This window comes from Muscardinus avellanarius (genome assembly GCF_963383645.1).
Source record: "Muscardinus avellanarius genome assembly, chromosome: 3".
In the NCBI taxonomy this organism is placed as follows: Eukaryota; Metazoa; Chordata; class Mammalia; order Rodentia; family Gliridae; genus Muscardinus; species Muscardinus avellanarius.
The window spans coordinates 127,793,672-127,865,760 of record NC_137788.1 but is presented as its reverse complement, the minus strand read 5'-3'; the positions used below and the strand labels follow the sequence as shown (position 1 = coordinate 127,865,760).

Here is a 72,089-nt window from a genome sequence, read left to right as displayed (position 1 = left end):
GCAGAATGAGAATGTAAGTTAGGAGAAGTTCAAGGCTATATATTTTTTAATGGTTTTACTGATGTTTTTCATTGTCTTAAAATCACAGTCTGTAGCAGTAGTAATGAAAGAAATCCTTTCATTAGTAAAATAAATGCTGTTAGCAAAGGGCCTTTTACTCCAGACACATGGGTATTTTGTTCTTAACTCGATGACATTGCTCATATATACATATATACACACACAAAGCTATGTGTGACCAGCATCATTAACTGAACATGAAGGGAAAACATTTGATTGGAGCAGGGTGGGAAATGTAAACAATTTGTACCTTCAGGCAAGAGGGAGCAATTCATGGTAGAAAATGAGAAGTCTGAATAAATGGAATCACTTCGCATTTATGTTAAGTAGTCTGAGTCCAAAGCACAAAGAACGTGGCATTAATTTAACTTAAATCCGTACTTAGGCCTGAAAATATAAGGTTTTATTTTTAAAATGCAAGGAAACCCAGTCCCTTAAGTTAATTTTAGAGTCCTAGATGTATGTGATTATGTATACTTTTTTTGCTCCGTGTAAAGTTGGAGAAAGGTAAGGGCGAATCTTTTTGAAAACTATTATAAAAATATTTTGTAGAAAGCCTGGCATGGTGGCACATACCTGTAATCCCAGAATTGGGAGGCTGAGACAGAAGGATCACAGGTGCAAGAACAACCTCAGCAATCTAGTGAGACCATTTCAAAATAAAAATAAAATAGGGCTGGGGATATAGCTCAGAAGTAGTATGCCCCTGGATTCAATCCTTAGTAACACACACACACACACACACACACACACACACACACACACACACTGTGGAGTATATTTTACCAGAAAATATAAATGTGCTTATACAGTTAGAATAAAAATGCCCTGTGTACTGTGCACTCAGCATTAGAAATAGACTATTTCTAGTACTTTCTAAGACCTACCCTCTAGGTCACCACTCTTTCCTTCATTGAATCCTTCCCCTCAAGACATAAAAGGAATTCTAAAATTTATATCCATTACTCATGTGCTTTATTTATGGCTTTAAACAGAAGTGTGGAGACGTTAATAATCTATTGCTTAGCTTTGTATACTATATACTTTTGTATAAATGGGATTCCACTGTGTGTGCTTTTTGGTTACCCTGCTTTTCCCCCTCTTCCAACATTGCTTTTGAGATACGCAGATCCCAGTTCATTCAGTTCTGTTGCACTGCACCACCCCACTGTGTGACTGTGCCCTCAGTTTTTATCCATTCTACTACTGATGGAAGTTAGTTGTTTCTGAGTCTGTGAAATTACAACCAGGCTTTGATGATGTTCCCTGGGTGAACACTTTTGAGCTTCTTTATGATCTACCTGGGATGGAAGTCCTGGGTCCTAGGGAATATGGATATTTAACTTTTAGACGATATGCAGGTTCTAGGCAGTTTAATGTACCCTTGTCTCAGAGTGCTGGCCCTCCTCTCTCCCCCACTGCCCAATCAGACTTCAGGCAAACCTCTGACTGATGGTGGATAAAGCCTATTTTTTTTTTTTTTACCATGTACAATTCAGGGCCACATTTCACACTCTTTGTTAATAGAGGACCAAAGAATCCCAGCATTTCTGGTATCAAAATAAAACGGGCCTTTTATTGCTCTCACGCCTGCCCCGCTCCTCCTCGCCTCCTCAGGATTGAACTCTCCAGTAGAAAATTCTGCTGTAGTTGTATGTGCTTTCAGGGGCCTCAGGACCAGACACTTTTATCCCAACATGAACATTTACAGCTACAAATTTACTTCTGAGTACACCCATCAGATACATTGCAACATGCTTTGATGTGAATCTTTTGGGAGGGGAAATAAGTTCTGATTTTCCCTATTATTTTATTCTTGATCTATGAATTATTTATAGGTATCTTTATAGATTGTAGTATTTAAAAGATATCAATTTGCTATTCCTTCTATTAGTTGCATTGTGGTTAGGGGATTTGTTCTGTTAGATACTGATTATTTGCATTTATGGAGATGTGCTCTATGGCTTTCTACAAAGCAATTTTTAGGAAATGTTCCATGGGTGCTTGAGAAGTCTTTTTCTCAGTTTGGAGTTTGGAGTGTACAGTGTTTGCTGTTATTGCCCTCCCCAAATCTTCTGTATTCTGGCTGACTGCTTTTTATATGCTCAATCTGCCAGTGGCTGAGAGGATATTCATACCTCCTGCTTCACGGCAGGTTTGTCGATTTCTCTTGTGCCCTCAACTTTTGTGTATATATATTTGCTTTATAGAATCAGCCAAGGCTAGTCTGGCCTAGAGAACAGAGTTGATGTCAAGACAATGATCCCTTCAGCACTTCAAATTCTCTTAGGCTGTTTCAGAAAGAAAGAAGTTATTTCAGTCTCAGCAGAACCAATTCTTACTAAAGCAGGTAATAAGGACACGGATAAGAAGCCTTTCTTCATGTTATAGCCAGTTGTTATGAATATGTAGATTTTCTTTATACCTAAAGTGTAGGCCAATTAAATGAATGAACCTTAACAGAATTTTAAACTGTTTTCTTTCCCTATCACCCTTTTATTTTGAAAGATTTCAAACCCATATAAATTTAAAAGACTAGCATAGTGAAAGCATGTAAAACATGTTTGTGGATTCACCAATTATTAATATTTTGCCATCTCTGCTTCCCTTTCACTTCATTGTTCAGTGTGTGTGTGTGTGTGTGTGTGTGTGTGTGTGTGTGTGTGTTTTGCAGCCCTTGACCTATTTTTTATTCTTTATTTTGAAACGGGGTCTCACTAAGTTTCAAAGGGCCTCACTAAGTAGCTGAGGCTGTCTGTGAACCATGATCCTCTTGTCTCAGCCTCCCGAATGCTGGGATTACAAGCGTGCACCACCACACCCGGCTTCATATTGTGTGTTTTTTTCTTGACCCATTGGAAAATCAATTGCAAACACCCTGGCTTTATCTCTATTAGTTTAGCGGCATCTCCCAAGAACAAAGAAACCATAATGCCATTAGGACATATAAGAATTTAACATTGATTCAATAGGATCATCTAGCTTATAGTCAGATTCAAATTTTCCAAATCAAACTCTAAAATGTCCTTTGTAGTTGGTTTTTATTTAAAACCCTAATATTCAGGTAGAGTTGCTATTTCATTTGGTTGGTTATTTATTTATTTATTTATTTATTTATTTATTTATTTATTTATGTGGTAGTAGGGGTGGAACCCAAGAGCTTTTCTACCTCCGCGCTATACTCCCAGACCTATTTTATACCTTATTTGGAAACAGGGTCTCACTAAGTTGCTGAGAGCCTCACTAAGTAGCTGAGGCTGGCTTTGAACCTGTGTGATCCTCCTGTCTCAGCTTCCCAAGCGCTGGATTACAAGCATGCACCACCACACCTGGCGGCTTTTATTTTATTTAAACAAATTTTTCCTTTTGCACACACGCTACACAAGTGCTCTGCCGCTGAACTACATCTCAGCCCAGATGTGTTTCTCTCCACGGTTTTTTATTTAGAACAGCTCCAGCGTATTACACTTTCCTGCCTTATTTATTTATCCAGCTAGCTAGCTAGGTAGCTATCTTTGGTCTTTCAACACATCATTACATCAGCTATTGAGTCTTGGCCAATGGTTTGGGAAATGTTTTATTGGCTGGATTTGTCTGATGGTTTCTCTGTGGCTAAACTCAGGTTATTTTTAGCAAGAATTTTACAAAAGTGATTCTTCCTATGCTTCACATCAGGAGGCACATGTTGGTCAGGTTAATTAAGGTATAATTTATGTGTAATGGAACTTATTCTTTTTAGCATGCAGGCCAAGGAGTTTTGTATAAATGCATATAGTTGCAGAACCACTGCTTTAATCTAGAAATAGAGTATTTCTACAATCTCCAAAAGTTCTCTCATGCCCCTTTCTGCTTAGTCCTCTTCCGCACCCCCAAAATCCTAGGAAGCACAGATGTGGTTCGTCACTATAGTTTTGCATTTTGTTAATGCAAAAGGAATAGAATTATAGGAACTATAACTTTTTGTGTCTGGTTTCTTTCATTTAGCATAATGCTTTGGGTACTTATTCAGGCTGTTGCTAAGTTTCAGTGGTTTTTGTTGTTGATGAGCATTTTATCATAGTATGTGGCCCAAGTTGTCTATTCATTAGCCATTGGTGGTATTTGGATATTTTCAGCTTTTACTGTTATGAAAAAAATTGCTATAAACATTTGTGTGGGTTTAATTGCATTTCTTGTGAATAAATACTCAAGAATTGGACTACTAGGTAGTATAGTAAATAGAGGTGTCACTTTATAAGAATCTGCCAAATTGTTTCCACAGTGGCTGTATCATTTCGTGTTCCTACCAGCACTGTATGAAAAGCCTAGTTGAGTCCCATCCTTGGCAGCACTTAATATTGTCAGTTTTCAAAAATAGAGTGGAATCTTGTAGCACTATCACGTTAAACTTAACTATGGGCGCAGTGGTGGTGCCCACCACATCTCTCCAGGGTAAATATATCTTTATTTAATTTATTTTTTGAGGTACTGGGGATGAAACCCAGGGGCCTTCTACCTCTGAGTTACACCTCTAGCCCTATTTTTTGTTTCTTATTTTGAAGCAGGGTCTCACTAAGTTGTGGAGGGCCTCACTGAGTAGCCGAGGCTGTCTGTGAACCCGCGACCCTCTTGTCTCAGTCTCCTAAGTACTGGGATTAAAGGCATGTGCCATCACACCCGGCTTTTATTTGTTCTAGATAAGTTATAGGCAACATTTTGAGATCATGTGCATATCCTATTTTATTTCACTCAATAGATTTGCCATCTATTGATAATATTTGCCTGAATTTATTACATTGGTAATTATAAAATAATGATTTTTTAAAATTCTATTTTCTACATTTAACTGATATCTTTTTGTAAAGAAAAATTTTACCTCCTTCCCTATTTTACAGTGTCTACAGGAATTCTTTTTTATATAGTCCATTATAATCCATTATAGTCATTTTAATTTTGATGCTCAACTTGCCCTGAGTTTGACAGCTCTCCAGGCTGGCTCCCCGGCCCCTTTGACAGGCCTGCATCCATCTCTGAATGTGTGCCTGCTCTCTGGCACAGTAAGATTTTCCAGGTTCATCTTATACTCTAAGGAGCCTTGTTTTCTTTTAATGAGAAATGGTATATAAAGGAGCAATTCTGGGCACTCTAGTTACTGCCGTATCAATATTTCTAAACCCTTTTAGTGGACATACCTGGGATATAAAAATCAATATGTTTTGAAATAATAATGATTTTATAGTATGCTTCCAATGCAAATTCAAAACTATAGTGTTCTTTTTCTCACCTACTTCTATTTCAAATTCTTCTTATAGTAAAAACTTTAGTTCCCAGAAATTCAATCTATTTATTATTTGTTCTATCCTATGATGATACACAAAGTAGTTTCAAATCATCATACCCATCACTTAACCAACAACAGAGATACTAAGTAAATTAAAAATTTTTCACCATTAATTTTACTCTTTGGGTGTTACCTGCTTAGATTATGTTGCATTCAAAAGCTGCTTGATTACTTTTTCCTGTGGTGTTCTGTTAGCAATTTAATATAAAGCTAAATTAAGATGTGTCTAAATTTAATTTTAGGGTTTGATTAATTCAGCCCTTTAAATTTAATTTTGAATGCAGGATACATTTTTATGGTTTAACAATGTAAGTTTAATATTTTTTTTAATAAGACACAATAAATTAGTCAGAGTGACTTCAGAAAAAGTTTCATCTGATTAGAACTACTCTCACCTAAACAGGTTTTTTTTTTTTTTTTTTTTTTTTTTTTTTTTTTTTTTTTTTTTTTTGTCTGTGTGGTAAGGGGATTGGATCTAAGGACATTTTACCTCCCCAGCCCTATTTTTTAATTCTTTCTTTCTTTCTTTCTTTCTTTCTTTCTTTTCTTTTTCTTTTCTTTTCTTTTCTTTTCTTTTTTTTTTTTTGGTAGTACTGGGGTTCCTGGAAATCCTTCTACCTCTGGGCTACACTTCTAGACACCTATTTTTTAAATATATAAAAAACAGGGTCTCTTAAGAAAGCAAGGCTGGCTTCAAACCTGCAAGATCCTCCTATCTCTGCCTCACAAGCGTGGGGATTACAAGGGTGCACCACCACGCCTGACATTATTCTTTATTTTTGAAACAGGGTCTTACTAAGTTGCGGAGGGCCTCCTTAAGTAGCTGAGGCTGGCCTCAAACCTGTGATCCTCCTGCCTCAGCCCCCCAAGTACTGGCATTACAAGCATGTGCCACCACTCCCAGTTCCCCAGCCTTATTTTTTTAATTCTTTATTTTGAAACAGGACCTCCCTAAGTTGCAGAAGGCCTCACTGAGCAGTTGAGGCTGGCCTCAAGACTGTGATCCTCCAGATGCCTCAGCCTCCCAAGTGCTGGGATTACAAGAATGCGCCACCATGCACAGATCACCTAACAGGTACTGTGTAGATCAATCAAATTTTGGAGTAAAGTTTCAGAGACAACTATGAAATCCCGTAACATTATAAAAACAATTTTCAATGCCCTCCCAGCTACTTTGGAACAGAAACCGTGCCTTTGAATTCCCAGAGCCTAAGAAATGGTCAACACGTAACAGTCATGTGATAAATCTGTCTTGAATGAATGGGGAGATTCATTCCCACTCACTCATTCTCATTCATCCCAACAAACAGATAAGTGGAAGAAAAGACCATCTAAACAGCCCAAATGACGGACTAACATCAATTAAATTAATTAGGATGGAATTAAGTATGGCATCTGTGTTGTAAAAAATGTCCAAATGTAGAGAAAGTGAAAATGAATCCTTGTTTAACACCAAAGTAGAAAGAGGGTTATTGACTTAGGGTATTGCTCAAAAAGCTCAAATTCTGATACATTTTAGACTTCATTAAAATAAGTATTTCCTGTGCTTGTAAGATATCAGGATAGCTGTGTTCTCCATTGTTCTGGTCAGGTGACCCCTGAAGTGTTGTTCCAACTCTGAGTCACACTCTTAAGAGGAAGATGGATTTGGAGGAAGGGCTTTTATGGGAGTCGCCAAGGGGGTGAATGAGCCTGCAAAACACATCACGGTGCTGGATAGTAGAAGGTATTGGGATAGCTTCCCTTGGAGAAAAGACATAATTTTATCTAATTATGTCTTTCTTCAAATTTGTGAGAGACTGTCATGAAGAAAAGAAGAGTCATTCTGGGGACCTTCACATAGCAGAAATATGAGCAAGTCACGTAAGGTTAACTTTAGTCCAGTATGAGAAAGTAGGACGGAGATGGCAGAATTGAGCTAGGTTACATTGGCCAGGCCTGTGGCGTTGTCAAATAACACATGTGTGACCATCTTTCAGAAAGGTTGGAAGGTAAGGCCCTAACTTAAGTTAGATCCAAAGTTCTTGGGGTGCTGTCCATCCAAAAGATTCCTCACCCCGATTCCTTGTGCTGGCAAGTCATCAAAGAGAATGGTTGTCCTCTCATAGTTAGAATTCTCTAATACTGGAGGAATATTTCATAGATCTAGCCATGTGATTTCTGTCATTCACCATGTGACTGTAAAAGCTTATCAAAATCAGACCAAAAAAAAAAAGTACCGATCCTTAAGAAACTCCACATGAAAAGGACTCCTGACGAAATCAACTTTTAAAATACCACATAACACATTACTCTTTTAGGGGTTTACAGTCAGTTATAACATCGTGGAAGAATGTAAGAAGTTTGTTCTAATTTTAAGTCAGCATTTCATAAACTTAGCTGCCAATGGAACTTTAAAAAAATCAACCAAATATTAAGTCTCTCTTCTTCCAAGGTTAACTGACCATGATGCCTGCTTTCCGTGTGTGTGTGTGTGTGTGTGCGTGTGTGTGTGTGTGCGTGTGTGTGTGTATGTGTCCCTCCACGGGTCATCTAATGTGGCGCGTAGTCTGTGCCCACAAACATAATTTTCTCAGTAAGCCGCAAGGTGGCGCTGTCAGTCTTACAAAACCAGGCTGCAGATTTCCTCCAACCTGTTTTACTCCAGGGCCTTGTACCCTGAGGGTTTGAATCTGTGCTCCTAAAGGTGGTTGGGACTCAGGCAAACTGAGTTACTTGTGTACACGAGTTAAGTTAGAATTGCCACCTGACCCAAATGGTTTTTCAAAGCCTGCTAGTTATAAGCCAGAGCTGTCGGCACTAAGCTCGTCTGCATCCTAAACTCCAGCTTCACCCTCATTTCTGATTAATTTTTTAATTAGTTGCAGCAAGAATAATTCAATGATATTGTTACACTGATCGCACTATTGTTAAATAACTAATTTTTGCAGGTGGGTGTATTTTAATGAATGGGTAAAACATTGTTCTCAAGGTTAAGAAAGAGATGCTTCTCATTCAGTTGCTACAGCGTATACTAGCTGTGATCTAGGCAGGGACGCGGTTAATGGTTTCCAAGAGATCTCATTGTCTTTGTGGTTCTGACTTCTAAGAACGTCTTCACTGTATACAGAGACACTATCTTTGGATATCTTCAGCAAAATCTCTCCACCTCTTTCATATCACCTTTCATGTCACCCACTCGGTTCTTCTCTCCCCAATAAGGATTTCATTCATGCATTCATTTAGTCATTTGACAGAAACATTTACACCTACTCCATGTAAGGCACATACACCAAGTGCCACAGGAGATTCAAAGACACTGGTCCTATCATAAAGTGTGGAAGGGAAGAGATATATAAAAAGCGGCAGGGTTATGAGCCAAAGGTTCAACAAGACAAAACGTGCATTGCATTTGGACCTTTGTGCCTGTAAATTCTAAACTAGAACCCTGCGTTCAGATGCCAGAGACCCTTTAAAATCTTCTCCCAGAGGATAATCTGTGTTGCAGTCGCCATTTATTCTTGTGAGTAGTTATGCGTCCTCAAAGAGTTAGAAAGCGCGTGTGGGATCCATGGTGGTGTCGCCGTGTACCCCTGGGCTTCCAGGAAGTGTGGCAGGGCAGGAGGCCCTAGTGCCCAGCAGGGGACTTCGGAAATGCACCAAGGTACAGGCTACTGTATTGGCTGACCTGAGACATTTTCTTGATGTTTCTTCACAGCAGGATATATTTTCTTTAGAAGATTTTTGGCTTTTTGCCAAATGAGATTTTTTTTTTCCAGTATTGGGAACTGAACTCAGAGACATTCTATCTCCAAGCTACATCCTCAGCCCTATTTTTTTTTATTATTTTGTGGTACTGGGGATGAAACCCAGGGGCATTATTCTACCTCTGAGAGATACCCCTAGCCCTCTATGTTTTTTTTTTTTTTTTCCTTTTTGCAGTACTAGGAATGGAACCCAGGGGCATTCTGCCTCTGAGCTATACCCCCAACCCTATTTTTTATTCTTTATTTTGAAACAGGGTCTCACTGAGTTGCAAAGGGCCTCACTAAGTAGCTGAGGCTGTCTGAGAACCTCAATACTCCTGTTTCAGCCTCCTAAATGCTGGGATTGCAAGCATGCACCACCATGCTTGGCATTTATTTTTTATTTTGAAACAGGGTCTCACTAATTTGCGAAGAGCCTAAGTAGCTGAGGCTGGCTTAAAACCTGTGATCTCAGCCTTCCAAGTTCTGGGATTACAAGCACACACCACCACACCTGGCCCAAATGAGATTTTTCTATTTCAATTTCTTATTAGAAAAAAAAATTCAATGTATGAGAATAGTACAATGAACATATGTATCTCTGGCACTAAGATAAAGCAATTACCAAAATTTATGTGTGTTCTCAAAATTACTTTTAAAGCTACTTCTTCCCTTAAACTAGTATCTAGTTAAGGCCTGTGCATTGTCTTTTTTTAAAATAAATTTTATTGGTGCATTGTAGTCATACTTAATAGGATTAAAAAAAACTCTTGAGATATACATGCACACATCACCCAATCAGCCCTTACCCAATCCCTAACCCCTACCCTCCCTCTCCCTCCTTCCCATGCTTGGTTTCCTGATTAACTTTGATATGTTTGTTTAAGTACATCATTTGCTTTAAAGAATTTCCCTCTTCCCTCCTCCCTTCCCCTCAGATAGGTCACTTTAATTGCTCCTCTGTAGGATCTCTTCATCTAGAGTTCCTCCTGTTACCCATTTCTCCCTAGTTTTTGCACATTAGGGAAAACATCTGATTTCTTTTTTTGTGACATTTCACTGCAGATGCCATAATTTTGTTCTCCTTTATGGCTGGGCAAATTCCATTGTGTACACATCCCAGAGTTTTGTAATTCACTCATCTGTTGAAGGACATCTTGGCTGGTTCCACAGTTTGGCAATGATGAATTGTGCATCTGTAAACATGGTTGCTCATGCATTAGTTTGGTATTTTGGTTTTCATTCTTTTTGGTAGATATCCAGAGGTGGTATTGCTGGGTCATATGGTAAGTTTGTTTTCCTTCTTCTGAGGATCTTCCATACTGTTTTCAAAAGTGATTGCATTAATTTTTTTTTTTTGGTGTTCAATTCCAATTGTCTTTTTTTTACTTTGTTTTATTTAATTTTTATACATTTACTTATTTATTTTCAGAAAAAAAATCTATCCTAACATGAAATATGAACTATAAACACCCAAAACAATCTCAAAAGAGAACACAGCTAGAAGATGTACAATTTCTGATTTCAAACCTTATAAAGAAACAATAATTGGAAAAGTGTAGTATTGCTATAATGGCAGATAGATAAATCAGTGGAGTAAAATTAAAAGCCTAGAAATAAATTCTTCCATATATGGTCAAGTTATTTTTGACAAGGTTTCCAAGAACATTTGGTGAAGGAAATAATAATCTTTTCTCTAAATATTGCTGAAAAATAACAATTATATGAAAAGGCATAAAATTGGACCCTTACCTAACACCATATACAAATATTAACTGAAAATAGATAAAAGACCTAAATGTAAATCTTAAGACTATAAACTTTAAGAAGAAAACCTAGGTCATAAAACTTCACAACATTGAAATTTGCAGTGATTTCTTAGATATGATTCCAAAGGCACAGGCAACAAAAGAATAAACAAACTTCATAAAAAATAAAAAAAATTGTACATCCAAAGACAATGTAAACAGAACTAAAAGTTACTGATAGAACGGGATAAAATATTTTCAAATGCTATATCTGAAGGTATATTAATATTCCAACTAGAAATCCTAAAAATTAGCAACAATAAAAGCAGACAATACAATTTAGAGATAGGTAAAAGACTAACATAAATAATGAATCTCCATAGATAACCAATCTTAGTTGTCTGTTGGATGGAAAATCTTGTTTCTCTGGTTCTGGTGTGTGTTATCTATTTCTTCTTTGTAGTTAATCTCTTTGAGTATTTTCTCTAGTGCTGGTTTTGAAGACACAAATCCCTTCAGTTTGTGTTTGTCATGGAAGCTTCTTATTTCCCCATCTAATTTGATAGATAGTTTTGCTGGGTAGGAAATTTTTGGCTGGAAGTTGTTTTCTTTCAGAGTTTGGAATATGTTACTCCACACCCTTCTGGCTTTCATGACTTGGTTTGGGAAGTCTGGAGTGATTCTAATTGGTTTGCCTCTGAATGTCACTTGGCCCTTTGTTTTTGTTGCCTTTAAGATTCTCTGCTTGGCTTCCACACTGGTCACTTTGACAATTATGTGGCGTGGAGATCCTCTTCTCCAATCCTGTCTGAAGGGAGTTCTATAAGTTTCCTGGACCTGTGTATTGACCTCTTGCTCTATGTTTGGAAAATTTTCTGCTATTATTTCCTTGAAGAGATTATTGATCCCTTTGGTTTCACCATCTTTTCCCTCCTCTATTCCAATTATTCTTAGGTTAGCTCTCTTAAAATGGCCCATATTTCTTCAATGTCAAATTCCTGCTTTCAAATTTTTTTTTCTAAATTAGAAACTATGCGTTCATTTTTGGAGTGATCATCTTCTCGGAGCGAGATTCTATTCTCCATATGGTCTAATTGGATGTTTATACTTTGAATTGAGGCCTTTACTTCAATAATTGCATCCTTTATCTCTTTTAGACTCTCTTTGAATTCTTTTTGAAAGTCCTGTATTATTTCTACAGTTATTTTCCTGATTTGATCTTCTAGAGATCTCTGAATTTCTGTGTTATCAGGTTCTGATGTTGTGGGGTTGTGGGCATTCATTGCTCCATTGTGGGCATTCATTGCTCTTTCCCATGATTTCAGAAGTTTGTGCCTTCTCTGGGTTCTTCCCTGGGTCACTATGACTTCATTTAAGGTGCTCTGGATCTCAAGTCTGTGGTATCTCAGTCACCACTACTCCTCTACTGAGTTGTATTACAAAGTCTCAGACCCAGGGAGTCAATTGAGGCTGCTTGAGACCATGGGGGTGCCAGGCTGGGTGTTCTCCCACGGGGAGCTGTGACTATGGTGTGATATCTCTGCTACCACCACTCCCTCACTGGGTTGGACTGCAAAATCTCAGACCCAGGGAAACTATCAAAGCTGTACAAGTCCCTGGGGGTGCAGTACTGGGATTTCTCCTCTAGGGGCCGCACTTAGACTCACGGTTGTTGAGTGCGCTGATCTGTAGCTGTTGCTGACTCTGTGAACTCGCTGCTGCTGCCCTGGCAATATGGCACTGCTGCCACGCCTTCGGCCATGAGGCTGGCTTATTTCTTCTCTGGTTTTGAGCTCTCTGAGTCCCTGGAGGGTGTGCTGAGCCCAGCCCCTGGGAGCTTTAGATGCTCCTTGTGCCAAAAAACTGCTGAATTACACCAGGCTGTTCCACAGCTGCTCACCTTAGCTCACTGTCCACTCCTCCTCTCTGGAGCCTGGTGGGTTTTTGAGTGCGCTAATCTGGAGCTGTACCATGAACTCACTGCTGCCACTGGCAGTATGGTGCTGCTGCCGCGTCCTCAGCTGTGAGGTCAGTGTATTTCCTCTCTGGTTTTGAGCTCCGTTCTGAGTCCTCCTCCTCTCTGGAGTTTGGTGCTGTGAGGAAAGATGGTGCCAGCTGCGGCACTGTGGGCTGCTTTCTTTTCTGGTGTCTGGTTGTTCTTCTGGCCCTCTTTTTCTCTGTCCCTTGTATTTACAGTTTTTATTTCTCTGCTGATGGTGTTTTCTGGCTATGAAAAGTGCTGATTTTGTGGTGATAGAGATCGATTGTTAGCAGGACTTGTAAATGCTGCTTTTCTCCGTTGCCATCTTCCAGGAAGTCCGCTTATTTCTCTTTTGAAGTTAATCTCTAAGTATTTTCTCTAGTGCTAGTTTGAAAGACATAAATTCTTTCAGTTTCTGTTTGTCGTGGAAGATTTTTATTTCCTTGTCAAATTTGAGAGATTGTTTTACTGAGTAGGAAATTTTTTGTTGCAAGTTGTTTTCTTTCAGAGTTTGGAATATGCTACTCCAGGCCTTACTGGCTGTCATGACTTGGTTTGGGAAGTCTGGAGTGATTCTAATTAGTTTGCCTATGAATGTCACTTGGTCTTTTGTTTTTATTGCCTTTTTTTTTTTTGGTGGTACTGGGGTTCCTGGAAGCCCTTCTACCTCTGGGCTACACTCCCAGACCTATTTTTACATTTTTATTTGGAAACAGGGTCTCCTAAGCCAGCGTGCGTGGCTGGTTTCGAACCTGCGTGATCTTCCTGTCTCTGCCTCCCAAGTGCGGGGATTATAAGCATGTGCCACCACACCTGGCATTTAAACAATATTTGAGACAACCATATGCTACTAGCAGGATCAACCAAGTATGGCACATGCTTGTAATCCCTGTACTTAGGAGGCTGAGACAGGTGAATTACAGGTTCAAAGCTAGCCTCATCAACTAAATGAGGCTGTCAGCAACTTAGTGAGAACTTGTTTAAAAAAAAAAATGAAAACAAGAAATAAATTGTATGGCATTAAACTAAAAACCTTCTGCTTATCAAAGGAAACCATCAAGAGCCTAAAGAGAACCTACAGAATGGGAGAAGATCTTTGCCAGCTATTTCTCTGATTAAGGACTGATATCTAGAATATACAAAGTAATTAAATGGCTTAACACTAAAATAATTTAAAAATTGCTAATTAGTAAATGGGGATCCTGGAACTACACAGACACTACAAAATAAAAAATATGAATGACCAATAAGTATATGAAAAAATGTTCAACATCATTTGCTGCGAACTTGCTCAATCGGGAATAATAAATCTGGCACTGAGTCCGTTTGGGACCGAGATCCTCAGAAAGATGGGCAAGGGCTTCAGTTGTACTTTTGCAGCCACTTATCTGCAGCGATTTTTTCCCTTTTTATGAAATAAATTCCTTTAAGTTCCTGTTCACAGCGCTAAAAGTGGAGATTCCTCTCTGGGAAAAAATCTGAAATGTTTGACATGGACAGATGTCTCTTGTGAAATTGACAATGTTTTAATTTCTATCACCAGTATTTATACCATATACCCCGTGTAAGCACCAAAGGACAATAGTGAGGCATTAAGTGTAAACAAGATAAACAGGATAAAAGAAGATCCATGGCATCACAGTTTAAGATTCATCTGGACTGGGTGATTAAAGTCAGCCCCCTTGGCCTTTGTCATTGAAATCAGGTTTCTGGCCTCACAGGTGAGCCCTAGGGGGCAAGGTCCAAAGTCCGGAAAGGTGCCTAGGCATCTGGAAAGGGGGGGGTCACACCCAAAGTCCGTTTTGGGGAAATTTAGTTTTCTAGGATTTCCTTTGATCCTTCCAGAGTCTTGTCTCTAGGGCTTAGTCCAGGCCCTCCTTTATCAAGATCCATAGGCTGCGTTGCAGATTTGTCCAGTCCTGTCTGCTTTGCCATCCCCTATTAGGCAATACTTATATTACAGTTAGTAGACAGGGCAAAAACATTATAACACAGGTGATTGGATTTCTATAATTGTTCTTTAATGCATGATCTTGAGGCAGACTTTTGAGTTTTTTACTGTCCTGCTGCTGAGTCACAAACGGTAGGCTTTTGTTAAGGCCAGAGAAGAGCTTATTAGCATCTCTTAAGAGGGAAACAAGTGGTTCAGATTCCAGAAACATTTTTACATCTCTTTGGGAAATGGGGTAAGAGGTAGGTTTGCAGCTTCCCCTGCTGGCAGAGAGGTGCTGGGAGCTAATCTTTAGATCAAAGGACCTGCCTGCAGAAAAAAACCAAAAGGAATTTTGCAGCCCCTGAATTCTGGCTGCCCTTTATTACAGCTGGAACAATATAGAGAAATTCTGAGGGTTCAGACATTTTTACTAGAAATTTTATCTTTCATGGACTCAACTTTTTCCACAGTTCTAATTCTTGGGATCCTGTTTTACATCATTGGAGCTTCTTATTAGAGTAGAAATCTAAGAGCAGGGAGTATTTTTTGCCAGAGATGACATTTCCTTCCTTGGGGCGTGGCCTCCGTGGGCCTTGCCGAATGCAAGCGTTTGTCACGCTTGCATTTTGCCGAGGGGGGACGGTGGCAATCATTAGTAATCAGGGAGATGCAAATCAAAACTATAGAGATTCCATCTAATCCCAATCAGAATGGTTATCAAGAAGTCAAAGTCAAACAACAATAAATGCTGGCCAGAACATGGAGAAATAGGAGCTTTTGTACACTGTTGATAGAATTGCAAATTAGTATAGTCATATTTACTCCACAGAATATGGAGATTAGTGTAAAGATTCCTCAGAAAACCAGGAATGGATCCACCATATGATCCAGCTATACAAATTCTGGGTATCTTTCCAAAGGGACTAAAATAAAAATATTATAGTATTACATGCATATCCATGTTGCAGCACAATTCACAATAGTCAAATTATGGAACCAACTTAGTTGCTCATCAACAGATGATTGGATTACAAAATTATATACACACAATGGAATTCTATTCAGAAGAACAAAATTCTATTTAGAAGACAAAATTATGTTCTTTGCAGGGAAATGGATGGATCTGGAGAACTTTATTGTATCTGTCAGCATTATTGTGGCTATAATCTAACCATGTATCTTAGAGGGGAAAAAAGTTTATTTTCTTTTGGTTTGGGGCTCAGTTCATGTGAGGCTGGGGACCACAGACCTCAAGGCATGGCAGTAGGAGTTGGAGGAAGAGCACATGGGCTGTACTCCTCACATCATGGAGGCCAGAAAGAGAGCCAAGGAGGAGGAATCGTACTCTCCAAGGCCACACCCCAGGTACCACCTCCTTCAGCCACACCCTACCTGCCTACCAGGTACCACCCAGGGAAATACATGACAATGGCGTTATCCACTTCTGGGATTACAACCCTCATGACTCAGTTATATCAACCCTGAATATTAATAAATGAGCTCTTTAGGGGACACATATCTAACTATAAAAATTATGTTAAGTGAGATGAGCTAGTCACAGAAAGTGAAGGGTCATGTTTTATCTCTAATGCAGAAGCTAGGGAGTAATTGGGATATAAGCAGTTTTTCCTTTAGCTGATGAAGGAAAAACTCCAGTGGAGCCAGGGAGGTGGAGGTGGTCTAGGGGAAGGATATGGGGAGAGGGAGAATCAATGAAGGAATCACTTCCACGGACATTTTTTTATGTTATGTGAGAATACCAATGTCAATCTCAATATCCTGTATGGAGAAGGGGGTGTAGGAAAGCTAACCAAGTGCTGTGTGCATGGATGTCACTATCACTAGGAACTACATTATGATGTGAAACTATAATGCACCAATAAAAGTATAGAAAAAAAGCAAAAAAAAAAAAAAAACAGGACTGGGGATTCAGCAGGAAAGTAGAATGAAAAATATTAAAGAAAAAGGTCAATTGACTTTATATGACTTGTGTATCTTTCTGGACTCTCAGTTCTATTGATCTGTATGTCAATGTTGTGTTAGACTATTGTTTTTATTCCTGTAGTTTTGGAGTAAGTTTTGAAATCAGGAATTGGTAGTCCTCTGAGTTTATGACTCTTAACATTGGGGGGGGGGCACTAATTAGGGTCCTTTGCAATTCCATATGAATTTAGGATGAGATTTTTTTCTGCAAAAAAAAAAAAAAACATTTGAGATTTTAGTAGGGGTTGCATTGAATTTATAGCTTGGTTTAGGAATTATTGCCATTTTAATAATAGTTAAGTCTTTTAATTCATGAACATGGGATTTCGTTCCATTTATTATTGTCTTTAATTTATTATAGCAATTTTTGTAGCTTTCTATGTACAAATCTTGTACCTACTTTATTAAATTTACTTCTAAGTATTTTATTCTTCTTGATGCTATTGTAAATGAAATTGTTCTGTTAATTTTCTTTTTGGATTGTGTATTGCTATTGTATACATATTCAACTTTTTTTTTATTTTGTGTACTACAACTCTGCTGAATTAGTTTTCATAATTTTCTTAGTGTATTCTTTTAGATATTACATATATAGAAATATAGTATCTGTAAATAGAGTTTACTCCTTGCTTGATTTGGGTGCACATTCTTCCTATATCCTTGCCTAATTTGTCTAGTTAGCACTTCCAGTATGATGTTGAATAGCAGTGGTAAAAGCAAGCATCTTTGCCTTATCTCAGAGAAAAGATTTGTCTTTTACCACTGAGTATGATGTTAACCATGCTTTTTATTATAACTGTCCTTTATTGTGTTGATAAACCTCCCTTAGAATGGTCATAGTTTTTTTTTAGTGTTTTTATCATTAAAGTTGCTGCATTCTTATAAAGTGCTTTTCCTGCATCTGTTGAAACAATCAGATTTTTTCTCTTCATTTTATTAATGTGGAGTATTGTATTGGTTTTGTGTCTTAAGCATCCCTTGCATTCCTAAGACAAATGACTACATCCTTTTATTCTTTGCTGTTCTATCTCCCACATCTATTTTTCCTGCTGTTCTTATATATTTACGTGTGTTCTTATATATTTACATGTGTGTTATCTCTGCATCTATCTTTCTCCACATTTGTCCCTCTCTCATTCTTCTGTCTTTTATTGCTCAGATGTTTTATAATTGTCTCATATAATTGCCTTATATTTTACTGTCATAGACAGAGTAAAACCAAATGATCAAGGAAGGGCAGGGACTAAGAGCTAGGCAAATTCCTGATAATGTATTTGAGTATACTGCTGGAGAATCACTTTCTTAGATTAAGGGCCTGGACCTTCTTAAAATTAAAGACTCTGGCATGTAAGTTATCAGATGTTTTATAAAGATACATGAGCACTAAGAAGGGGAAAGACAACAGGAAGTTTAGTGGTTCCGGGGAGGAGATTCTAGGAAAAAGATGGAGAACACCGAGAGATCTGTAAACAGATGTCCTCGTTGTACAAATAAGCCTAGGACAAATTCTGAGAAAGGGGTGCCTGGGGACAACAGAGCTTCCACTGCCTTAGGATGTGAATTCCTCTTGGAAAAGGTAAGTGCTTACACTTGCCTGTGACAGTCACAAGATGCTTAAAAAAAAATCCCTCTTCAGAAAAAGTTTAGAGCCCAGGTTTTGGCTAGGTAACATTAAGGCCTTCCCAGTTTCCATTAGCTGGGGAAGAAGGATAGGGTATTTTCAGGAAACTAAATTCCTGAAAGTAGCATGGCCAACTCTGAGCCTGGCAACATAAACCTATCCAGGAATCTGTAGCCTCAGTTCTGGATCCCACTGATTTGACTGCTTTGAGGACATCCCGTCCCCTTATTTTATTCTCTAAAACTAATTTTGATCTCATCAAAAACTCAAAATTCTCTTGAGATTGACATGTCTAGGAGAAATTCTAATCCCTAAACTCAAACATTAATCCTGTTTCAATCATTTCCTGAGCTCAAGTCGCCTTTAGTTCCTAGAGTATAGCTGTTCCTTGTCTGATTTCAGGGGTCCAGCTGCTGACAATCTGCCCCAAGAAAGGGTTCAGTGATAAGTTCCCTAGTGACTCCAAATTTGTTTAGCCCCTTTGTCTATAGGGGAATGAACATTCATCCTGCTAGGGAAAGACAAGGAAACCAGAGCGATCCTGCTTCCATCAGTGATATCTAAATGGGAACCTGAGAGTGACCAAGTCCCTGCACCTTAAGAGGAGCAGGGCCTCCAGGCTCATTGTGTGGGAGTCCCTCCTATTCCCTCCACACTCAGTAGTGTCTGCCTGTGTGGATTTAATTCAGCCTTTAAAAAGTAATTCACATGGTCTTCAAGCTTCTCAGCCTCAGTATCATTTTCGATCCTTTCACATAACTGGGAATAGAAAGAGGGAAAGGTTGGTTCTGAGTACCTAAGAAGGGGGAAGAGGGCGTTGGAAACCCCCCATTTCACAAACTGGCCTGTGGGTGAAGTAACAGGATGGCCCAGCCATCAGGTCCGGGGCTTCTAACGACCAGAGGAGCTTACCCTGAGGCAACCAAATTTAAGACTGAAGGGGGGTGAGGTGGAGAGCGGCAGTGTTCAGAAGTAACACCAGAACCTTTTCTCCATTGAGGCCTGGTAGGGAACGTTTTCCTACAGCCAAGCCATGCAGCCGCACACTGTTTCAGGTCTTTGAACCTCCCGGGGCTAGCGCTGGATTACAAGCTTTTAGCTTCACTACAGCGTAAGAAGGCTCGTGGGGACCACCGGGGCTAGAGGTCACCCAGAGCTCCTGGTTCCCTGGGCATCCCATGCCCGTAGCCTCTGGAAACCCTGCCCACGGGGGCCCTGGGCTGTGTGCGGAACCCCAGGCAGGTCAGAGCCTGGGCTGCCACACTGGGCTTCTGCAGAGCATTCCCTGCAAGCCGGGATAAAGGCCCACCAACAACCCACAGGCGCTCGCTGACCACCGCGGACAACCGAGCCAGCGCATCTAGGCGGTCACCCAGGCAACGGCGCTGGGGTCATGGGGCCATCCCCTGCCCGGAGGCCCTGGAAGCCCCTCCAACACTGTGGCCCCTGGCCTTGGGCCCAGGAGACCCCGGGCCGGGCGTTGGAAAGGGTTAAAGGCGTTGGCTCTCCTCCCCCGCCCAGGTCGGTTGGGCTGGTGACCACCCCAGGAGGCGGGGCTGGCGCAGAAGCCACCCTCAGGCTGGAGGGCCCAGCAGTAAGGGTGGACCTCAGGCTCTAAACCGATGCTAAGTCCTTGGACTATAGCAGAGCCGTATATTCTTGTGGTGACAGTGGCCCTAGGAAAAGAAAATGTGGTCTCTCGGTTGATACTAGTTTGGAGCTGCGTAGCCTCTCTAAATAATGGACATGAGGTGGCCCTTGGCGGGACACCTGGAAAACAGTACACCCTGTCGGGAAGGGGGCGCACAGCGCAAAGCTGAATGGACTGCTCACACCCTGAGCAAGGAGTTCTAGCCAGGTTTTTCTAATGACACGTGAGCTGACATGTTTCTACCTCTGAAGCCATCTCTTTGCAACCCTCCTCATAATTCAGTGAAGCCGAGAACTGATTCGGTTGCCACCACCTGGCTGGACCCAATTCACAGATTGCCACAAAGCCAGATGGGCCTCGGGGTTTCAATCACCCTGATAACTATTTTCCTTCTGTTCCTTGTACCTATGAAGACCGTCTCTTTCTTATACTACAGCCTATTTTTTTTTTTCCATTTTTTCTAGACTGGAAGAAAAACAATTCTCCATAGGACTCACAAATGACTTTGATGTCATTGGAGAAGTCACTTAACAGTTAAGGATACTGTTAGTTTTGGGGGTTTAACAAAAGAATATTGTCCTTAATAACTTCCTCTGGTGGGAGACCCCCTCTGATGTAATTAGTGCAGGCATTTTGGCGGGTGTGTTAAGTCACGCGTGGGGGGTTGCACGAGCTCTGAAGTCTGTTAGGGAGGCAAACATTTGTGGTGGTCCTAACTTAAAACCCTGAAACGTAATTAATTATATTGGATCTGGGTGTAGACTCAGCAAAGTTGCTGGGATGCAGGGAAAGATTTTTTTCTTGATATTACAATTGGGAAAAATTGAAAATATATTCCTGGTGATAAAAGGGCTACTTTTAGTATTCTGTGGTGGGTGAATTCTTAAAGTCCAGGGTAAAGTAAGGTTGCATGTGAATATCCATGTGCATGGTGTTGGCATAGAAGGCTTACTACAGCTGTTAGGAACCTTATAGAAGAGAGTGGGATATTACTGGATAGACATTCCTGACCTAAAAGGAAGTAGAAGAAAATTGCCTCTTCCTATCTCCTGAATTAGTACCTTGTCACTATAAGTAGTCTTAGAAGATAGAATTATTTCAGAGAAAATCAATTGGTCAGCAGTTCGGGTTTAAGGGCTGTTAAGAATTTGGGAGTCAGCCTTGTGAGGATCTGATGTCCTTCAGGGGTGTGGTCCAGCAAGTGCATCAGAGCATCAGGGGTCCTGGGTTGAGGGAGGTGCATGATGCTCATGTTAGGCAGGTAGTCTCTGAACATGCTCTCTGGTCTTCTTAGATCCTCTTCCTAATCTGATGATGCTTAGCTGCATGACATCAGACATCCACATTCTGAAATGGGAGAGTCATCTTTGGTGATTTGCTTCCCTTGTAGCTGTCCCTCCATTTTAGCATCACCTAAATGACTCAAGTATCTTGTACCCCACTCTCTGGAATCCTGTCCTCTGTGCAGCTCAGAGAGCTGCATTCTTGTGGGGGACCTGGAGCTGAGTTTTTAGGTAGCCTAAGCTTTGTCTTTTCTTTCAAGTTTGACATATATGAAGAGCCCCCAAAACTTTTGAAGCCAGAGCTGTGAAAAGGGAACTCCCTCTGTGGAAGGCTGTATTATGATCAGAAAATGGGATAGAGATGCAGAAAAATGGCAGTGGTTTTTAGAAAGGACTCTTCTCCAGCCTGGGGGTGCTAGTTGGGGGACTTGGGGCTTCACAAACACCCTTTAAATGTCAGTTTCTAGGTTGATGGTAATTGGAAGAGCTTTTGGCTATCACTTCCCCTTTCACGTAACCTGAGGTCAGTCTGAGTCTTGCCTTAAAGAAAAAGTATTAGATGAGTCAGAAAAGGGTGAGAAAGGAGAATAAGCAAAGCAGAATTCCCTGTGAAATTATAGATGGAGAATAAAAATGCCAAAGGAATTAGGCCACAACAACTGGAGTAGGGTAGGTGATAACATGATTCAGGTAGATGGCTTTGGAAAAAGAGATGAATGAACATGGAGGATATGGCAAAGAGAGGGAAGGTGATGGCAAAAACTGAAACAAAAACAGAAAAGATAAGACCTCCTCCCTCTCCCTCTACATCCTGTCTGTCCTCCTTTGCTTCCTACAAACCTTTGAGGCTCTACTGTAAGACAAGTACTTAGGTAGGGCCTGGGGGTAAAAGACAAACAAGACCTCCTCCACTGTTCTAGAAAACTGCATATACAACAGGGAGATGATGCACACTGACTACCGGGCATGAAAAGTGGGTTTCCAAGTACTTCCTTTTCTGTGTGTAGGGGAGGAGAAGGCTGAGCCCATGGGAGCCCCCAGAATGGGTTTTGAAGGTATTTTTTCAGTTTTGGAAATAAGGATAGAAACCAGCTGACTCATGAAGGATAAGAATTCAGGCTCCCTGTGGCCTTTGTCTCGGTGGTAGCTGGGTGGTGTTACAAGCACCAGCAGGAGTCTGAAATTGTTGCAGTCCATCAAAAGTTAAGTTTCTGAGGGTAATCAGGACCATCTTAGCAGAACACACAGTGAACTGTTGAGAGGAAAATGCTTGACTCAAGTATTTTTGCAAGCTCCTGATACCCAATAATCAGAGATGAGCCCAGATGGAACCTCCTCCTCTGCACCGTTTATCCTTGGTTTATGCTGAGAATTGTGCTTTGCTCTAATTAACAAGTTATTTCTGTGCTTTCCCCAGTTTGGCATGAACAGGCACTTGGCTTAAACTTCTCAATAAAAGAGGCTTCTAAGAGGAGACTTGCAGAAGAAAAAGATCTCTGCTCCTCACTCCAGATGCCCCTAAATGATTTTAATCATTGGCTTTGAGTCTTTCATGTAAGGACACTAATAAAGTCTGTAGTGTCAGTGGCAAGAAGTGTCTGAGATATAAAACAAGTCAGTGTGGGGAGGCTTTGGGTCAGTGTCACAGCAGCAGACACAGCGGGAGGGATAATGTCGCCTCCTTTCTCTCCAGAGTGTCCCTGGCACTGCTGAGGGTGGCCCAGCTGCAACCCACCCATGTGCTTTCTTGGCCATTGTGCTATGCGGAAAAGGGAGAAAAAGAAAAGTTGTGATACATTTGGAAAATAGAAGAGGAAACACTCTTATTTCTAGAAGAAAAAGAAGTTGATATTTAATTTATGGGTCACTGAAGTCCAAGGAGCCAGAGGACCCTAGAACAGATATGGCTCTTATAGAAGAGATCAGTGTGTGTAAGGGTAGGTTAAGGGTCTGCTGAGGCTGTGGATGGAACAGGACAAAAACTCCCAAGTTGACACCTTTGATGAAGAACCTCTTTGGGGGAGATGCTGTTGTGTAGGGTTTTTTTTTTTTTTTTTAACTCCATCCAAAGTGCAGAGAGTTCCCAGAATGTGGGCCTTCTAGAGGAGTCAGGGTTTATTATATTTAGATTTGGGACTTTAAATTGAAGAAATGCATTGAAGAAATAGCTGTGAGTTTCTAGAGTTTGGGTTGGGGGAGAAGGTTGGTAGTTCAGGTTTGGGTTTGGGAACCCTTTCCTTCGCTATTAAAAATATTTGCTCTTGGTTCTAACTGGGAGGGGCTTGAGCTTGCCTGGCCTGACTGAGCCTAGAAGAAACTGGAACTAAGGCGCTGCCTGGATAGATCCTCTAATCCATGAAAACAAAGCCAGGTAAAGGACAATGGCTGTTATTTCTTCTACCAAATATTTTGAAGGGTCTTTGGTGTTTGTGGTTCTGTTACTTGGGACCATGCTTTACGCTGGAGAGCCATCTTTACTAAGCTCCAACAGCATCTCCATATTTATCTCACTTGCTACAGGCCATTGAACACTTTCAAATAATTGCCCCAGCCCTTGGACAGCATTTAACTTCTACTGGTCTAGTCCAGCTCCACCAACTCAGATATAGTGGCACGAAGTCACAGAGCTGCCCCATCTTTGTTTCTTTGAGTGGATCCAAAAAAAAAAAAAAAGAGTTGTGGGTCAGCAAGAATGTGCTGGAGATTCTAAACACTCTGGCATGTGGCTGGCTTGAGGGATGTCAGCCCTGCTTTCTTCTAGACATGTTTGTGACCATTTTTGCAAATTGTCAGCATCTTAATCATTTGTAAGGTTTGGAAGTTTATTTTTTAGTTCTCATAGTTCCATATTTTCCTTGCGGTGTATGCTCTTTTTCTTAAGTGTCAGGAGTCCTGAATGCAAAGTGTTATATCTGAAGGCATAAGAACAGGGAACAAAGAACTTGTGTTCTAGCCCAGGTGCTGCCTTTATCAGCCAATCCAACTGTGGCAAATCTCCAGCTTTATTTGGGTTTTAGTTTCCTCTCAGGTAAAATGGAATATTAATATTTAACTCATAGGATTGTTGTGAGGATTAAACATGTTCTGTATTCTGTCACAATGTGACTTAAAGGCCAAGTTTCAAATGCACTTTAGCCTCATAGTACATATGCTGACATTTCTATCATTATACAAAGGGCTATTATTGCCATATACTGCCTGGGAAATGACTGGAACAATGTGTTCTTTTATGTAAACATGTATGTATAAAAAGGGTTTCTAGGCTTTCATCAGGTTCCTAAAAGGGGTTCTTGGTCCTAAAAAGCTGAGAGCCAGTGCTTCAGAGTTGAAAAGTTGGATTCAGGAAGGGAGTGATTGCTTCCAGAAAGTTCCTCCTAACATGACTGCAGGAGCAATGACAATGCTTCCTAGAGAGAGAAATTCTTAATTGTGCCAGATGACTGTAAAAAAGTTTGAGACTGTGGGTGGAAATCTTGGACATGGTCCTGAGTAACTGTTGGATTACCCACTTGCCTACAATGTATGGGTAGGCATAAAGCAAATGAGTGACTATATGGCCCTAAGGTCCTCTTACCTCGGAGCCTGCTACCTCAGTGGTAGAGGGAGGGATGCAACCTTGACAGTTTCCAGAACTCTTCTTGGGATTCTCTAGGAATGAGACCGAAGCTAGCCTTGACTGGAGCCCTCCTGTGGCAGAAATGGGCCGTCAGAAGGAGGAGGAGGTGGGACTTCAAGGAACCTCATCCTTGATAAAGATGAGAACTGGCTGTTGTGGTGTAACCAGGGCAGGAAGAGAGCCGGTGGATCCGTTCTCAAAACCAAAGATGCGGAGGCACAGAGAATCCAGCTCCACATCCTAGCCAGAACTGCCTTTCAAGAGCACAAGTTGTCCCTCATGAGCAGACACTGGCTCGCTTGTGCTCAGAGGACTCCAGTTCTCCCAAGAGCAAATGCTTTGGGTCTTCCCACTTCGCTACTCCAGGAAAATGCAGCCCTCCAAATGCCCCGAGGCGCAAGTAAGTACTAGTGAAGAAGAAGATGCTCAGAGGGGTCAGGAGAATTTGTGTCGTCTTTAGAGTGGATTAGAATCTCTACCCAACAACTGCAATTGTAAGCGTAATTTGTGTATGTGGTGCTGGCGACCAGGCTCCGGGCTTCCTATGCACTAGGCGAGTGCTCCAGCACTACTGATCAGCAGCACCTCAAGCTCATAGTTTACACTGGGGCTCACTACTTGCATCCTTGTGGTTTCAATTTGAAATTGTCTAATGACGAGCGCTGTTGAGCATCTTGTGCATATTTAACCTCCACACATATTCTTGGTTGAAGTGTGTGATCAAATCTATTGTCCTCTCCCATGTAATATTTAATTTTTAAAGTTATTTTAAATATTCTGGATCTAAGCCATTATCAAATATGTGTAAATAATGTTTCCGGTATATACCTTGTCTTTTAATAGTGTCTTTTAGAGAGCAGACTTTTTTTTTTTTTTTACTTGTTTAATTGGTATTTTTTTAAATTTTATTTTATTGGTGCACTGTATTCATACATCATAGTGGGATACAAACTTTTGTAGACATACATGCACACATTGCCCAGTCAGCCCCCACCCGATCCCCACCCCATTCCCTCCCCATCCCTCCTTCCCATGCTTGGCTTAGTGGTCGACATCTAGTATTATAGCAATTTATCCAAAATTAAAAATGTTAATCTCACATAACAGTTTCATTTGTCTGATACCAAGCTTTTGATAACTTAAAGATAACATTTCAATAATTCTTTTTGCTGCTTTCTTTCTTACCAGAGCATATTTTTTTCTGTTTTTTTAGGTGAAACTATCATATATTCATATATTTATTTTTCAGAAAAAAATCTATCCTAATATGGAATATGAATTCTAGATACCCAAAATGATCTTGAAAAAGAACAAAGCTAGCAGATATATATTTTCTGATTTCAAACCATATAAAGCTACAATAATTGAAACAGTGTAATACTGTTCTAAAGGCAGATATATAAACCATTGGAGTTAAATACAAGCCTAGAGCTAAATTCTTCCCTATATTGTCAAGTTATTTTTGACAAGTTTTCCATGAACATTTGGTGGTGGAAATAATAATCTTTTAACTAAATATTGTTGAAAAATAATAATTACATGGAAAAGAATAAAATTGGACCCTTACCTAATCCCACATACAAGTATTAACTCAAAATAGATAAAAGACCTAAATATAAATCTTCAGACTATAAACGTTTAGAAGAAAATCTGGGTCATAAAACCTCACAACATTGAAATTGGCAGTGATTTCTTGGTTATGATTTCAATGGCACAGGCAACAGAAGAATATATAAACTCCCTAAAAAATAAAAAAAAATATTGTATATCCAAAGACAATGTAAACAGAGTTAAAAGTTACTAATAGAATTGGATAAAATATTTCCAAATGCTATATCTGAAGGTATATTAATATTCCAACTAGAAATCCTAAAAATTAACAACAATAAAGGCAAACAATACAATTTAGAGATAGGTAAAGACTAACAAAAATAATGAATCTCCACAGATAACCAATCTTAGTTGTCTGTTGGATGGAAAATCTTGTTTCTCTGGTTCTGGTGAGTGTTACCTATTTCTTCCTTGTAGTTAATCTCTTTGAGTATTTTCTCTAGCGCTGGTTTTGAAGACATAAATTCCTTCAGTTTCTGTTTGTCATGGAAGCTTCTTATTTCTCCATCTAATTTGATAGAAAGTTTTGCTGGATAGGAAATTTTTGGCTGGAAGTTGTTTTCTTTCAGAGTTTGGAATATGTTACTCCAAGCCCTTCTGGCTCTCATGACTTGGTTTGGGAAGTCTGGAGTGATTCTAATTGGTTTGCCTCTGAATGTCACTTGGCCCTTTGTTTTTGTTGCCTTTAAGATTCTCTGCTTGGCTTCCACATTGGTCATTTTGACAATTATGTGGCGTGGGGATCCTCTTCTCCGATCCTGTCTAAAGGGAGTTCTATAAGTTTCCTGGATCTGAGTATCAACCTCTTGCTCTATGTCTGGAAAATTTTCTGCTATTACTTCCTTGAAGAGATTGTTGATCCCTTTGGTTTCACTTTCTTTTCCCTCCTCTATTCCAATTATTCTTAGGTTAGCTCTCTTAAGATGGGCCCATATTTCTTCCATGTCAGATTCCTGCTGTTGGATTTTTTTTTCTAGATTAGAAACTATGCGTTCATTTTTGGATTGCTCATCTTCTAAGAGCGAGATTCTGTTCTCCATGTGGTCTAATCGGTTGTTTGTGCTTTGAATTGAGGCCTTTACTTCATTAATTGCATCCTTTATCTCTTTTTGGCTCTCTCTGAGTTCTTTTCGAAGCACCTTTATTATTTCTACAGTTATTTTCCTGATTTGATCTTCTAGAAATCTCTGATTTTCTGTTTTATCGGGTTCTGATGTTGTGAGGTTGTGCGCATTCATTACTCCAGTGTTATTCCTCTTTCCCATGATTTCGGAGGTTTGTGCCTTCTCTGGGTTCTTCCCTTAGGTCACTATGGCTTCACTTAAGGTGCTCTGGATCTCAAGTCTGTATTATCTCAGACCCCACTACTCCTTTACTGGTTTGTATCACAGAGTCTCCGACCCAGAGAGTCGATAGAGGCTGCTTTAAACTATGGGGGGTGCCAGGTTGCACGTTCTCCTATGGTGTGATATCTCTGCCACCACCACTCCCTCACTGGTTCAAGTCCCAGGAGGTACAGTACTGGGATTTCTCCTCTGTGGCCCGCAATTTGACTCACTGTTCTTGAGTACGCAGATGTAGCTGTACTGGACTCGGTGAATTCACTGCTGCTGCCGCCGCCGGTGGCAATATGGCGTCTCTGCCACACCCTCGGCCGTGAGGCTGGCGTATTTTTTCTTCTCTGGTTTTGATTTCCACTCTGAATCCCTGCAGCGTGTGCTGAGCTCGGCCACTGGGAGCTTTAGACGCTCTCTGCGTGGAGAAATCCCGCCTGGCTGTTCCGCAGTTGCTCACCTCGGCTTGCTGTAGCCGTCCGTTGAGTTCGCCGCTGCCGCGTCCTCGGGCGCGTGTATCTCCTCTGTGGCCCTGAGCTCTGTTCTCAGTCCGCTTTCTCTCTGGAGCCTGGTGGGTTTTTTTTGTTTTTCTGGTGATGGTGTTTTCTGGCTATGAAAGGCACTGGTTTTGTGGTAATGGAGATTGGTTGTTAGCGGGGCTCTTAAGCCCCGCTTTTCTCGGTCGCCATCTTCCCGGAAGTCCGGTCCAGACTTTTTTTTATAAAGCTCAATTTATCAAGTTTTGTTTTTAGTATTGATCCAGGGAGCGCTTTACTAAAACTGACCTATAACCCCAGGCCTTTTGTTATTTTTTACTTTGAGACAGCTTCTCACTAAATTGCCCAGATGCCTTGAATTTGCAGCCCTCTTGCCTCCGCTTCTCGAGTCTCTGGGGTTTGAGGTGTGTTTCTCAATGCCCAGCCAGTTGCTGGGAGCCTCCCTACGTGGCTGAGGCTGGCTTTGAATCTGAGATCCCCCTGTCTCAGCCCCCCAAGTACTGGGATTACAGGCATGTGCCACCATACCCAGCTTGGTGTAATATTTTTAAAAAGCTTTGTCTGCCCCAAGACTATAAAGGTTTTCTTTTAGAAGTTTTGTAGCTTTCAATTTTACATTTAGGTGTAGAATCAATTTTTAGTTAATTTTTGTAAATGGCACAGTTATATGTGGAACTTTAGGTATGGCTCAACCCCCTGACCCACACACACACTGGCAGTGGGAATTAAACTCAGGAGCATTTTATATCAGAGTTATACCCCTAGCCCTTTAAATTTTTGTTTTATTTTTTATTTTTTTGGTGGTACTGGGGGTGGATCCCAGAGGCTTTCTACCTATGGGCTATACTCCCAGACCTATTTTATATTTTATTTGGAAACAGGGTCTCACTAAGTTTCTGAGAGCCTCACTAAGTAGCTGAGGCTGTCTTTGAACCTGTGAGATCTTCCTGTCTCAGCTTCCCAAGCGCAGGGATTACAAGCGTGCGCCACCACACCCAGCGTTTTATTTTGTTTTGAAACAGGGTCTCATTAGGTTGCTAAGGGTCTTGCAAAGTTGCTGAGGCTGGTTTCAAACTTCTGACCCTCCTGACCCTGACCCTCCTGTCTCAGCCTCCCAAGTACTAGGATTACAAGTATGTGCCACCACCCCTACCTTCAAAATTCATTAAAACATAGGTATCCTATACTTCCAACAACAGTTGTTTTCTCTACTGAATTTGCAACTTTGTCAAGAATCAGTTGTCCAGATATGTGTGACATTATTTCTGGACTATCATGTTCTTCTACTTTTTATTTATTGGTGCATTGTATTCATACATCATAGTATAGTGGGATTAAAAAATAACTTGTGTAGACATAACATGCACACATCACCCAGTCAGCCCCCGCCCAATCACCACCCCATTCCCTCCCAACCCTCCTCTCATGCTTGGCTTAGAGGTTGATATTGATAAGTTTGTCTAAATGAATCATGTGCCTTAGAGAGCACATCCCCTTAGTTAGGCTGCCTTATCTGGTCTTCTATAGGGTCTCTTTTTTCATCTGGAGCTCCTCCTCCTGCTTTCTTTATTGATCTTTATAACAACATCATACTGTATTGATTAGGTTTATAATAAATCATCAAGGTAATATTTCTTTATCTTCTGATTTCTTGTTATTTTGGCTATTCTAGTTCCTTTGCATTTTCATAAGAATTTAATAACCTGTCAGTTTCTCCAAAAATGCTTGCGGGAGTTTTGGTTGGGATTGCACTGGACCTGCAGCTTAGTTTGAGGAGGTTTGCTCTCTTCACAATACTGAGTCTTCTGCTCTGTGATCCAAGGAACAGCTCTCCATTTAGTTAGGCTGTGTTTCATATTTTGCAGTTCAGGTCCTGTACTTTTTTGGTCAGATACTGAACTTCTTTTCTCTTATGATACTGAGTAGTATATATGTTAAATGCTATTGTGTTTTTTTTTTTAAATTTCAATCTTTGACTAATGGTTGTTAATATTTTAAAAATGTATTGGTACATCATAATTATACATAATAGTGAAATTTACTGACAAATACATTTTTATATTAGTCTTATATCTTAAAAACTTATTTTATTGGTGCACTATAGTCTCACATCATAATATGGATCATGTTGACAATGGCAAATACTCACACAGTACTTGTTGCCTCCCCCCAACTCCACTTTTACTGAAAGACCACACTTCAAGAGTAGAATCTTTGCTTTGTGCTGGTGCATTTCTATTTAACCAAGTAGTCTTCACAGGGCGAGGAAAACTTATGAGTGCTACCAAGGATGCGTGGACTGTAACAGACACGACAGAAAGGTGGAAATAATCGAACATGACATTGGCATGATGGTGAAGTCCTTTCCAGAGGCTAAAATGCAGCTTCAGCGTTTGGCTACTTATTAGTTACAAGGTGTTCAGATCACCTGCCGAGTAATCGCCATCTGTGAAGTGTAGATCCAAAGTCAATAAAAAATTACTTTCTTCAAGGGTTTCTTCAATCTTTTTTTCATCCAATAACATTTTAACTTTGAAGATCATAACATCATTTAAAACAACCTCTTCATTTTCGTACAGAATTTGAAATGTTTTACTGCAAATCAGAGAATCGTGAACTGAAGCAGGAAAGGCTAAAGTTATGCCTGTTGCGTGTTACAAACTGGCTTCTACTCTGTGAGGAATTCTGGTGGAATTTTTATAGCTGCACGAATCTGGTAAAAACCTCTGGAATAAATCCACACCGTAGAACTTGTTCAGCTCTACGGAGAGTCTACCATTGCTTGAACTTCAGTCGTTTTTAGTTTACATCCAGGAGATACATCTGGTAATAGCACCTCTGCTGATCAAAACTTCATTTTAACATTATTAAATAATCAATCTTGTACTTCCAGTTACTAATTCTTGTTAAAATTATACTGTTCCCCCTGCCATAGATAATATATGGAATAATTTACTGTTTGTGGACTGCTCTAAGATTCCAGAATGAAATACATAATCCAGTTGCTCTTCGCCATCACCGCCACGGCCACCGCCGCAACCGAAGAGCCCACTGGTCACCGCCACCGGCCCCTGGCCCGCGCAGCAGCGAGCATGCGCAGTCCGCGGTCCTGGGGGTACCTGCGAGCAACAGGTCCAAGCGCGGCCCCGCCCCCACCCCCGCACCTTATTTTTTTATTTTTTTATTTTTTGCGGGCCTGGAGATGAAACCCTGTGGCATTCTACCTCCGAGCTACACTCCCCTATTTTTTATTCTTTACTTTGAAAAGGTCTCACTGAGTTGTGGAGGGCCTCACTAAGTAGCTGAGGCTGTCCGCGAACTGCAATCCTCAGGGTCTCAGCCTCCCAAATGCTGGGCTTACAAGTGTGCTCCACCACGCCCGGCGTATTTATTTATTTTTGAACAGGGTCATGCTCAATTGCTGAGGCTCTTTCTGGTGCCTGAGGCCGGCCTCAAACCTGCAATCCTTCTGTCTAAACCTCCCTAAAAGTGTCCTTTTGAGAACAAATGACCTGAAAAAGCATTTGTGAAACACCTTCCAAAGACAATGCAAATTGGTTACTTCTGTATGTAATGGATATGGGTCTCTCCAAACTTCTTGGGGTACAAAAATGTTATATGAATTGTAGGCTCACTTGTAAAAGTAGCAAGAAGTATTCTGTTTTAATTATTGGAAGGTCCTTGGCCACTTACACTATACCAGGGTTCTGTGTCTTAACTCTGAGAAAAGAATGGAGAGGATGTAGACAGACACCTTTGGTCTTGAGTCCATTGGGTTGCTCTGATGTGCCTGCCCAAGCCATTCGGATCGAAATTCAGGCAACATTGGCATGGCTCGCCAGTAATTCTGGGCATGGCACACAGCCTCCCTGTGGGGCCATGATGCTCTCTCCCTTCCTAGCCTTCTGCCTCGGGGACACGAACTGTGAGTACACTCCCGGCCCTATTTTACTTTTTATTTGGAAATAGGCTCTCACTAAGTTGCTGGGGCTGGCTCGGAACCTGTGATCCTCCTGCCTCAGCCTCGCAAGTACAGGGATTACATACAAGTGTGGGTCACCATGCCTGGTCATGGTTACCTTTTTAAATCTCTAGCTCATCAGACTTTCTCCTTTGATGTCAGAGGCTTACCTCCTTCACGGTGGTGCAATGAACACAGAACTGATCACTTTAACAAACACTACTGATTGAAGCCTCATAACAATCATGCAACCTAATACTCATGCAGTGGCTAGAGAAACTGAAAAGGGTGTTGTTATTCAAGATGCGCCAGTACTCGGCCAAGCCCTCGCCTTGGCTTCCAGGAGCAGCAGGTAAAGGGTAAATTGTACTTACAAAGTACGTCCACGTGTAACTGCTCTTTCTCATTTTATCTTCCAAAAGGTGCAATCCTTCCCATCTTATAGATAAAAACTAGCCATATTGAAAGTTCAGTGACTTGGTCAAAGACACAAAAGAAATTGTGGAACTAGCTCTCAAGGCACTTTCTGCCAGAGCCCGGGCTCAGCCTGCCATGTGTGGCAGATACAGAGCCTTATCACAGCGTTGCCCTCCAGCCGCCTTTCTGGTTTTATCACTTCTTCCTATTATGAGTCTTATTGATACAGTGGTGAGAACGACAGGTCACACTTAATGTCTTTCACGAATACTCACTCCCATCCTTCTCTAAGCCACTGGCCAGATAGCATTTGGTTACCTGCGGCGCCAGGTCTCCACAGGTAACCGATGTTCAGGATCACTGTCACAGCCGTCGTTGATGGTCGAGGTCGAGGGAGTCAGATGGGGATGAGCCCGACTGTCATCTAGAGGAATCGTCCAACAGCTACCGGGGGTGCCCCTGGCCAGGCCAACTTCCAGCCCCATGGACAGTTGGGACAGAGCCGCTGGTCTGGCCGTTTGACAGGTCGTATATACCATAAATTGATGTCACTGATTACATAGGTTTATTGCTTCGACCGTCATCTTGCTTTCCCAGCTGTTTCATCCTATGGACATATGTCTGGGATGTGTGTCCATTATTCCATCCTTATCTTGTCTTCCAGTTGTCCCATCCTGCGGATGTGTGCCCATGGTGTGTATCCGTTAATTTGTCTAGGGCATGTCAGTTATATCCTCCTTCTGCCCCATTTTCTTTGCATGTCTGGCCAGTCCATCTGTCCCTGCACTATACCTATATCCTGACATATATTTCATATACTCACATTTTTTACATATATTTTGTATGCTCACAACACTTCCCTATTTGCATTTTTTGTCTGGTCCAATGCCTTTTTTAAAAAAACTTTTTATCTGATTGTGCTGCACATATATTTTTTTTGTAAGGTTGCTCAAACTTTCAATGAATCAGAGTGTAAATTGATAAAACTTCAATAACCACAAAAAGGAAATACTGAGAAAAATCACATGGTCACCTTCCTAACATACTACTTTAAAGCTCTATATCCTGTCTAGACCTGGGCTTTAGGAAACTAATGTTGGTATCCAAATAATGTTATTAAGAGGTGTATAGTTTTGCATTTTGCTACTTTTATTGATGGCTCCATCAGAAATATATTTTTGAGCTGGGCGTGGTGACACATGCTTGTAATCCCAGCATTTGGGAGGCTGAGATAGGAGGATCTGGGTTTGAGGACAACCTCAGCTAACTTAGGCCCTTTGCAATTCAGTGAGATTCTATTTAAAAATAAAGAATAAAAATTAGGGCTGGGGGTTTAGCTTGGAGATAAATGCCCCTGGGTTCCATCTACAGTACTGAAAAAAAAAAGATATATTTGATGTTCTGTGTTCCTGATGACTTTCCATGGCTGTATTTTGTTCTGGAAAGGGACATGGCCTTTCCCACCCCACTGAACACAGATTCTTCCATAGTTTTCCAAAGCTAATAGATTGAATCTTTTGAAGGACTTCTCACCAGCCCAACCTCTTCTGCCAGAGACATTTAACTGTTTTCCTATCATTCCCATTTTAGGGGTATTGTTATTGATGTGGGTCAACTCACAAGCTCCTTATACAAGTTTTTTTTTTTCAGTTAATTGCCTATAATTTCCATTTTCAACATGCCAGGCTTTACTGGCTGATAAATTTCCTGGGTCTTTGTTATGTAAATAACCCTGGATCCTTTTCTGGAACTAATTATAGTATAAATAGAATGAACACACTTTCTGGGAAGACAAGGATTCTATTTACAAATACACTACTATGTATAACCAGTCAGTGCATAATTTCCTGTATATGATTTGACAATTTTATTCTTTACTATATTTGGCTCTGGTTTAATCAATAATGTGCATCAGTTTCACCTCAAGGGCTTAGATCCAGTGTCTCTCTTTTATCAAGCCACATAGACAGCAGATGGTTCAGGAAAAATGGCTGAGGGGGACTCTGGGAAAGTGGTTCTGGGTACACATGACAATGAGCCGGTGGAGCTGGGTTTAGGTCCTGGCTTTTGCACTTACATGATGTGACACTTTGGTCAAATTATTTCCTTATGTGCCTCATTTTCCTGGATCCATGCCTTCTCTGAAGGGTTATTTAGGTAGTATAAGGTATATGAAACATTTAACATGATGCCTACCTAATGCATAGAGTAATCGGCAAGCATTAATATTATTAATGAGATAGTTTCTTTGAAATAACTTCAAAGCTCTGAATACAAAATGAAGTAGACATTTTAGTAGTTAGGCACAAAGTAATGAACTACTGGAGAGACCAGAGTTTCTATTGAAGGGTCTTTTTTTTTTTTCACTTTCTCTAGATGTAATTCAAGAATCCTGAAGGAAGCTGGACCTCTCACCGTGGTCCAGCCTGCAGCTGCAGGTTCAAGTTAGTGACCGACTGGAGCCTGTTCATGGGTGAGTTCACGTCCCTGCATCTTACTTTTTCTTCTATAGACTGTTAATTTATGGGAAGCATGGTTTTGGAGAACCCTCTTGATATTTGTAACCATGCTTATGCTGCTCTACAGACATGAATGTCCTGACAATACAGTTACTCAAACCCCATGTCCTGTTCTGAGTGGCTTCACCCCTTAATGACATGTCTGTGTTTCTGTCACCAAGGCCCTCAGAAGAGTGAAAGCCATTTTCACAGAAGTTTAATTTAAAATGAGCTACTTCTACCCCAGGACAGAATGCAGGCATGCTCTGAGTTAGAGAAGACCCTTCACCTATGAATCTATGGATTGGCCTGAGGAACCAAAGGAAAACCCGCCTACCAGAGACCCTCACCAGTGCCTCTGCCTGGAAGTTTGGCTTCAGCAGTAATGACTCCTGGCCCAGCAGCTGCATATGGACTGATGCCCTGCCTGAAAAGCACAGACTGGAGGACAGTGGGCAACCAAGAGACAAACATTCAGCCTGGTGCAGTGACACACACTCGTGATCTCAGTACTTGGGAGGCTGAAGGAGGAGGATTACAGGTTAGAGGCCAGCATGAAGTAACTTAGCAAGACCCAGTTTCAAAATAAAAAAATAAAAGAACTGGAGGTGTGGCTCAGTTGGTAGAAGTCCTCTGGATTCAATTCCAAGTACCCTCCCACCACCCTGCCAGAGAAAGGGGGGCGGCTCTCCTTAACTTTAAGGACTTAGAAATAGTGGGACCTAAAAAAAAAAAAGAAACAGTGGGGGTTATTCCAAAGCAAGGATAGTAGAAAATAGTTAATGGTAGACTCGGGAGTTTTAAAATTTAATATTGTGAGTATCCCTTGCTATACAAGTCACACAGTGCCTGACAACCTGTGTAACGCATTGAGATGTCACCATGGGTTCTTGTTCTTAGCTAGTTTAGAAAAATAACCAGAACTACACTGCTACAAGCAAAAGCAGTTTTATTATTACAAAGGAAGAAAGAAGGGACAGTACAAAGACTACATCGGAGGGACACAGTGGAGTGCCTTAAAAGTAAGACACTGAAGTCTCTGAACACATAACATTTTTTATAAGAATTCATTTTCTCCTTCCTCCCATCCTGCTTAGCCAATAGTCTCTCCCCACCCCCAAATGCAGGCCCACAGTTATCTCTGCTGTGTAAGCCTTTTCTGTTTGATCACTGATCAAAACGTGCTGCTTGGTTAGCAAGGTCAGAGGCTACATGGTACATACCTGCTTTGAAGTTTAAGGCATGTCCTGTGTCCTTGGTGAGTTTTCAGCCTTTTCCTATTTTTGTCTCCTAGAAGTTACTATGTTGAAAACTTGTTTATAATTTAAAAAAGAAAGACACAGGAATATAGTCTCTTAAAGTTATGGAGGTTTGGGGCTATAACATTTTTGTGTGTGTGTGGTGCTAGGGATGGAACCCAGAGGCATTCTACCTCTGAGCTATACCCTCAGCCCTATTTTTTTATTCTTTATTTTGAAACAGGGTCTCACTGAGTTGCAAAGGGCCTAAGTAGCGGAAGCTGCCCACAAACTACGATCCTCCTGTCTCAGCCTCCCAAATGCGGGGATTACAAGTGTGTGCCACCACACCTGGCTGGGCTGTAACTATTTTGTGTAATTAGTAATTAATATTGGGTTAATATGGCTTGCTTTTTTATCTTTTAAGTTTATTCTAAACTATTTATCTTTTAAGTTTATTCTAAACTATTGTGAGAATCTTTTACTTTCTTTCTTTCTTTTTTTTTTTTTTGGTGGTACTAGGGTTCCTGGAAGCCCTTCTACCTCTGGGCTACATTCCCAGACCTATTTTTTATATTTTTATTTGGAAACAGGGTCTCTTAAGCCAGTGTGGTTGGCTTCGAACCTGCGCGATCCTCCTGTCTCTGCCTCCCAAGCGCGGGGATTACAAGCGTGTGCCACCACGCCCGGCTATATAATTCTTTTTCTAAGTGTAGATATTTGTGTTTTAACATTTGGTGTTCAGCTGGGATAACAACCAACTTTTAGCTGACTGAGGTCAATCCTGGCTGCAGCCCTTGGCTGACAGCTTGGAGACAGAGAAAAGGATTTTATGGTTCTGCCTAAGTATGAAAGCTTATTCTTATTGGCAATTAATACAGCTCTTATTGCTGGGCGTGGTGGCGCACGCTTGTAATCCCCGCGCTTGGGAGGCAGAGACAGGAGGATCGCGCAGGTTTGAAGCCAGCCGTGCTGGCTTAAGAGACCCTGTTTCCAAATAAAAAAGTATAAAATAGGTCTGGGAGTGTAGCCTGGAGGTAGAAGGGCTTCCAGGAACCCCAGTACCACACACACACACACACACAAAAAAAAATTAATACAGCTCTTATTAACAATCAATACAGGCTCAATCCCCATCACCTGATTCAGTGGATTATATGGAACCGAATGAGTGGATACACGGCAGGTGGGAATGAGGAACAAATCAGAAGAGATTAGCCAGACTCCTAGGACTGAGGATATGTGGACACAACTCAGAGCCTGAGTGCCCAGAGACAAACCCCTCACCTGAGCCTCAGTTTCTCCTGGTAAACAGAAATAGTGTCTGCTTCATTGGTTTGTTGCAAGAAAATCAAATAATGTAGTAAGAAAGATATGTGGTTAAAAGCACCTGACAGTCATAAGATCCAGATTGTAGATCAGTATCCATTCAAAGCAATATAATTCATCAAATATTTACCAAGCCCTTACTATTTGCCTGGGATTGTTTCCCCAGTGCTGGAATTGGATAAGAGATAAATAAGACAGGTAGGTTTTCTCCTGGACAGGGCAACTGGAGTGGAGGCGGGCCCAGAGTCCTTACCTTGGGACTTTTATGTATATTCATAATAGATTCTGTAAACTCTGCTCTGGCTGAGTTGTCCCAGCCCTTGCACACAGGAAACTCACAGCCTTCTAGGGGACAGAAACCTGTAAGACAAAAATTCCAAAGCCACATTGTTGCCACGTGCAGCAGTGGTTATACATAGAACATGTGTGGAGGGAACCAGGAGGGAGTTAGACCAAAGATCCTGAAAGAAGGAGGATTATGGAAAATAAGCAGGAATTCTTACAGAAAGACAAAATAGAGAAAGGGTATTTGGATGGCAGGAAGCCAAATCGAACAGGAAATTGCTAGGTTCTGCTATTAACTAACCTTCAACCCTCATGAAATCTCCCCAGCTCCCTCTGGGATTTCAGCTTTCTCATCTCAGAAAAGAGCTGGAAGAGAGGGGAAACTTTGGTTTTCTGTGAGAGTCTTTGGTTGGCTATGCCCGTGCTAGAGGAGAAATAAGCATCAAGTGTTGTTTCTAAGGATGACGCCTCATCTTTTGTGACAAGATGGTAGGCAGGTCATTGGGAAATCTCTGCCCACATGAATTCACTCACTCAGCCGATGCCTGTCCCATCCACTGAGCGGGGCCCTATGCTCTTAAGGAGGTCAGTCCAGTAGAGGGAGTCAGACACCACATAAGGTTCAGACAGTTGGAACTTATCCTGGTTGAACTTAGAAGTTTGTTTTGTGGTACTGAGGATTGAATCCAGGGCCATTCTGCCTCTGAGCTACACTGCAGCCCCCCTTTTTTTACTTGGAAACAGGGTCTTGCTAAGTTGCTGAGAGCCTCATTAAATTATTGAGGCCATCCTTGAACCTGTAATCCTCCTGTCTCCCAAGTCCTGGGAATGCAGGCGTGCACCATCATCTCTTCAAAACAGCAAAAACATAAAGTTTTTGACTTTATAATGCTGCAAAAGTGTACCCATACTGCTATTCTATTTTTACTTTCAGTAAGTAACCAACAAACTACATGAGAGACTTAGCAATTTATTATAAAATAGGCTTTGAGTTAGATGGTTTTGCCCAGTTGCCGGCTGACATAAGCACTGGGAACATGTTTAAGGGGTAGGATGGACTAATGCATTTTCAGCTTAACAAAAAATTCATTTAAAATGGTTTATCTGGATGTGAGCCCACCCTAAGTGGAGGAACATTTGTACTTGAAAATCGCCGCACGGGCTGTGTGTGAGGGCAGGGGGTTGGCCACTCAGGTGCAGGGTGGTGGATTTATCTCCTAGCCAAACGGAACTCTTCTTCCTGCTTTGCCTTCTCCAAGATGTCGCAGATATTTCCAGCCGTCACCTTGGCAGTGCAGTTTTCCTCCTGTCCTGTATTTGCCGCTTCACTCAGGGAGGACGAAAACAGGTTCCAGGGCTAACCGGAAGGTGTCTGCTCTAGGGACAGCTTGGCTCAGACCTGAGCTCCAAGGCCGGCAGGCCCGGGGCGCCCCGGAGTAGCGGCTGGGAAGGCGGGCTGTCCAGGGTTTCCAGGGGTTGGGCTCCGGGCAGGTGGGCGGGTCTCCGGGTGCAGTATAAAAGAGGAGCCCGGCTGCCCAGCTACTACCCATCTGGCTCTCCAGTCAGGACCAGGAGGCCCCCTGCTCTGAGCTCGCAACCAGACCCAGAGAGCTTGCCCAAGAGGAACAGGTCTGGTTCCTATTAATTTGTGTATTTAGTGCCCGGGAACCGGGGGCAGGGTGGGTTTGAGCATGTGCGTGAGGATCGGCCCGGCCCTGGGTCCTAGATTTGTGGGTGCTTCCAGGGGGGCCAGGGGAGGGGAGGGATCCAGCAGGAGCAGGCGGCCAGCTCACCGGTGTCTCTGCCTCGCAGGAGCTTCTCCACCTCGCCCGCCTCGCCCCAGGATGCGGCTGCTCGGGAAGCTCCGCTCCCCCGCCCCGGAGCCCGCCTGCGCCAACGTGCTCACCCCCGGCCGCATCCCCGAGTTCTGCATCCCGCCGCGGCTGGCGCTGCCCTGCCCGCCCGAGGCCGCCCCCGCCGCCGCCGCCCTGCCCCGGCGCTGCGCCGCCGAGCCCGACCTGTGGCCCGCGCTGGCCGAGCGCGCCGCGCGCACCGACTGGGACCCGCGCTCGCAGGCCGCGCTGTCGCTGGCGCACCTGGCCCGCGGCCGCACCGCCTACGGCTTCTGCGCGCTGCTCGAGAGCCCGCACACGCGCCGCAAGGAGTCGCTGCTGCTCGGGGGCGCGCCCGGCCCGCGCCCGGGCCCCCGCGCCGCGCCCCCCGCGCCCCCCGCGCGCCTGCAGGCCGAGGCCACCGTGGCCCTGGACCGCGCCGGCGCCGCGCTGCGCCTGGCCGCCGAGTACCGCCCGGGCACCGGGAGCCTGCGCATCCGCCTGCTGCGCGCCGAGGGGCTGCGGCCCGGCGCCCCCGAGCCCCGCGCGCTCGGCTGCCGCGTCAGCCTGCTCCTGCGGCCGCCCGGGGCCACGGGCCGGCAGCGCGGCGCCGTGCTGCGGCGGAGCCGCAAGGCCGCCCTGGAGCAGGACTGCTGCTTCGAGGGGCTCACGGAGGAGCAGGTGCGCCGCCTGGCCGTGCGCGTCGAGGCCCAGGACAAGGGCCGCCGCCTGCAGCGCCGCCGCGCGCTGGGCCAGGGCGAGCTGCTGCTGGGCGCGCTGCTGCCGCTCTAGCCGCCCTGCCCCGCACGCCCGCTGTGTACAGAATAAATGCTATTTTTCTATTTATAATCTGGCTTTGCTAATGCTTCTCGCTCTTCAGCATCCGCCTCTGTCATCGTTTGTTAGTAGAGAAAGAAAGCAGTGAGGACTCCCTTCTAGGTTCCCCGTACTGGATCCCTCTTGTTTTACATTCAAAGGAAGAAAGGGTTGGCGTGGGCTGGGAAGGGAGAAAGGAAATACACTCATCTGCTTTGGTTTTCCCTTCTTCTTGCCTTATGTAAAGGGCAAATGGTTTATGGGCTAAAAACAATGGATTCGTCGTTGAGTCATGCCCAACGCTGAGATTCATAGACGCAGCTTTACATAGGACAGGACATAGGTGATATTCACATTTAAATGTACATGCATCAGAGCGTACACCCTCTTCGATTATATGGACACCATGGTGGGATTTCCCCGGAAGATTCTTTTAGAAGTGAATTCGTTAAAAATCGCCCAGAAAGGGGAAAATGAAGGAAGTGGAGGGTCTTCCAGTAGGTGGTCCTGTGCGTCTTAGTAGTCTTGATGTCTTTTCTTTCTCCAGAAGGTGTCCTGGGAAGTGCTTCCTGTCTCTGCAAACAAGTTTTTTTTGTTTTTTGTTTTGTGGTATTATTCCCTCCTAACTGTGAATCTAAGTTATATAGGAATTTGCAATAGGATTACCCAGATGAGTTGAAATGTAAATTGTTAGTTTCTAGAACACTGGGTTCTAAGACAGGGTTTCTTAATCCAATTTATTTTTCATTTGTTAATTCAACAAAAAGACCTGAGTCCCACTGAAACCCGATGACACCCTCGAGGGTTTGCCTCCTCTGTGGGCCTCCAGGGTGTAGGGGATGGGCAGTGGAGTGGGAGGCAGAGATGGTCTAGTCTTTTTCTGCCACTTGCTGCTTATCTGACCTAAGGCAAATCAGGTCATCACCCAAGCTTCATGTTCATCATCTGTGAAGTAGAGATAGTGTCTGCCTCACGGTTTTTCCTTAATCCTCAAACATCCCTTGGGCACACATGAGACGATAGCATAGTTGTAAAGGCTGGCACTGCACTCTTGAACAGATGCTCGGTAATGTTCCCGAAAACAAACAAACAAAAAAAGCTCTTTCTCCTGTTTCTTTCCAATCGTTTTTCCTTAGTTCTGAGTGGAGCTGGCAAAATAGAGGGCCACCTGAGATGGTCAGCAGTGAGAATACAGTAAATATGGTAAATCTCCTCATACGCAATAACTTGTATTCATTCTGCATCAGAAAGCCTTTTAGCATTGCTGCTACCAAAATTAGGTTCTGTGTTGAAATTTGATCAACTAAATACATACTCTGGATTTTAAATATGATTTTGAAGTGGACCATTTAGCCTTTAAGAATTATTTACTTTTGAAGCTGAGAAAACATCACAGTGCTAACTTGCTCAAAGCCAAGTAGCTTGTACATACAGCTGGACTCAGATGAGAACCCAGTTGACCTGACTTCTCCAGTCAGTTCTGGGAAGTGGCCGTGGATGCTCTCAGAAATAAGAGTGGTCAGGGGAGGCTTATCTGAGACTTTAGAAAGGAGTCATTGCAAGAGGAGCGCAGTGTGTCTAATGAACCCCCAAAGGTACCCCTCAGAAGGTTATATTTACAGCTCCAATCCAGAGTCCTTGGTTTTTCCTTTGTATGTCTTCTCTCCTGGTTTTCCTTAGTAAAGGTCTGTCCTTCCTGTCACTCAAGTACAGTCAAACTTGGAATCCTTTCTTTCAAATTCCACTCTACTCAGAGGATGGTTCTTCAAACCATCCTCCCCTGGCCACACTGTCTGCAAATAGCAGCATCCTCATCTGTCTGCATCCCTCATCCTTGATGGCACTATCTCTGCCTCATGAAGGTGCAGCCATGTCGTTGTTGCTCCAAAAGGACCTTTGCTTTCTAGAAGCGGCAGGGGCTTCATTCCCTCACTCCCTGCTCCATCTCTGACACCCAAAACAATCTCTCGCATATATAGGCATTCAATAGATATCGAGCAAACTGAGTTTTGAATGAAGATAGGAAGAGATAGAATCAATAGAGAAGAGAGTCAGGTATGGTGGTACACAACTGCACCCTCAGTCCTTGGAAGGCTTAGGCAGGAAGAGTACAGCCTCAGCATCTTGGTGAGACTCTCAGCAACCTTAGACCTGGTTTCAAAACAACAACAACAACAACAACAACAACAACAACAACAACAACAACGGGCTGGGGATGTAGCTTAGAGGTAGAATGCCCCTGGATTCAATCCCCAGTACCAACAAGCAAACAGCCTAGGGGTGTAGCTCAGAGGCAGAATGCCTGTGGGTTCAATCCCCAGTACCAAACAAATGAAAAAACAGAGAACTGGGCTGAGGAAGGACCAAGCTTTGAGGCTGTCTAACACGTAGAAAGTCAGTAGAGGAGGAGAGGCCAGGATGTGAGGAGCAGAGTGGCAGCCAGTGAGGTAAAGACCAGCTGAGAGCGGTAGCTTGGGAGCCAGGAGGGGAAAGCGTCCTAAGAAGGAACGCTCAGCCTAAATGAGGCTGGGAGTCAAGGGAAATGAGCAGGGACCGCTCGTTGGCTATGGCCAGCGGAAGGTCCGTGGCGGCTCTGACAAGAACAGTTCTCTGAGAGTAGCAATGACAGGAGCCAGGCTATAATGGGTTAAAACACAAGTGGAAGATGAGAAATAAAGACAGAATGTTTTGATTGGCGAGGAAGAGAGAGAAGGGGCTATAACTGCAGGAAATGTGGAGTCAAAGGTTTGTTTTGGTTTAATGTGAAAGAGTCAAAGCATGTTTGAAATATTCAGATTAGAGGAAGATAAAGTTAGGGTAAAGAGAACCAGGAAGAACTGCAGAAACAATCTTTGGAAAGAAAGCAAGGGAAGGTCTAGAACACGTGAAGGGAGAAGCCGAATCAAGCACCCACCTGCCTACTGTGCTATGCATGGCGCCATTCACCCAGAGGCAGGCCATACTTGGAGTCCTGGGTCATTGGCCGGTAACAGTGGAGACTACACCACAGTCCAGGCTGGGGCATGACCAGGACCTGCTTCTAAAAGCACTCCCATAAGACTGAGGAAAGGCTTGCTAGAAGGCCCCAGCAAACTTCTCTACGTAGTTACTGGCCCACACCGGGTTGCAGTCTCAGCCTGATCCACCCCTCAAGGGCCAGCGTGTTAGCTTTAGAATTACTGGGGATATCGCTTAGTGGGGTAAGGGTACTTTCCACTGAGGCAGATGCTCCATCCTGTCAGGAAGTGAGAAAGAAGAGGTCAGGTGGGCCCTCAGAAAGACCTGGCTCCAGATAAAGGCTCTGTGTACCTTAGAAAATAATAAATTTCCTCCAACCTTGGTTTTTCCTTTTCTAAAATATTGGGTCTGAAGATGGGAAGGTCTAAAGGAGATAATTACATGTAGTCATGGCAAGATTCCTAGTAACAGTGAGAGGCCGCTTTTGTTTTCAAATATAATTTGTATGCAAATGGGTATGGTTTTGCAGAACTTTTTGTGCACATCTGTGATTCTAATCTTAAGCCTGTACAAAGGTCAGTCTACTGGGAACATGTCTGGGTGACCACACTAAATGACAGAAACTCAAAGAAAGACATGGTCCCCTTCCACTGGCTGTGTGCTGCAGACCCGTCTGCCATGTTCCAGGGAGGGGAACAGAGCTCTGCTGGTGTGTGCTTCCAAAACCAGCCATCACTACTGGAGATTTTCATCCTTTGTGACCATCAAGGCCTGGGTACCAAATCCTCACATGAGCAGATACTACTGCTTATCCTAGGGCTCATTTTGCAGATTGGGAACCATTTCTGGTACCATTTCTGGTTTTGAAAAAAACTGATGTCTCCTCCTCCTGTGAGGAGCAGACAGACAAAGGAGACGACGCCTTTTTGTCTCAACTGCCTCTGCAGTGCTCCCAATTTCTAAGTGCCCCTGAACCTTCCATTTTTCCAGCTCAGACTCCACTCTTCACCATCATTGCCCTTGTTATTGATTGTTGTTGCTGTTTCCATTTTGAAATTGGATCTCACTAATCTCATTAAGTTGCTGAGGCTGGTCTTGAACCTGCAATCTTCCTGTCTCGGCCTCCTCGGTACTGGGGCATACACCACCATGCCCACATCATCGCCTTGAAAAAAATTTTTTGTTTTTAAATAATTTTGGCTTATCACTACAAAGAACTCTCATATGCCCTTCACTTAGACTTTCCATATGTTAATGTTGTACCACATATGCTTTTATCATTATCATCTCTCTCTCTAATCTTTTAAAAATGAGTTGAAGCTGGGTGTGGCGGTGCACGCTTGTAATCCCAGTCCTTGGGAGGCTGAGACAGGAGGATCTCAGATTTAAGGCCAACCCTGGCAAAGTAACATGGCTCTAAGAAACCTAGTGAGACCCTGTTTTCAAATAATGATATGACATGAGGCTGGCTGAGGGCGGAGTTTGGAGGTGGAATGCCTCTAGGTTCAATCCCCAGAACCCCCCCCCCCGCAAAAAAAGAGTCTAATTTGAACCATCATCCAATTTAATTTCCTAACACTCTGCTTTCATGACAAGCAAGAGCTTCCCAAACCTACACAGCACCCAGCAGTTTTGCATTGGCATCTAAGATCTGCTGTGGTCTCTCAGGCCCAGCACTTCCAACCTCACCCTCCAGAGCCGCACTGCCAGGATTCCCCTCTCACTCCGTCACCAACTGTCTGCTTACTGTGCCCAAGCAGACCTGTGCTGTTTGCATTTTTCCTCCTTAGAATAATCTAAAACATAAGTACAGGGAAGCCACGGAACCTGCAAAACTGCTAAAAGAAACAGTTGATCCATGAGTGTGTGTAGCGGATGGGAGAGGGCAACACAGAGAGCGGACAGCTGGGGAGCGGGTGGTCATCTAAGAAGCGTCCTCCCAGCTGGAGAAGGCTCCTCCTAAGGGAAAGAGCGAGGGAAGTCCCGAACTGTGAAGCCGTGGCGCTTTGGCGGATGCTGTGTTCCCTTAGCATCTGCAAGAGCACAGGGCATGCGTGACTGGTGGGGAAGAAAGCACCTGCGGCTTGCCCCGCCACCCTCTCATCTCATCAAGCTCCTGGATGGCATGGAGCCACTGCCTCCCCCAGACTTCCTCCTCCCCAGTAGCCAACCAAGTTTCCTATTTCCTGCCCTTCTAGGAATGGGTCTGGGGGGAAGAGTCAGGGGAGGAAGGAAGGGAGGGAGTGGAGGGAAGGGAAGGGCAGGGAAGAGAAGAGAAGAGAAGAGAAGAGAAGAGAAGAGAAGAGAAGAGAAGGGAAGGAGAGGAGAAGGGGAGAAGAGGGCAGGTCAGGAGAAAGACAGGCAGACTCCCTATTCTGCTCTGCCTCAGGACGCAGGGTCTGCAGGGCAGACTATTCTCACCCTGATATAAAGATGGGCAGCCTCCTGATATAAGATGAATCATAACACTGGTTGAGCCCCTGGCTCTTTTATCTGCCTTCCTTAAGACCTCCTTCTCAGACCAGCATGCCCAGGTCAGACTTCAGAACAGACTGATGTTTTCCCAGGCCAGGGAGGAGCGGGGATGGGGTGGGTGTGGATGAGGGAAAGCCTCTTGCCTCAAGGCTGAGTGGGAGGAAAGGCTGAACTTTAAAGAGGAGGAAGATAAAACTCTGGAAAACCTGGAAGCTATTTAGGAGCAAAGCTGAGGTCACCATGGAATAAGAAATACAGAAAAAGCTGGACATGGTGGTGCACACTTGTAATCCCAGCATTTGGGAGGCTGAGACAGGAGGATCATGGTTCGCAGACAGCCTCATCTACTTAGTGAGGTCCTTTGCAACTCAGTGTGATCCTATTTCAGAATAAAGAATAAAAAATAGGGCTGGGGGTGTAGCTTGGAGGTAGAATGCCCCTGGGTTCCATCCCCAGTACTGCAAAAAGAAAGAAAGAAAGAAAGAGAGAGAGAGAAAGAGAAGAAAAGAAAACTGTGGCTTAGAATCAAGCCTCGGCTCCCCAGCGAGGTGATCACAGGCTGGGCCTGTAGAGCGCAAAGCTAGTGGTTAGGTGCACAGATTTTGGAACCCAGGTGCTTCTCTTTCACTTAGAAGCCATGTGACCCTCAGGGATTTGCTTTTCTTCTCTGTGCCTGTTTCCTTATTTTGAAATAGATATGTAATATCATCTACTGTAGGGGCTTTTGTGAAAATGAGATAATGAAAACGTGAAATGCTGGCCCATTCCCAGCCTCAAAGCCCACCTGAGGCCCCCGGCCATGTTTTTTGCATCAGTTGAGTGGGACTCGTTCTCAGCCGGAAGTCGAGACGCCTGGCTCTTCTGGCTGACTTCCTCTGAGGTGGACTGTGCTCTGGCCCCTGACCCTGTCCCAGGGATGACCCCACCTCAGGCTGCGGTGCCCCGCAGCTGTCTGGCCTGATTCCAGCTGTTGGTGGAGAGGCTCAGGCCTATCTGCTCCTGCTGCTATACTCCTGGCCCTGGGGCCTCCTGTGCAAGGACTACGGGTCTCAGCGATGACGGTGAGTGGTCCTGCCTTTGGGAAAATTGAGTGTGAGGAGAGGCCTCTGTGCATCCCAAGTCTTGGGTATCTGCACCTTTCTCTGCTGTGCAGGAGAGAGGAGGAGCAAGGCTAGAAAAGAAGGCTTGTTGCTGCAGGGAACTTCTGAGGCAGGTGAGGGGCAGATTCTTGTCTGTGGGTAATGAGTCTTAGAGGTAAGGGACCATACACTCTTCGCAGTGTCCTGGGCTGTGCCCTGCCCAAAGCAAGAGGAGAGGAACCAGAGAAGAGGAAACCAGAGGTCCTCAGGGAAAGAAAAGGCACAGTGGCGGAGTAGCTCTTAGGCTCCAGGGCCAGCCTTGCTTCAGGGGATCAAGTTCACACCTTGTATTAGTCTGTCTGCAGACCAGAAGGCTGTACTAAGGTCTTGTCAAAGCCCCTCCAGGCTTTAGGCCTTTCCACAAAAGGCACCTTTTGGGGATGGGCTGTAGACTCCCCAGTAAGCAGAGCAGGACGGTATCAGCAGAATACAGAGGCCAAGCTGCAGGGGAGTTGCAGCCACACCCAGAACTTTATGGTAGCAAAGAAAGGCAATGGGGCAAGGGCGACAGGGCATTGGATGGTGAAGGAGTGCTCAGGGCGGTGGAAAGCAAGGGCTGACTGTCAGAAGAGGCCCACACCTCGGCACGTCCATTAAGAAGTGTAATTGACATAGAGGCTGAAGACAGAAAAGGTGGGAAAGCGTAGTGGTTAACCAACACACTACGAGTACAAGGTGCTGTTCTCAGTGCTCTGGGTCTAGCTACATCTCGTCCTCACAGTGACCTGTTACTGGTCAGGCTTTGCAGAGGTAGCACTGAGCAGCAACCCAAAAGTCCAGTCTTCCCAGAGCCCACAGTCGCCAGGAGAGCTTGGATTTGAACCCAGGCGGTTTGACTTCGGAGGTCAAGTTCTTAACCGTTTCCTCTCGGTAGACAACTCCAGGCGTGAGGGCTGGAGCATCTGCTGCAGGAAAGGGCAGGAGCGGAGTGGAGGCATGGCAGAGGCAGGAGGGTATAAAAACAAACTTTACCCATCTCACATTTTTTTCTCCAGACACTAGCCTGAAATTGTAAATCCTGCACAAATAGAGTCTTAGGAGAGAAGATCCAGATGCAGTTTTTCCTGAGAATGAGTAGTTGGCAACCAGGAACCAAATCTAGCGTCCTGTGTTCCAGCAAGTTTTCCCAACAGCAAGTTTTCCCAAAGGTGGCTATGATAGTGTCTGGCACTTTTTAAAAATGAAAATGAATGCATAATGCTTAGAAAGGGGGAAAAAGAAATTAATTTGTAAAACAACTAATTTGAGACAGAAACCGGGGTTAACCTTAAGAGCTACAGCCAGAGCATGGGATGTGGCTGGCTCGTGTGTGGATCAGGTGACAGGAAACCCAAACAACTTTATCAGCCCTCTGCTTTGTGTTTCCACTCACCATCCTGTGCTCATGGTCACAATGTCATTTTTGTTTCAATGAATTGAAATCTAGAAAGAGGAAGGACCAGGTGAGAAAGAGGAGCAGGTGCAGGCGGGGAGGAGGGCAGGCTCCTGAGTGCGCAGCTGTGTCGTCTGGAAAGCGCTTCCTCTCCAGTGGACTGCCAGCTGCTGCTTCTCAAGAGGAGAGACTGTTCGTGGCCATCAGAGAGGGCCGTGGAGCACTGACTGTGCTGCCTTTAGGGACCTTCCACAAGGAAGCCAGGACGGGTAGTCTGGGGGAGCCGGAAGGGGCGTGGAGCCAAGCCCAGAGCTAAGGCCGAGGGTGCAAGAAGAGTCTGCAGCCCCGTAGGAAGGCTGGCTTACGGAGGCCGCGGAGGCACATTTAGTTTCAGGGCACATTTTTCTGGAACCAGGGAAGAGGCATGGGGGTTGGGGGGCTGGAGTTGGATGGGCAGTCACTGTGCCTGCTTCCCTGTCTCTTCCCCCCTCCTGCCAAGATCCGGCCACAGGAGCTTATGTGGGAACCGAACATTTGCAAACTGACTTATTTATACATCTTCCTGACATACTTTATCATTTCTATTTGGTCCTCAATCATCAGTGTTTACCCAAATGTTAGCTTTAACAAACTTTATTTCACCGTCTCCTACCCAAGCCAACTCTTTCTAGGTCTTCAATCTATACATATACACTATTAAGTAAAAAGGGGGAAATTCTTCTTAAAATACTTTAATAATTCCTACATGGAAGTTTGCTTTTTATGATTTCCCTACTAATTTTAGGGAGGCAGAATGATATCAGAACATCTGATTTCACTTAAAACCGGTGTGACTTCAGGTCTTTTGCCCAAGTTGTACCAGCTTCCATCTGCTCATTTGTGAGGTGGCTTAATAGTAATAATGACAGGGCAGGCATGGTGGCTCACACCTGTAATCCCAGCATTCAGGAAGCGGAGACCAGGGGATCGCGGTTTGCAGACAGCCTCAGCTACCTAGTAAGGCCCTTCGCAACTCAGTGAGACCCTGTTTCAAAAATTAAAAAAAGACTTAAAAATATGACTGGGGGTGTAACTTGGAGGTACAATGCCCCTGGGTTCCATCCCCAGTACCGCCAAAAAAAAAAAAATTAATAATGACTTACTCAGGGTTGCACTAAGAATTAGAAGACCCTGGCATAATAGTAAGTAGCCAATAATGGACAACACATCTTGATTGTCTGGAAAGAGCTCATCTCTACATTTTCAGCACCCTGGAAAGCAACCCAGTGCATAGTCTCAGGAATTTGTAACTTTGTGTTGTGTGTGTGTGTGTGTGTGTGTGTGTGTGTGTGTGTGTGTGGTATTGGGGGTGGAACCCAGGGGCTTTTCTACCTCCGGGCTATACTCCCAGACCTACTTTATATTTTATCTGGAAACAGGGTCTCACCAAGTTCCTGAGAGCCTCACCAAGTAGCTGAGGCTGGCTTCGAACCTTTGCAATTTGTCCTTGTGTCTCGGCCTCCCAAGCACAGGGATTACAAATGTGCACCACCACAGCAGGCAATTTGTAACTTTTATATCGTGAGAATTGGCTCAGGATTTATGCAGCTTTCAGGTAGCTCCTATTTCTGCAAAGTTTAATATTTCATGGGTTGTTTGGATGTAAGAATGAAAATAAGCTCAGTATTCATCATGAAATACAATCTGGTTTCTTGTCTGTCTTGACACATTAGACACTAATCTCCACGCCGTGTCTTGTGTGACATTGCATTCCCAGATCCTAGAAGAGGACTTGGCACCTAGTGGGCACTGAATAAACAACTTCTTACAAATGAATGGTTAAAGTATTCCCAGTAAATGATATAAGGAGTCAAAGAAATGTGTCTATGTCTATATGTCTATATATCCTTTTTACGTTTTTATATTTATTTAACTGATATTTTAAAACATTAAAATTGTACATATTTATAGGGTGCCATGGGCTATTCTGATACATACATGCACTGTGCAATGTTTCAATCAGGGTAAATACATCTATTCAAACATTTATCACTTCTTTGTGGTGAAACCACTCAGAAGCCTTTCTTCCAGCTTTCTGCAATGTACATTAATGTTATAGTCACCATATTCAACAGTGCACCAGAACTTCCTATCTAACTACCCATCAAACTTTCCAATTCTTCTTCTACTCAGATTCTGGTAACTAGCATTTCAGGAGGGCAACTTTTTTGCTGTGATTTTGGGTGCTGGGGATTGAACCCAGGGCATTCTACCTCTGAGCTACACCCCAGTCCTTTTAATTTTTCTTTTAAATCAGGGGCTCACTATATTTCTGAGGCTGGCCTACAACCTAAGATCATCTTGTCTCAGCCTCCCAAGCACTGGGATCACAGGTGTGTGCCACCATGCTCAAGGAGGTCAACTTTTTTAGATTACACATATGAGCGAGGTCACATAGTACTTGACTTCTGTGCCTGGTTTACCTTACTCAATAAAATGATCTCTGGTTCCATCCATGCTGTCACAAATTATAGGATTTGTCTCATTTTTATGGCTGAATAGTATTCTATTTGTGTATGTTCCATGTTTTCCTTAACTGCTCATCAGTTGATGGGCACTTAGGTTGATTCCCCTTCTTGGCTATTGCAAATAGCATATCCTATCATTTAGAGTTAGGTTACATTGGTAAATAAGTGAATGCCCCATCTTGGGTCCTGCAGGGGAGGATGGCTCTGACTGAGGCAGGAGTACCTACTTGTGGACTTGGGAAGAGCACCAAAGGCCTGAGAAAGCATCAGTGGCTTCCTGAGAGGGGCTCAGAACTGGCTGGGTGTGAGTTGGTCCACCCCAAGCATCCTGGCATCAGAACCAGAAAGAGGCAAAGGAGGGCCTGGCAGAGGCCATGGCAGGACTTGACCATCCACAGTGAGAGGAGTTCACAAGGATGAGGATCAGATGAAGACCACAGAACCACTGTTCAGCAGGGCCAGTCAGCCAGGCAATGGCTCATCCCTTTTGGAAAGAGATATAGAAAATCTTGAAATGACTGAATTAAAATTCGGAGTTTTCTATGTTTAAGTATGCACACATTTTTTTCCAGGAATTTCAGCAGACAAAATGTTTTTATGATATCTAAAATCAAGTATTTAAAATCATGTGATTTTTAAAAATAGCACAGGTAACAAAATTATAAATATCTGCTCTGTAAAATTCTTATGAATTTATTTGGTCTGGCAGGAGCCAAGGTTACAGTGAATTTGATAACCAACTATTTATCAAAAATGCAGCTGCTTGTCAGAATTACAGTGGAGCTGAACCCTGGTCTGAGTTGGCAGTTTCTAGAGAAGCAGGTGGCTCAAGGGAAAACCTAGGATTGGGTTACGCAAGCCGGTATCTGCCTTTGTTTTGAATGGATTGTTGTGACTTTGAGGACAGTGACATGCAGCTGCTGCAGGTGCTGCTCAAACAGTTTTGTTTGACACTGAGAGAACTCTGGGTCTCTGGGACTGATGTGTCTTATTGTTTGCTTGTTTGCGTTACTCTTGGTATTCTACGAGCACCAAAAGATACACGATTCAGTTATAGACAAAGTATGTCAGCCAGGAATCTGAATTGCAGGATCCTTGGAAATTCAGGAGAGTAAACAGGTGATTTGAATAGGAGACTGGGGGAATAGAGGAAATTTTTAGGTTTCAGAGTGGGATGAGCAAAATGCAAAAAATGATGCCTGAGAAAGAATTGGCGTGTTCCAGAGGAAGACTGAGGACCATCAGTAGAAACCCAGTTATCACATCTGGGGCTAAACTACCTGTTAAGAAGGCTTGATGCCGAACCATACATGTATGGCTGGTTGAGAACATCCTTTTGCGTTCAATAGAGATGAGGCTGGAAAACTGGGAGCTAGGGTAATGCTGCCGGAGTAGAACCTTCAGCCAGGGCCAGGGAGCAGGCAGGCCTGAGGGTCTGTGTCAGTACTGCTGACTTGGGTTGCCGTGTATCTATGATAAGCATGCCACACGCCTCTGTGTCCCACCATCCCCAAAGAAACTGAAGGGCAGGGACCATGTTGAATACTCCTTCCTTCCTTTCCTCCTCCTCCTCTTCCTCCTCCTCCTCCTCCTCCTCCTCCTCCTCCTCTTCCTCCTTCTTCTTTAAATTTTTTTTTTTTTTTTGCAGTACTGGGGATGGAACCCAGCATTGTACCTCCGAGCTACACCCTCAATACTATTTTTAGTCTTTTTATTTTTTGAAACAGGGTCTCACTCAGTTGTGAAGGGCCTCACTAAGTCCCTGAGGCTGTCCAAGAACCGCGATCCTCCCGTCTCGGCCTCCCGGATTACAAGCGTGCGCCACCACACCCGGCTTTGAAAACCTCTCTCCATCAAACACATTCCCTGATCTTTTGGTTGATGCTCCGTAAATGAATGCAGTGTGTTGATGGATCTTGGTTCCTAGAGTTTACAAAAAAAGATTAAAAATCTCTTTATAAGCCGGGCGTGGTGGTGCACACTTGTAATCTGCACGCTTGGGAGGTGGAGATAGGAGGATCGCGCAGGTTCGAAGCCAGCCGCGCTGGCTTAAGAGACCCTGTTTCCAAATAAAAATATAAAAAATAGGTCTGGGAGTGTAGCCCAGAGGTAGAAGGGCTTCCAGGAACCCCAGAACCACAAAACAAAAAACAAAAAAACAAAACAAAAAAATCGCTTTATAGGTAGAGTGTGCTCTCTGAAAAGGAGTTATTTTCCTGGTTTCTACATGGCAGAAATAATCAGGGAGCTGGAACAGGGCCTGGCAGCTCTCTGGGGAGGAAAAATGTTTGGGATGGGGGTCTTGGCCAAGTCAGGGGACATGAGGAACACCACTTGCTCTTCCCTGTTAAGGAGCCCTGTGGGTCTAGATTCCTCCAGAGGACAGACTGGAAGGCAGAGCTGCCTCCAGGCTGGGTGCTACCTCACAGGCCACCGACGCTCACAGCCATGCACACATGCTGCTCATTTTTAGGTCTGGCCCACTGAGCACTCCTCTCTCCTGTCCTCAGTGACCCCACACTCAAGCACAGCCCTGTTCACCTGAGTCCACCTCTTCAACCCCTGTGCTCCACCCAGAACAGGCCCAGATCCCCCGGCTCCCCGTGGTTGTCACTGCAGGGCACTTGGGGTCTAGACTCTGGCTTGGCATGACTCAGCAATGATGGGAGAGAAACGGAGATTCTCCATTTGTGCCCAGGAAGGTCAAGGGAGTCGGTGATGGCCCTCAACCTGCACCTGTGTAGGCCACAGCCAGGGGTTCCCGAACAGGAGGAGGAGCCTGAGAGAAGCTGATGGACCCCCAAGTGTGAGGCAAAGCGATCAGGAAGTGGATGAGGGTCTCTGGTCCAAGGTCAGAGGAAAACCCGGTTGAGGGTGAGCAAGAAGGTGGAGGTGGCTGAATGCGAATGTATAAAGTCCAGAGAGACACTGAAGCTTGAGACATCGAGATTCGCTTTTGAAGTAGCCAAGTCCTCTGAAGGTAGAAAGAGCCTCTGAGTTGCAGCAGGGCATCTGCAGTAATGGCCTAGCGTCACACTGCAGCGTCCTTCACTGCTCGTAGCCTCCACGTCATCACGACGATGCCGATCTATACCCAGCGTGCTGGTGTGCAGAGTCCTGGCTCGGATGCCAGGGCCTGGGCTCCTCACTGGAAAGCTACCGGTCTGTCTGTGCCTCAGTCCACTTATCAGTGAAATAGAACAACAACACTCCAAACATTCTTGTGAGAGTTGGGCAAAGTCATATTTTCAAAGGCATTTTTTTAAACAAGGGCAAGGGCTAAAATCAGTTAAGACAATGAATTATAATTATTTCTGTCCCTACCTACAGAGGGGCAGTTAGGCACTGAGACTGTATTCCAAACACTGGTGGCTTAAATTGATTTCACACGTTGTTTAGTTAGTTTTTTTCTTCTTTTGTGTCTGATAATATTTGGGGCCATTGAGGCCAAGTTTACAAAGCTAAAGAAAGACATCAATGAAATTTTTTATAAACTAAGAGGCAGAATTCAGTCTCCTGATAAGATATTTACATTTCAACTTACTATTGACACTAAGAATAAATAGTGATGTAAGACTGAATGGTAGAGGCACATACCTCAACAGAAAAGAAAGGCTCACCAAGTCTTGATAACAGGCTACTTGAACCATGTTCCTGTTTGGCCAGAGAAGATAGGGTCTCTGTTGCTTTTGGTTGCTATGGATTTTTAGCCACCTTGATAACCCTTTCACAATTTGACCTCCTTTTAGTGTTTTTTTGTAAATAGTGTCTTTATGGGATATTTTGAACTACAAATGCCTCAAGGATCCTATACATGGTTGCACAGCAGTTTTAGCAGAGTGGCCCCACTTCCAATCAGATAGGGGATTCAGGTGCCTAATCACACATTATCAAGAGGCTGAACAGGGTAAAAGGATATGTCTAGTAATTAAAATAAAATAGTTCCTGTGTGTGACTGAGTGTGTGTGTGTATGATGCTGGAGACTGAATTCAAGAGCATTCTACCTCTAAGGCAAATCCCAGTGCCTTTTATTTATTCTTTATTTTCAAACAGGGTCTCCCTAAGTTGCTTAGGGTCTTGCTAATGTGCTGAGGCTGGCTTGGAACCTGGCATCCTCCTGTCTCAGCCTCCAAAGGGCTGGGATTACAGGCATGTGCAACCATGTCCAGCTATAGAAAATAGTACTGAAAGAGCTAGGTTGGACTGAGTAGGGAAAAAATAAAAGAACTAAAGATGACAGCAGGGGACGAGCTGGTGAAGGCACCAGGAATCCTAGAAAAGGGTTGAAGAAATAGGGTCGCAGCAGTGGGATGATGCCTCACAGAAAAGAAACCTGAGGTGAGGTCCCGGGAAGCCCACATGCAACCAAAGGCCAGTCTTTGCAGCGGTTAATTAGAAATGGCAGACTGAAATCATTGTCCTAAGACTATGCTAAGCTGGAGGTGTTGGCACAGACTGTAATCCCAGTACTTGGGAAACTGAGATAGGAGGACTGCAGGTTTTTGAAGCAAGTCTCAAAATTTTATTTTGTTTCAAAATAAAAATCAAAAGGGCTGGAGATATAACTCAGTGGTAGAACACCCCTGGGGTCAGTCCCTGGTAACACACACACACACACACACACACACACACACACACACACACACGGCACAGTAATGGCACCCCATGTAGTGGGCACTTACGGTGAGAGGAGCTTGCAGGCCTGGAAGTTGCTCTGGAGGGTCAGTGAGTACGCGGATGTGAAGGCCCCCGGTGAAGCAGCACAATATGACAATACTGGAGATTTTATAAACACTGTATGCTTAGGCTACACTAGATTTGTATTAAAAGTTTTTTTTCTTTTATCACAAATGAACCTTACCATACCATAACTTTTCTACTTTATAAACTTTTAAATTTTTTCAACTTTTTGAAACACTTAGCTTTAGACACACATTGTGCAACCATATACAAATGTTTTCTTCATTCACAAACATATCAAAGTCAATCAGTAAGCCAAACATGAGAAGGAGGGAGGAGAAAAATGAGATGGGAATTGGGGAAGGACTAGTTGAGTGGTGTGTGCACGCATGCCTCTACCATCTTGTATTCCATTAAGATGCTTGACTACAATGCACCAATAAAAATGTCCATCCTTCCTTCCTTCCACATTCTTTCCTTCTTTTGTACTGGGTATTGAACCCCCAAGCTACAACCCACCAGCCCTTTTTATTTTTCATTTTGAAACAGGGTCTTGCTAAGTTGTTGGGGCTGGCTGCTGAACTGCAATCCTCCTGTCTCAGCCTCCCAAGTACTGAAATTACAAGAGTGTGCCACAATGCCTGACCAAAAATATTTTCTTTACATTCTTATTCTATAAACTTTTTTCTATTTTAACATTCTTTAACTTTCAAAACTTTTTTGTTAGGCCAGGCGTGGTGGCACACACTTGTAATCCCAGCATTTGGGAGGCAGAGACCAGTGGACTGTGGTTCGCCGACAGCCTCAGCTACTTAGGGAGGCCATCTGCAACTCAGTGAGACCCCGTTTCAAAAACCAAAAAGACTAAAAAATAGGATTGGAGGTGTAGGTCAGAGATACTATGCCCCTGGGTTCCATCCCTAGTACCTCAAAAAAAAAAAAAAAAAACCAAAAACACTTTTTTGTTAAAATCCAAGACCATCCATATCACTGTCTTCTAACCTTTACATCTTGTCCCTGGAAGGTCTGATAACAAGGCCTTCTGGAATCCCTCCCAAAGGACCTGCCTGAGGGTATTTTACAGTTAACTTTTGCTTTTTAAATAAGTAGAAGGATTACACTCTAAAACAGTAATAAAGCCGGGCGTGGTGGCGCACGCCTGTAATCCCCGCGCTTGGGAGGTGGAGACAGGAGGATCGCGCAGGTTCGAAGTCAGCCGCGCTGGCTTAAGAGACCCTGTTTCCAAATAAAAATATAAAAAATAGGTCTGGGAGTGTAGCCCAGAGGTAGAAGGGCTTCCAGGAACCCCAGTACCACCAAAAAAAAATAAAATAAAATAAAACAGTAATAAAAGTATAGTGCAGTAAATAGGTAAACACAGTTGTCTGTTATCAAGTACTGAGCACAGCACATAATCATAGGTGCTGTACTTCATATCACATGAGTGGCAGCCCAGGAGGTGCCCACACCAGCACCACCAATGGCACCAGTACACTGTGCTGCGATGTTGCTATGGCTACAGCTACAGCATCTCTAGACAGTAAGGATTTTCCAGGTTAATGATAATGGTATGGGGCCCACAGGTATGTGATCTATCATCGATTAAAATGTGTTAGGTGGGGGGCAGAGGGCACCCAGCACAATCTGAATGTATACCACTTTCAATATGATCCACATAAAATTTTTTTAAAAATTAAATAAAAATAATTTAAATTTAAAAAAAGAAATGTGTTAGGTGGGTGTGAATGTATACGTGGCAATAACTTCTGTTTGTTTCTCTCTTGCTAATTATATTTTGTAACTGGGGCCTCTCCAACTAACAACTGATGGGGGTTATTTTTCCCTTATGAGGATTTCCATACTTTTCAATGTTACAAATGTATACTTCATTCAACAGTATACACTTCCACATTGCTATAAATCGTCACAGTCAGAGTTTTTAATGCACATATTTGTCTTTCTTCATTGGCATCTGTTCCTTGTCCCACAAGCATTCTAGTTTCTTCATCTTAAAAAGTTCTCCCTAGCTCTTTATTTTAAATAGAAAGGTTTGATACATATTACCAAGTGAGGGGAGCAAGAAAATGTACAGGGAATGCTACTCACCGTTTAGAAGTTACATGTCCTTTCTGATTGATTTTTGACACTCCTCTAGTTAGGAAAGGCTATAATTTTTACCAAGAGTAAGCTTTTATGCTCCCTTTAACCCTGAGAACGCTTATCTTCCCCATATCTCTTAATCTGATGCAAAATGATTTCCATTTTCTGCCCTGGAGCATCCCCTGTTCCCTCTATCTCCGCGAAGTTGTAGCCTCTCATCTCTAATTCAAGGACTAGCAGATGTCTATGACGCAATGGCTGCCGCTGGGTGCTCACCAGAGCTCAGCGTAGCACTCTGCCTCTATAGCCTAAGTTGCTTCCAACTGGCAAGCCCAGCCTGCCTGAGTCCCATCACCCCGCACTACTGCCCACCCGCTTTGAACAGTTCTCTGAAGAAAAGCTGCAGATCCAAATCTCTTCCAGCTCCCCATCTTGGACTCTTTTGGCTTCACCAGTGATAACAGGGTTTCCGCTACCGCCATTGAAAACAAAACTGATCCTTTGCCCCACCGACATTATAAGCAACCTGTACAATCATTTTCTCCCAAGCTAGGAGGATGACCAAATTAAACCAAGTGGCACTGGGAGATAAACTAAAAATAGTCAGACACCATGTCTTTGTCTACTTTCATTTAGTTAATGAAGCCTGGAGCTTCTCCAGTAAATCTAGGTTTCCAGCCTCTTTAATCTCTTCTACCATGGGTGTGGGGGCGTCATTTGATTCTGCCCTGACTTTTGCAATGCTGATATCTGACCATATGTTATGACTTTTCAAGACATGATAATGAAGTAAGAAAATCACCTCTTTTTACCAGGACAGGCTAATGTAAACTAGGTAACTGTGTATTGTGGAGTTCCCCTTTAAACAGCCACCATGAATTTTATGTGTGTTTGTTTACTTACTTATCTTCAGGCTATTTCCTAGAACTCCTTTGAGAGTAAACTTCTTTTCGTTCCCAACTACTTTTGTTTCTCAAATCCTGCAGCCAGGGTCTAGTATTTCATGTTGGAGCATGGGAGTGCTGGACACCTGTTATTTTGGAGTCTCTGCCTAAACTGAGACTGAAAGCATTCTGTTGCAACATCCTGACTTATATGTTAGGTGCAGACCTGGGATTCAAAGCTCACAAATGTGACATAAACAACATTCCAATCACATTTTGGTCCCTGGCTGTCCTAAAGTTAAGTCCAAGTCTTCTCTTCTCAGAAAAGTGTTTTTATGGATCAGTTCTCCAAGGTGACTTAGGGGACAAGGTTGGTTGTGGGAGGCAGTTGTCCCAAGGTCTCTAAAATCCCAATGTGGGTGCTGCCAGGAAGTAAATTTAATTCTGGGAAGAAAAATAAGTCCGTGTTAGCTTCATTTTACAAAAGAGCTTGCACTATGAGTTCATCTAACAGTATCAGGTTCTGTGAATTCCACCCTGGGTTAAGACCTTCTCTATGGAAGGAGATCTGGAAGTCACTCAATTCCTACCCACAGGACTCACCCTGCCCCCAGTGACCTTGTCCAATCCAGATGGAGGTGATTTTTAACAAGCTCCAGCCTTATGTTTTAAGGCCTCTTTGCTGAGGAAGTGTCCTCTCCTTCCAGCATGCCCTGTGCTAATCACTGAACCCTGACCTTGGAACCCTGAACTCCTTTTCTAGTAAAATGTTAAAAACAAGCCAGGCGTGGTGGTGCACACTTGTAATCCCAGCATTTGGGAGACTGAGACCAGAGGATCGTGGTTCGAGGACAGCCTCAGCTACTTAGGCCCTCCGCAACTTAGACCCTGTTTCAAAATAAAGAATAAAAAACAAGACAGGAGGTGTAGCTTGGAGGTCAAATGCCCCTGGGTTCCATTCCCAGACTCAGAAAAAAATTAAAAAGTTAAGAACCCTTTCTTCAAGAGGTTCCAACCTAGAACTCAGAGATGTCTTCTATCTGTCTCCAATGTGGGCCCCACTCACTGGGTACAAAGCCTGACCATTTCTCACAAGCATCTTCTCCTTCGTTGGCAACAGTTGCCTGAACTGCGCCAGGCAGCTCAGTAGGAAGTTCTCACAGGCAGGCAGGGCCCTGCTAGTTCCTGGGATCCAACAAGGAGCCTTTGTTTGAGATGTTTATTACAAGTGTTTCCAAGACATTTTCTTCCCAAACAGGTCACGAGCAGAGAGACCTTTAAAAAAGTGGAGCCCAAGAAAAAAAGGAATGTGTTTCCTAGATAGCCAGGAGGGTGGGAAGATTTCTTTTCCACTTTGCTCCTTTGCGTGTGTGTGTGTGTGTGTGTGTGTGTGTGTGTGTGTGTGAGAGAGAGAGAGAGAGAGAGAGAGAGAGAGAGAGAGAGATAGACAGACAGACAGACAGACAGACAGACTGGGAATGGAACGCAGGGGCATTCTACCTCCGAGCTATAACCCCAGCCCTATTTTTTATTCTTTATTTTAAAACAGCATCTCACTAAGTCACAGAGGGCCTCACTAAGTAACTAAGGCTGGCCTTGAACCTGCGATCCTCCTGCCTCAGCCTCCCAAGTACTGGTATTACAAGCCTGGGTCACCACGCCTGGCTCCCAGATAATCTTTTAAAAATTGTGGTTCGCTCATTGTAACTGCCACAACCTCAGTGAGAGCATAGGACAGGCCCCCGTGCCAAGCAGAATTTAAAGGGATAGTGAGAGGATAGTGAAATTAGTGTCCTTTCTCCCTTTATATGTTTCTGTTACCATCTAATAGCTTCATTGCGGAACATATCTGCTCGTACAGCTGGGGGCTGGAGGGAGCAGAGCTTATTTAGGCTGATGCACCGTAACCAAGGGCCGGGTGGAAGCACCCTCTGACCCGAGGAGCACCCACCCCCACCGGAACTTAGTGAATGGCACAGACCACGGAGCTCATCCCTTTCCCGGCCAGGCTCTATGTTACGCTGCCTTCTGCTCCACTCCACGGTCTGCTCTGAGCTTGTCATCGTAGGACATCTGTTGACCTGCGTCCCTCAGTGCTCCTCGCCTGAGCTTGTTGCCTGTCGTGTCTAACTGCCTCTTGATCCACCTCTCCCGTTCGGCCCCATCCTATGGTGCCTGGCCTGGGAGCCATGAGCAGAATTAATATGGGCAGAATATTCTGAGCAAGGTGACTGAAGTGATAATTTGTCCTTGTGTCTCTCATACTCAATATTAAAAACAAACAAAAAATGTGTTTAGGATCAGTGGTGTTCTAGGTACTCTGTAGAGCTCCTCGGAGGAGCTCACCGGCTTGAGAGCCCTGACTTATAGGCAAACATTGCCATTCAGTGTGATTAAACAGCTGTCGAGTTTATCCATCAAAACCAATGTTGGGCTGGTGGTGTAGCTCACTGGTCAGTGTATGCTTAGCATACGAGAAGCCCTGGATTCATTCTCAGTGTAAAGAAAAAAGGAAGAGAGGGAGGAAGAGAGGGAGATGATGGTAGTATATGAGGTGTGTTTGTGTGTTTGGTTGTTTGTTTGTTTGTTTGGTTGGTTGTTTTTTAGGCAGGGTCTGTGTTGCCCGGAGGACCTTGGATTTGGGATTTTCCTGTGTAACTAGGCTCGTAGGCCTGTGCCTGGGTCCAGATGAGCTTCTTAACATGGCAGCACAGTAGCTGTAGGCACACATGTATGTGTATGCACCCTCCTGCACCCACGCCTTAGAGCTTCCAAAAGCCTTCTATACTTTTCATGATGTAAAGCACAGGGCTTTAGGGCTTTAGATGGCCTAAATTCAGTTCCAGACTCTGCTGGTGATTTTGGATAAGCCATTCAAATTCTCCAAGCCTCAGTTTTCTCCTCTTTGAAAGAAAGCTAAGATTCCGCCCCTCGGCGTAGCTGTCAGGTGAAGAGAGGTCACATACAGGAAACAGTTTTCCTCGGAAGCTGCAGCGTTGAGCGCGTGAGACTCGCAGCGACCACATCCAAGGCTGGAAGTGTTTATTTAGAGAAGGTCGCAGGCTCTCTCCCAGACTGGCCTTGTCAATGCCTCTGGCTCTTGGAGAGCGGTGGAGGCCTGCCGTGCCCTGCCTGTCCCGCCCACACTTGGTGTCTGAGCCTGGGCAGAACCGGCCTGGCTCTGCGGTTCAAGTTGCAGGGGATGTTGGCTGCTGCCAGGAAACCAAGAGGAGGTAATGAAGAAGAAAGGGCAACAGGCCAGGAAAAATAGGAAGCTGGCACAGTTGGACAATGAGGAGGACTTTTTTTTTTTCTTTTTTGGCTGAGAGATAAGGGTGTTTTTGTTAGCTTAAGGGGGGCAGGGGATCCCGGCAGTTACCTGGCCAGGCCTTGCTTATGGATGGCCCCAGACTTTGAGACCTGGTGAGTGCTGGCTCTAGGCAAAACTGAAGTGTTTTGAGCACAGAGGAAAATCCCCAAAGTCCCCTGATCATCACCACAGTGCTCAGGTCTGCAGAGAGAACAAACACCCTGGCCGGGTTAGATCCACTGGGAAGGTCAGAGGGATGCCCGGAGAGTGTTAGGGTGGAGACCTGGTTCTCTCTGGTCTGGAATGAACTAGCCACATCAGCTAAGAAGGGGGATAGGCAGGTGCTTCCCAAAGCACCCAGACAGGCTCTGCTCAGCCCTTGCTGACTACCTCTCTGGCCCAGTGTCCACGCTCTTTGTGCATGCCCCATCTAACCTTCTGCCAACTCACATTTGCCCTTAGATCCATGCCTCACTCTGCCATTTTCTGGTCTTGCGGGTGTCCCATGGTTGCCTCTTCTTGTCATATTCTCCTTCTCTGAAGCATGCTGCATGTCTCAGTTGTGATCTGGAAGTGCTGCGAAGCTGTCTCTGTGCTCCCAGGTAGGGCCATACTTTCTTCTGGGTTCCCATCTATCTTTACACAAGCCTGCATTTTACCTCAGCCCCGACCCCAGACTGAAAGCAGGCCATGTCTTTCTCATTCATTCCTACCTCTAACTCAGTGCCTGGTACACAGTAGATTTTCAAAAGGTGTTTGTAGAATGCATAATAAGTGAATGAATGAACTGACTCTGAGTTGCTCAAATCAAAGCGGCTCATCCATAAAGTCCCTTGCAAGTCTGCCTTCTTTTGGGCCCCTTCTTGTGTTCAATAAAAGCAGCTTAGAAGTTGGGGGAGGGAGTGGCACACACTTGCAATCCCAGTACTTGGGAGGCTGAGACAGGAGGATCATGGTTCATAGACAGCCTCAACTACTTAGTGAGGACCTCTGCAATTTAGTGAAACCCAATTTCAAAATAAAGAATAAAAAATAGGGCTAGGGGTATAGCTCAAAAGTTGAATGCCCCTAGGTTCCATCCTCGGTACCACACACACACACACACAAAAAAAAGAATAAAAAATAGGGCTGGGGATGTAGCTCAGAGGTAGAATGCCCCTGGGTTCCATCCCTAATACCACACACACAAAGAAAGCATAGAATGGAAAGAACTGTGGTCTCAGGACACCCCTATTCTAATGCTTGCTTTGATACTTACCAGCTGTTTTCCCCAAAGTACCCTGATCCCAAATGACAATGTCAATGCCCACTGTTCAGGGCCTGCCTCTGAAGCCCAAAGGGAGGACCAAGCTCCATGCCATGACTGGGGTCTTCCTGGGCTTACTATTCATAAGTTGTGGCACCCCTGTATCCTATGTAACGATGACACCCTGTGGCGTCATCACAGAGTTAGCAATGCAGCCACATCTCATGGATCTGTTGTCTCCCAGCTCTCCTGATGCCTGTCTCATCTCCCATCAGGGTGCAGCCTTGCCAGCTGGCACTCAGCCAAAGAAGGCACTTTTCCAAGCATGTCCACCTCTTACCTTTGTTACTTGGGACACATCAGAATTGGGAACTTGCACGACCATTGTGTGCTGACAGAGGGGTAGTGGGTGAATCAGATCGCTAACAAAGATGGGCTCAGTGATCAGGTGTTGACCACCTGTTGCCCAACCCAGGTGTAGAATTCATGGGCAGAAGCCATGTACTTTGTTTCATATGCTTAGTACATGGTGCAAGGCTTGCTCTTTTAAACACTGACCACTGGTAGATGAGAAAAGCACACCTCATCTTCAAGAGAATTTAGAATCCCACAAGGGAAGTTGAGATATGGCCAAATTGCCATACCCATAGGCCACAGGTGTTAATGGTAACAGCAATGGCAGCTGGGTTCAGAGACCAGTCGAACCAGGTGCTTACACTTAAATAGCATTATCTCATTCAATTATAGCATTATATTATCACCTCATTCAATTCTTATTGCAGTCAAGTAAAATGGGCAGAGACATTTTCCAATTGAAGAAAGTGAGTTCCAGAGAGGTATATGATTTGCCAAGATTGTGATGATTCTGAGTAACTGGTCCAGGACCAGCACCCAAAGAGTCTTTTCACCCTTACTTTGTGTTCTTTCTATCATGAACACTATAGTGTGCAGGACAGCAGAGAAAAAAGATCAAGGTTATTATACCTTTGCATGTGGCATGTCTGTGGGTGTCACTAGGGATTGAGCCCAGGGGAGTTTTACCTCTAAGCTACATCTCTTGCCCTATTATATTTCATTTTGAAACAGAGTCTAAGTTATTGTACATTGACCTCAAAACTATGATCCTCCTGGCTTAGCCTCCCAAATTCTGGGATTACACCTGTGTGTCTCCATGTCTAGCTATAATATTATCTTAATAATATTCTTTATTTTGAAGTCTATTATGTCTGAAATTAATAGTAACTCAAGTTTTTTTCTTATATATATATCCATTTATTTATTTATTTAATTTTTGCGGTAATAGGGATGGAACCCAGGGGCTTCTACCTCCAAGCTACATCCCCAACCATATTTGTTACCCTTTATTTTTTATTTATTTATTTATTTTTGTGGTACTGGGGTTCCTAGAAACCCATCTACCTCTGGGCTATACTCCCAGGCCTATTTTATACTTTTTATTTGAAAACAGGGTCTCTTAAGCCAGTGTGGCTGGCTACAAACCTGCATGATCCTCCCGTCTCTGCCTCCCAAGCGCGGGGATTACAAGCGTAAACCACCACACCATGCTTTATCCTTTATTTTGAAACAAGGTCTCACTGATTTACAGAGGGCTTCATAAGTACCTGAGGCTGGCCGTGAACCACAATCCGCCTGACTCAGTCTCCCAAATGCTGGGATTATAAGTGTGCATCACCACACCCAGCTTATCTTTTTATTTTTAACCAGTGTCTTTATGTTTAGAGCCTATTTCTTGTAATCAGCATGTATTGGGGTCTTGCTTTCTTATCTACTCTGGTAATCCCTGCATTTAACTTGTGTGTTTGAATTATTCATATCTCATGTGACTATTGATATGGTTGGGCTAAAATCTTTCTGTTTTCTATTTGTTCCATTCTTCTTTTTCCTTTTCTGAGTTATCTGAATATTTTATGATTCCATCTTAATTCCTTTATTGACTTACTTATATCTCTTTTGAAAACTTTTTATCGGTTCTCCTAGGTTTGACAATAAATACTTTAAAATCACTTGTGTCGCTGGGCATGGTGGCGCATGCTTGTAATCCCCGCGCTTGGGAGGCAGAGACAGGAGGATCATGCACGTTTGAAGCCAGCCACGCTGGCTTAAGACACCCTGTTTCCAAATTTTAAAAAAGGATAAAAATAGGTCTGGGAGTGTAGCCTGGAGGTAGAAGGGTTTCCAGGAACCCCAGTACCACCAAAAAAAAAAAAAAAAAAAAAAAAATCACTTGTGTCCACCCTCGCATACCAGGCTAGCTCACCTCTTCACGGGTTCCTCTGTACCATTGTTGGCAAGCATTTCACTTTTGCATATCCTATAAACATAAAATAATCACTATTGTTATTGTTTCAAAGGGCCGAATCTGTAAAGCAATTAAAAATAAGAAAAGAAGACTTGGCTTGACTTCTCTTTGTCACATTTCTGATACTTTTCATTTCTTGATGTAAGTCCAAGTTTCTAACATTGTCACATTCATTCTCCTTGAAGAACTTCTTTTAATGTTCCTTGGAGTGTGGGTCTGCTGCCCTGGCTTCCCTTGGCTTTTCTTCGAGCAAGTCTGTTTTTCTTTTACTCTGAAAGGTATTTTCACTGGTTAAAAAATTCTGTGTCAGTGCAGAAGTGGGAACTCTAAAACATTGTTGGTGGGATTGCAAATTAGTGCAACCACTTTGGAAAACAGTATGGAGGATCCTCAGAAGAATGGGAACAAATCTACCATTTGATCCAGCAATGCCACTTCTGGGTATCTATCCAAAAGAAAGGAAACCAAACTACCAAACTAATGCATGTGTATCTATGTTCATAGCCTTACAATTCACAATTGCCAAACTATGGAACCAGCCAAGATGTCCATTAACAGATGCATGGATTACAAAACTGTGGGATATGTACACAAACAATATGTATTAAAAAAAAAAACTCAATTACATCATTTTCAGGGAAATGGATGGAACTGGAGGACATTATACTAAGTGAGATTAGTTAGTCACAAAGAATAAGAAATCAGATGCTTTCCCTAATATGTGAAAGCTAAGGAGAAATGGGTCATAGGAGGAACTCTAGATGAAAAAGGAAATCCTATAGAGGAGTAAACAAGACAACCTAAATGAGGGGATGGGAGGGGGGGAGAAGGAAATTCTCTAAAACACACAATGTACTTAAACATATCGAAGTCAATCACTAAGCCAAGCAAGGGAAGGAGGGATGGGGAGGAAATGGGGTGGGAATTGGGTAGGGGCTAAATGGATGATGTGTACATGTATGTCCACACAAGTCTTTTATCCCAATATTATGTATGAATATAATGCACCAATAAAAAATTTTAAAAAAGAATTCTGGGTCAACACAGTTATATTTCTTTCGGCCCATGACTCCATTTTCTTCTTGCTTTTATGGTCTTGCTTTTATAGCAGACAAGAAGTCTGCTATAATTTTTATCTGTTTTTTTTTTTTTCAGTACTGGGGATTGAACACAGGAGCATTCTATCATTGAGCTATACCACTTAGCCCTATTTTTATTCTTTATTTTGAAATAGGGTCTCACTAAGTTGTGGAAAACCTCACTAAGTAGCTGAAGCTGGCTTTGAACCTGCAATTCTTCTGTCTCAGCCTCCTAATTACTGGGATTACAAGCATGCACCACCACACCTGGCTAATTTTTCTCTTTGTTTTTCTGTAATGTGTCTTTTTTTCCCAGATGTGTTCATTTCTTCTTGCTTTCTTTGGTGTTCAGCAGTTTGGATATACCTTGCTTGATGTTTTTTGAGCTTTTTGGATCTATGTTTTAATGTCTATTATTACATTTGGCAAAATTTTTGCTGTTATTTTTTCAAATATTTCTTTGTCTTTTTCACCATTTCTTCTTGTAGAAGCCTAATTATGTGCATTTTAGACCATTTTATGTTGTCCCAAAGCTCCTGTCTCTCACTCTTACACTCGCGCACTCTCTCTCTCTCCCCTCCCCTCTCCTCTCCTCTCCTCTACTCTTTTCTTTGGATTTCAATGGGCATAATTTCTTTGATTTGACTTTAAATTCATGGATTTAGGTTGAGTCAATTTATGAACCTGTCATAAGCATTGTTAATGTGTTTGTGACTTCTAACATTTCCATATGATTTTTTCTTATAGTTTCCATCTCTGCTGAAATTACCTGTCTGGGGAAAAAAATTTTACCAGCTACTCCTCTGATACAGGGCTAATATTTATTTTTTCAAGTTCTATTAATATTTATTTTGAAAGGTAAAGAAAGTTTTATACATCTTTCTAAAAATGAAAATTCAAGTCTTAGAATTAAACAATGAGTCTTCACTATCACAAAGCTGTTTATAACAGTAGTTATAGTGAATACATTTTACTCTTGTAAAAATGTCTCAGAATTCAAGTCACAACTTGAATCCTCAATGATTCAAAGAGTTTTGTTTTATAAAATAAGGGTTTGGTCAGTTTCAAGGTGGAATCCTCTGGTCATACCATCCAAGCCCTCCACATGTCCCATCTGTTGGCTCACACGGTAGGATAATTAACTGCATTAGAAATTCCACAGTGGTTGTTCTTGTCTTTGCTCATTTTTACAAAGCCATTGGAACCCCGTTCTGGACCCCAGCTGTTCTTAATGAGCCAATATTTATTGTTATTTGAATCCATTCCTTCAAAACCATAGCCAACCACCAGAACTCCATGGTCCAGGTTCTTGCTGCTGCAACCTGGCTCATAGTGAATGCTTTCTTTATAGAACTGGAAGGATGGATGGCCTGTATTAATAGTGGTGGCAATGGGCCCAGCAGTGGCCACTGCCTTCATAAGAGCCTTCTCCTGCTGAGGGATGTCCACAAATACAGTATCATTAGCCATAGAATACTCAGGCTTGTGCTTTCAGATTTTGTCCTGAGCTTCATTTGAGTAGGATTCCTCTGAGTCCAGGCCTCCATTGTCCTTGGTGTACTGGAAGGCATAGTTCATTAGCCCGCCATCGTAGCCCTGGTTACCTTGAGCCGAAGAACAGTCCACTAGGTTCTGCTTGCTCAGCGACATCAGCTTTCTAGTTTTCTGGAACATCTGGCCTTCTAGGGCTCCCGTTACACTAAAAGCCCAACCAGAACCCCACTGACCCTGATTCCCTCAGGAGTCACACAGCCTTTTTCTCGCCAATCCACAGATTTGAGGACATCACCAAACAGAGGTTCATGGAACACCTTCCCCTTCTTGTTTTGTTTTTTTTTTTTTTCTTTTTCGGTGGTACTGGGGTTCCTGGAAACCCTTCTACCTCCCGGTTACACTCCCAGACCTATTTTTATATATTTTATTTGGAAACAGGGTCTCTTAAGCCAGCAAGGCTGGCTTCGAACCTGCGCAATCCTCCTGTCTCTGCCTCCCAAGCACGAGGATTATAAGTGTGCACCACCACACCCAGCTATGTATTTTTGGTTTTGAAATACATTCCTTATCCACCTGAATTCTTCACTGGTCATGGCTCCAAAGGCATTCAATCCATGCTGAGGCTGTGCTCCCCACCCAGGCTGTGCTCCCCTTCGAGCAGCTCCCTCATCCTCATGTTCTCCTCCATCCTTTTCACTCAAGCCACTAGTCTCTTGGTGTGGCCTTCTACTGGTACCACTGTGCATCTAGATTTTGATCAAATTTTGAAGTAGCTGAAGTTATTCCCAAGCAAAAGGCAGCCAGGAAGAATGAAAGATTCATGGTTCAGAAACCAACAGTAATCTCCCAGGTAAAACCTCATTAATGAGAGCATGTGATCCCAAGGAGGGGGAAGGGGATGCCAGGGATTGGACCCTGCCTAACTCCTAGACACAGGAATTTCCCCTAATCACAGGAGGTGAAATGTGCCAACCTCTGCCTTTCTGGAATGGAATCTCTCAGAAACTCACCTGAGGTGCCAGGCTCCAGGCTCCAGGCTCCAGGCTCTGGCTCAGGACCCCCCGCTGCCCGCTCCCCTCCACACTCGCCAGCCACTGCCCATGATGTTCTGGTGGCGCAGGGAATGGCAGCATCACTACCTGGGTGCGGGGTCCAGTGGCGTGACCAAGAGACAGTGCGACCCCAGATGACCTGGAACCCGGGCTGGCTGATATTCATAAAATACAAAGAGCTTTAATAAACTTAACACACTAGCTGGGAGTGGTGGCACATGCTTGTAATCCTGTGCTTGGGAGGCTGGGACAGGAGGATCACGCAGGTTCAAAGCCAGCCTCAGCTGGCTTAAGAGACCCTGTTTCCAAATAAAAAATATATATGTATAAAAAACAGGTCTGGGAGTATAGCCCAGAGGTAAAAGGCCCCTGGGTTCCATCCTCAGTACCACCAAAAAAAACACAAAAGAACAAAAAAACCTTAACACTAATTTTAAAAAACAATCAAATTGGACAACTCACCTACATAGACATTTCTCAAAAGGAGAAATACAGATGGCCAATACATGTATGAAAAATGTTCAGTATCACTAGCAATCGAGGAAATGCAAATCAAGTCATCAGTAAGGGAAATACAAGTTAGAATGGCAATCATCAAGAATACAAACAATAATAAATGCCAGCAAGGATGTGAAGAAATAGGAGCCCTTGTACACTGTTGGCAGGATTGCAAATTACTGCACCTGCTATGGAGTTCAGTGTGGAGGTTTCTCAGAAGACTGGAAACGTAACCATCATATGACCCAGCTAAACCCCTATTATGTATCTTTCCAAAGGAACTGAAGTCAGACTATTATAGTGATATATTCATATCCATGTTTATAGCAACCCAATTCACAATAGTCATATTATGGAATCAGCCTAGGTGTCCATCAACAGATGAATATAGAACAAAACCATATTCATACAATAAACTTTTACTCATCCATAAAAGAGAATAAAATTAAGTCATTTGCATGAAAATGAAAGGAATTAGAGAATATTATGCTAAGTGAAATGTGCCAGTCTCACAAGTTGCATGTATTCTCTCATATGGGGAAATTAGAGAGAAATTGGTAAACAAAAGAGACTTTACATAGATGAAGAGAGAGTTTACTAAAATAGTGGAAAGGGATTAAGTGAAGGAGTGGGGGTGAGGAGATATGAGGAAGAAACAGTTCAAACGATATATAGGAAACTTCAACACCATTCTCAATGACGCGCGAGTGGGAGGGGACGAGCGAGGTGGGATCTGAAGGGATTCACACCAACGCCTGTGTGCACGCAAGCCGATCACTCTGAACCTCGTCAGGATGTATAATTACAATGCATTAAGAAAAGTACATTGAAAAAGAAAAATAAACTACTATCTGCTCCTGCACGCTGTCTACCTTTCACATTAGATCCTTTAACACTTGTGTGGAGGGGGTACTGGGGATAGATCCTGAGGCATTCTACCTCCAAGCTACACCTCCAGCCCTATTTTTTTTTTATTCTCTATTTTGAAACAGAGTCACAAAGTTGCAGAGGGCTTCACAAGTTGCTGAGGGTGGGTGTGAACCTGCAGTCCTCCTGTCTCAGCTTCCCAAGTACTAGGATTACAAGCGTGCACCACCATGCCCGACTCATCCTTTAACATATTAATCGTGGTTAATTTTAAATGTCCGGTGCCATATCTGAGCTCATTTTGATGACAGCTTTTTGTCTTCAGACTCTTCTTGCTTCTTTGTTTGCCTCATACATTTTTGTTGAAATTCAGACATGTTGTATAGAACATTAATTAGATACTAAGCCTTCATGTTCAGGGGTGAGCATGCCTTTCAAGCTGTTTACCATTAGGGTGGGAAGTTGTGTTACTCCAGAAAGGAATTGGGCTGGGCACAGAGGCGTGTTGCTTTGGTTGCCTCTGTTTACCAATTTCCCTCTAGTGAGACCTTTTTTCAGTTTCTCCGCTTGTCTCTTGAGGATTGCTCCCCACTGCTCCCCAGTACACATCAGTTTCTGTAACTCTCCCTACCTCTGCTTCTGTTATCATCATTTGATGTCTGGTAGTAGGGTGGTGAAGGGCAGGAAGGGGTCTTCTCTGGTGTTCAAATTAGGCCTCAGTCTGTGAACCTGGGGCTCCAAGACGTGGCCTTTGCCAGTGTCCCTGCCCCTCCAGACCTGACACTGGGCCAAGCCTGTCCTTCCTCCATCCACCCTGTCCTCCCCAATGCTACCCTCCTACGGCGACAGTGGGTTTCCACCAGGGCCCTCAGACACAGGTTTGGATGATCTTCCCAGATAAGTTGAGGCTTTTCTTTCTTTGAAGAAGTAGGGAAGACACTCTTAGGCAGAGTGTCTGTAGAGGTTTCTGTCAGCTTCCCTCAACCAGCATCAGGAGGAGGGCTTTCTCAGGATTTTCTCTTGGAGGCTAGAGGGGTTCTTGGAGGAGACTGCAACAAGAGGTAATACCCCACCTGTGGCCCCAAGCACTCACACTAGCACAGTTTGTTAGCAATCTGGTGGAATTTTCTAGTTGAACCTTCCCACTGTTTTTTGGTTTTTTTTTTTTTTTGGTTTGGGGTTTTTTTGTGTGTGTGTGGCAATGGGGTTCCTGGAAGCCCTTCTACCTCCGGACTACACTCCCAGACCTATTTTTTTATTTGGAAATAGGGTCTCTTAAGCCAGCACGGCTGGCTTCAAACCTATGTGATCCTCCTGTCTCTGCCTCCCAAGCGCGGGGATTACAAACGTGCACCACCACACCCGGCT

The 72,089-nt window shown here is 43.4% G+C and overlaps 1 protein-coding gene and 1 pseudogene across 2 annotated transcripts; one reads left to right on the top strand and one right to left on the bottom strand.

Annotated features, from left to right (window-relative positions):
- Positions 1-39,914: 39,914 nt before the first annotated feature.
- Positions 39,915-40,715, top strand: LOC308260331 (C2 calcium-dependent domain-containing protein 4B-like; the record flags this gene model as incomplete). Its single annotated transcript, XM_080691630.1, has 2 exons — positions 39,915-40,287; positions 40,330-40,715. The coding sequence occupies exons 1-2, from the start codon at positions 39,936-39,938 to the stop codon at positions 40,713-40,715; spliced, it is 738 nt and encodes a 245-aa protein (XP_080547756.1). The 5' UTR covers positions 39,915-39,935.
- Positions 40,716-67,932: 27,217 nt separating this feature from the next.
- On the bottom strand, positions 67,933-69,126 carry LOC308260330 (procathepsin L-like; annotated as a pseudogene). Its single transcript has 2 exons — positions 68,853-69,126; positions 67,933-68,630 (listed from the first exon to the last, which is right to left on the bottom strand). The product of its transcript is annotated as a procathepsin L-like (transcript).
- Positions 69,127-72,089: the final 2,963 nt, after the last annotated feature.